Genomic DNA, 55,635 nt, shown 5'->3' on the forward strand with positions numbered 1-55,635 from the left:
GCCACGTAGAGGAATGACGTGGCCAATTAATATTTTATAGCACTATATGGTTAAAAAATTGGACTTCATTCTCCAACCCAATTTTGGTTGCACTTGCACTTGCACGGGAAATGGGAAGGGTGCAAAATTACTTCATCTTTTGTCATATAGTACAGAGAGAGAGAGAGAGAGAGAGAGAGAGAGAAGTATAAAAAGACGGCCTTTAATTTCTTAAGAATTTTGGTGGATTTTTTCATCAAGAAAAATAACAGGTCATTTCTACCTTAAATGCATAGTGGCATCAAAGGGACATTTGATATTTGGCTGAAACGGCTGAATTGAATGACTAAACAGCTTTTAGGGAATAAGTTATTACTTGCGTTTCTCATTAATGGCTGAATAAGATGTTGGGCTGAATGCTATACCAAAGGATGTATATTGCCTTTTTAATTTTTTTATCCACTAAAAGTCTGAAAGTAACTAATCACTCAGTTCAGCAACTTCAACTATTGTTAATGGCCCGTGTACTCAGGTACTTAAGACATTTGATCAAGTACCTGAATTAGAAATTTCTGGACCGCGATGACAGATCAAGCGCTATCCCATTTCAGAATTCAGATTTGCTCTCTAACATAATGATCCACGATTTGCATGGATGGACTCCCATGGTTCTGGGCAGTAGGCACTAATCACAGGACCATTAGATCAGTTAAGTTGTGAGTTGTCTCCAGTAGTTGACCGTGCCCGCATTTTTCTGCAAAAATGCAGTGAATATGCACGAACCTGTTACTGAACAGTAAACCATGGCAGTCACCACCAAAGTTTCAGTATTGGCATCAAGAAAACCAGCTATGAGGGGGTAAAGAATAAACCAGAGGTAAGAGCAAAACATATATAAAGAATGAAATATATTGACTGCACTTGCTCAGCTTCATCTTTTTCCCCTTTTTTTACATTGGTTCCCTTCCTATGTGGACGTGGATCTGGTTCTTGTGGAAAAAAATCTTCCCATTTCCCTCCGAGTGACCATTCTCGGCTTTGTGGTGGCAGCCGATTCAAAATGAGAAGCATTCCCATGCATCGTCTTCCCTCAGCTTCTGAACTCCCCCATGGGAATCACTTCAATGAACTCTGATCCAGCATCCATGTTAGTTTGTTAGCTGTGTGCTCTTTATGTACAAACATGAGGCAGCAGTGTAAGAAAATTCCTTTCTTCAGTCTTTATCCTCGATACCCATTTGACCCAGCACTAGGAGAATTCCTTTACATCGTACCAGGCAGGGCCTTCTGCTGCCTCACATTGCCACAAGGAATAAGACAGATTCCCCATGAACAGGAGGTGCATGCTTTGGGATCAACCATCCATATCCTTCCTTTTCTTGCCTGGTTTGCTGCTTGGCTTAGGAATGTCTGTTGGATCCAAATTGGATGGAGCCTTCTGGTACACAATGGCAGAGTCAAGTGTGTATATGCGGAGAGCAAGGGAGGAAAGAGTTGAGGTTTTGACTGCAGCAGATAGTGACGACCAGTACCACCAACCATTCTTCAAGTACTCTGTCTTGATCATGTCCTCAAATACAATAGTTGCTTGAACCATCTGAAAAAATAATAAATAATAATGATAATAAAATTATCTGCAAATTTCACACAATTCTAAGGAACATACAGGAGAAAACTAAATGACCAAAAATTGTTCAATAACTTAGATTTTTTGTTTTGACTAGTACTTGTCAATAACTAAGATTGGTAGAAGGGTGATCTATTTTCATTTGCACTTTCTCCAGAAAACTCTTGTTCCTTCTATATGAAAACTGTCAGCTTGAATATTACAAACAACAATTCCAGTCAATAGATTTGAAAAGAAGCCTGGGTTGATGGAAGTGGTAAATGGTGTTAAAAAGATGCCTAGGTTGATGGAATCACCCAACCAATCAGGTTGGCATTCAACATAGCTATGCCCAAGAATAGAACCAAACATGACCATGATCCACATGGACGTATGAAGCTAGATTCTATCCACCATACTCCAAAGATTTACCCTCCAAACTAATTAATTCTTTAAGTAGGGGGCTGTACATGGGTCAGTTCGGTTCAGGAACCGAAAATATTGGATTCATTTTTATGTAAACTGAAACTGACCAACTGGCATTAAAACCAAAACTCTCAGTTTACATAAATGTTGGACAGTTTAATCAGTTCTAATTCAACCACCGGGAATTTCAAAGCAAAAAACATGCAAGGAAAACTACCAAACCACGTGGATCCCACTACAATACTTGGAAATTTAAAAAGAGATGGCTTGAAAACAGGACACTAACACAAAAAATTGTTTGCATTTTTAGTTTTTTTCTTAGCAAATGTTAGAAAAAGAATTATTAAACTGCCCACTTTCGGGTTTTGGACGGTAAGGAATTAAATCATCACCACGCATCCTCCCTTGTCTGTCCACGTATAGCACCAGTCCCAGCATTTATGGCTCAGATTTTCTCATTTTCACCTGTTAGTAAGTTAATATGAAACTGTCATTTCATTCGCATGACTTTTTTTTGGCTTTTTACATTTTAGTTTGTCTTTTGTTGGAGCCAGCCTGACACAATAGACTAGAGAAAAGGGAGGCGGGTTAGGGGCTGAAAACTTTACTAACAAAACAAAAAACATGAAGAGAGTGAGGATTTTGATATATATGTCAGATCAGGTCGGTTTTATTTCAGGTTACAAAACCATAACCCACAACCAAACTGAGCCTTTGGGTAATAACTTTTTCTAAGCCGAAACCAAGCTTTTTTAGAACCCACTATGTCAGGTCAAGTCGGTCCATTTTGGTTGGTTTTTAACATTCTATCAACAGCCCTATCTTTAAGTATATGATACAAGGCAATTTGGTCATTCCTTGTAAACAGCAGCAATATCAAATAGCAGCTTACAGATTATCAGCAGAAATGTTCTTGAATGGACAGTCTATTCAAATCGCAGATCAAATACAGAGAGATGGCAAACAGTGAACAAACCCTGATGAGCTATATGAATTTTGATTGTTAAATAAATGATGGAATACTAATGAAATCAGCTTACCTCAAATATGGACTCTGCAGATTTAACATATGCACGCCAGGCACATCGCTTTGCCAGGTGTCCCTTTGATGGTCTGAGAGCCTCTTCAGGGAGAGCAGCATCCATGTCAAGTAAGTTGATCTTAAGGCGCCTTAAAATTTGAGAAACTTTTCCCACCAGCGGCCTCAGTGAGGACTCGGGAACTATGCAGCAGTGACCGGTCTCAGGGTCTAGATTTCTATTATTTAAACAAGATTGAGTACCTCTATCATCAGTACATTTGGATATGGGCCCATCTGTTTTTAGAAGCTCCTCATTGCTGCTGGTAGCAGCACATCTTTTTGGTGAATTGTGGACAATCCCATTATGGTTCATATCAGCTGCAATGTTGTTCTCTGGAAATGAAAACAGTTGCTGTTTTTCTGCAGGCCCAGCTTCCAGATCAGCTTCATCCTTTTGAGTAGGGACTAACACTAGTGCGGGATCACTGAGATAAGAAGATGAAGATGAGACAAATGAAGGAACACCATTTGAACTAATGAGTCCTATTTCTTGCACCAAATCCTTGTTAGAGTTTGTAGTGACAAACTTTCTACTGATGTCATCAATGTCAAATGGGCATGCTACCCCCTTTCTTTGAAATTTAATAAGCCTAGAATTGATTTCAAACTTCCTAATCTTTGACGGATCAGTAACGTCCACTTCCTCATTGCAACCCAGCCATGTAATCCCCTTCCCCTTGAAGAGATCATCATTTTCCTTGTTGCTGTCGGGGGCAGATGATACCGAACTGCATTTTCCATCATTATGCCCCTCAAGTTCCACAATAGTGCAAAAAGTCTGGTGGCACAGAAGGCAATGATGTCTAGAAGGCCATACAGGTTCTAGGCACTCGCATCTGTACATTCTTTCCTCATAAGCTACTTTTGCCTTCCTTCCCCGCTTCCTAGGGATGTCAGTGGTTTCTGGCTCCAGGCAAGGACCATACTTCTTCTCCAGCAATGTAGAAGCCCTGGTAAAAAGACAATCAACAGCCGCTGCTTTTTCACTATCTAAGGACTTCGGTGGAGTAGTTTGAGAGTCATCCTGAATAGGATTTCCAGACTGATGAGAGTCTTGAGGCCTTAGTCTCTGCCACTGCAAAATAGATTCTTTCAGTTCTTTCTCTCTTGGATCACTGACTTTTAACCACCCAATAAGTTCCTGAATTTCAGCATCAGATTCATAGGCAAACCAGGAAGAGGAATAGTGAAATAAGTCATTAAGTTCATATGCATGTGGACAGGAACCATTAGTGCCTCTTGAACTCAGGTGACTATCTTGGTGTGGAACATTATTCCGCAAAGTTGAACTTTTTGCAAATGAATCCCACTGTTCTTCCATTTTTCTTTGTTTCTGTTGCACCACAGCACTCCCATCAACAACCAACCAAGGACGTCGACCAGGCCTTGCTAAAACCCAATAGAGTCGCCCAGCAGAGTCCCTTCCCAAAAAATCTCTTCGCATGGATACCTTGAGAAACTGTGATTCTACACTGGCAATAGAGTCCTGCAAAAGTGAAATCTCGTTCTTCAGGCAGTTCAGTTCAAGGTTGCATGTTTGTGACTCTTCAGGATCAGGTTGGATGCTACAGTGATGGCCAGGAAGTGTACCACCTGAGCTCACAGGCATCGGAAAATGTTCAGCCGTGTGACTCCTCCTGGTATCAGATGAAAAACTAGATCCTTGTAGAACTTCAGGAACAGGCATCATATGACCATTCCTTTCAGTGTCCAGCTCATGCTTTCCATTCATATTACTAATACCATTCATTTTACCCAAGTTATTGGTTTCTTGTTGTTGACAAGTTGACAGAGGCTGCTTAGTTTGTAAGTTCGGTTCATCTCCTCTAGTGGAAACCATGCTGGGAAAAGGATTTCCTTGTAGATTGTTACTCATGGCATAATGGAAATCTTTGATGTGGCTTCCAGTATCTCCAGGTTTAACCTTTATAATTCTAATATCACTACACTTTTTCTCTGTAATGCTCTTTGAATAAAACCAACCTGGGGGCTTATTAATATCGTTTTGTCTACTCCCCTCAGGACGATCTTCTAGCTGAAATGAATTTGCAGAGAAAGCTGTATTGTAATTGGATCTGTTACCCAAACCATTCCCTTGACCATGGTTTGCAAGCACAGTGCCTATCCCTTCTTCCGTTCCAGGTTCTCCAACTCCACTACGCGTGTTCATGTTTTCTTTTACAGCTTGGGCAGCCAGAATTTCTTCTCTGAACTTGATATTTCTCCATTCTACAGCAAGAGATCTCAATTTCTGCTGCAGATCTACTGACATATCAGCACACTGCTCAAGATGTTCACGTACAACAGCTGAATTCAGCACCTCATCACATAAAAATTTTAGCAAGAAAACCCTCTGCATCCAAGGTAAAGAAAAAGCCCAAAAGGAAAAGAACATTAAATTGACATCAAAAATAAAAGTAGAAAAGTAAGCACAGATAGGAAAATTTCTATATACAACAGTTTTCACATTGGTCTTTCCATCCATCTTCTTGACTTACAAAAAATTAAGTTTACAGTTCAAGAAAAATATTGCTCATATATATATATATATATATTAAAATCAATAATTAATAGTGGAATCAGAAAATGTTTTATGCAAAACAAAAGAAATGGATTTTAAGAAGGAATTTTATTGCCAAGTTACAAAAAGCCTCCCAGGAAGGGATCATTGTAAAGGGAAACAAAGAGAGCTAAGTTTGTTCTGAATGAAAGGAGGGAGAAGGAGGTTACTGCTAAGTGCAAAGTGTGGAGAAACAAAAAAGGATTTAATGCTGATGCAGATACCAGTACCATCGTCAAGACATGGCATTAAAAAAAGTGTAGGGATATATCAGCCTAGACCATCAGCAACTAAAAAGTAAAGACAAGGATAAGCCCTATGAGTGTGTATCAGAAGCAGAAAAACCAGAAAGAAAACAAAGGGTTACCCAATGAATGTAAATAGAAGGAAATTCCACACCATGGGACTACAGATACCCATGCTGGGGCGATTTTCATAAGAACTAAAGAACTAGATGAAAGAAGAAGAATGAAAACAAGTTATTGTTATGGTCATCCATTCATCTCAAAGCATTTTAAAACCACTGGATTTGCATGAAATAAGACAATGTTGTTGACTAAATTAGCACAGTTTTTACCAAAGAAGTGGACATGTGCATAAGACATCATATAAGGCTGGAAAGGACATGAGAAAACTCATAGCATCCTTGGACATCAAATTCATAGTATAAAGATCTCTAAAAATAGGGTTCCTAAGAGCAAACCTCCTCCACACTGAACTCCCAGTACTCTTTTTCTTCCATTGAAGCTGCTAAATGAACCAATGCCTCTGAAAAAAGGCGGGTATCCTCACTTTGATCTCTCTTTTGTCGCCACCGGCTAATGATCTGGGTATGTTGTGATGTATCTAGGGTCTTACATTGATTAGAAACACAAGAAGGACAATACCAGTTTCCTTCAGGAATCCTTGCAAGTGGAGGATTTAAGCAGTAAGTATGGTACTCTGAGTCACAAGTATCACATAGTAGGACACTGTCATCATCTTTGTCAATGCCACAGACTTTACAGACACCATCATCCCAAGGAGCTTTCGGAATCTCATTCACAGATGCAAGAACATCATCCAGTTCCTTTCCTCCTCCTGTACTCAAACTTTCTTGATTTGCAATTTCTACAAACTTCTGGACAAGGGAGAGAACCTGCATCATATAAATACCAAGGTAACTCACAAACCAAGTAATAAAACAACATTTAAAGGTTAGAGGGCAATTAATGGTGCAGAAGGCCGAAGTATAGAACCAATATAGAAAGGCAATGAGGTCCTGTCTTTGCAGGAATCTATGTCATGATTCATTGAAAGAATGATGTTATGTTCTAAAATTTGCTATTATATCCAGCTAAGAGCAGGACTCCGAAAAATAGAGTTCCCATTGCACTCAGATAACAGATCCTATGCAGTGGGAGAAAAGGAACTAACATGCCCCACCAAGTAATAAGCCAACCAAATAATAAAATCACATTAAAGTTACACACACACACACACACACACACATGCACGTAAGAAAGATTAAATTTGCACCATGAATGGGAATGCTATAATTAGATTTATGTAATAAACTAATGGAAAGATAAAATTAGATGAGAAATGTACTATAATGGTTAGAGTTGAAGTTTATGGCCAAGCATTATGAAAGGAAACGAATAAACGAATTATCATAGATACAGATACAGACCTCTGTTTCATACAATGATTCAAAATTTTGGGACAATGTTTCAGCCAACTGCATTAAGTCAGGCCGGTCCCCATATGCAGTCCGTATGTTATGCCAAACCTGCCAAATTACAAAATGAAACATGTTCAATGTCCAATTTTTAGTTTGATATCTGGACAAGTGACTACAGAAAGCTGTCTGCAAGACATCAGCATCATAAAAATTAGCTACAATTATAGAAATCTACCAACAAAGCATGTAAAATGAAGCAAAAAGAATATCTAAAAAACAACCCATTATCAATCTTTCTAACACATCAAATGGCCAATGCTATCTGTAGAAGTCCTGTTCAAAGAGAAGAAACCCTCCTCTCCTAGTTGACCATAATCTCCATTATATTAAAATAAGGGTACAAAGTCAAATATACCCCTACTTAAGTATGGGACAAGAAAAAAAAAACAGAATTTCCACATCACTACACTACTTAAACTATAATGAAAAGACTAAGTTACCCTTACTCGACCAACTCTAACACTCCCCCTCAAGCTAGAGAATATGTCATATAATCCCAGCTTGTTACTCTCCCTGATCTCAAACCTCTGGTGAACAAGTCTGCCCATTGATCACCTGAACTGACGTGTTCTGAGATTATCTCTCCAGTAAGGACTTACTCCCTCACAAAATGGCAATCAACCTCTATATGTTCTGTCCTTTCATGGAAAACCGAATTAGATGAGATGTGGATTGTAGCTTGGTTGTTACAGTACAATCTCATAGGTTTGCTCATTAAGAATCCAACTTCTTGCAGAAGATTTTTCAGCCATACTAATTCACATGTGCCGTGTGTCATGGCCCTGTATTCAGCTTCAACACTACTCCTTGCCACAACAGTTTGCTTCTTACTCTTCCACATCACCAGATTTCCTAAAAGAAACGTGCAATAACCTATAGTGGATCTCTTGTCAAACACCGAGCCTGCCCAATCTGCACCTGTATACCTAACTATCTCAAGCCTTCCCCTGGTTTGTACAACAACCGTGACTTGGAACTCCCTTCAAGTACCATACAATTCTAAGAACTACATCCCAGTGAGGTACTCGGGGGTTTTACATAAATTGGCTCACCACACTAACAGCAAAGGAGATGTTTGGTCTGGTAATGGTTAGGTAGTTCAGCTTCCCCACTAACTATCTATATCTTCCCAGGATCATCAAAAATTTCACATTCATCACTGCTCAACTTAGCATTTGGTTCCATGGGTGTTTCAGCTGGTTTTGCACCTAAAAATCTCGTTTCTTCCAACAAATCAAGAACACATTTTCTTTGGCACAAATTTATACCTTGTTTCGACCTAGCAACTTCTATACCCAAGAAGTACTTCAACTCCCCAAGATCTTTTTTTGGAAATGTTCTTGTAGAAAAGCCTTTAATCTGTCAATCCCCAATCTGTAACTACTAGTTATGATTATATCATCCACATAAATCACTAATAAAATCTTTCTGGCTTCAGAATCATAGATGAACACTGAGTGGTCGACCTGGCATTGTTTCGTTCCAAAATTTTTCACCACTTCACTGAACTTCCCAAACCAAGCACGACAAGATTGTTCCAGCCCATAAAGTGCCTTCTTGAGCCTACACACTTTACCATCCTCCCCTTGAGCAACAAACCCTGGTGGTTACTCTATATAGACCTCCTCCAAAAGGTCGCCATGGAGGAAGGGAGTTTTAATGTCAGGCTGAAACAAAAGCCAATCATACATAACTGCCAAGGAAATCAAGACACGAATTGAACCAATCTTAGCCACAAGGGAGAAGATTTCCATATAATCCACCCCATATAACTGAGAATAACCTTTAGAAACTAGTTGGGCCTTCAACCATTCCACACTGCCATCTGGTAAATACGTAATAGTATGCACCCATTTACAACCTACAACATGCTTACTAGGAGGAAGAGTGGGTAACTCCCACGTGTGATTGTGTTGAAGAGCAGAGAGTTCCTCCTCCATTGCTTGATGCCACCCCAGTGAAGTAAGAGCCTCTTGGACATCCTTGGGTATAGATATAGAGGACAACAAAGAGACAAACTGGCAATGTGAAGTAGAAAGGTGAGATACAAAAACATAATTGGAAATGGGATGTAAGGTACAACTACGTTTACTTTTTCGTAATGCAATGGGATGATCAAGTTCAAAAGATGTAGGCAACTCTAGGATAGGAGCAACTATAGAATCCGTAGAGGAGGTAGAAACTGGAGGAGGTGTCGGTGTCTGTCGATGAGTATACACGTGTCAGATCGGTGGTCGTTCAATAAGAATATGCACTGGAGGAGGTGAAGGGTCAAACATAACAGGAACAACCAGATTGGGATCCCCAACTGGAAGAGAAAGAGGGATCAATGGTGAAGAGGACGGTACATCAGGACCCAAGAAGAACGGCACGGACTCAAAAAAAGTGACATCAGGGCAGACAAATGACTTTCGAGTGATATGATTGTAACACCTAATAGAGCATGCATCCAACTTATCTAAACCAAGGCCCAGATTATGAACAAAGCACATACACCCAAACACTCGGGAGTTAATGGAAAATGGGACAAAGTGGGAAACAAAATAGAAAAGGGAGACCGAACATGAAGAATGAAGGAGTGCATCAGATTAATGAGAAAACAAAACGTTTAGGAACGTTCATATGATGAAAGATAGACCAAGCAATCTCAAGAAGATGATGGTTCTTTCGTTCAGCCATCCCATTTTATTGAGAGGTGGATGCACACGAAGTCTGATGAATGATGCCATGTTGTTCCAAATATTGTTGAAAGGAATTAAGAAAATATTCTTGACCATTATTAGAATGAATAACTTTTATTGGAACACCAAATTACGTATGTATTTCAGCATGGAATTTTTGAAAAATAGAAAGCAATTTACTCCTTTCTTTCATTAAATAAATCCATGTCATCCTTGAATAATCATCAATAAAAATGACAAAATACTTGTAGCCATTATAGAACTCAACTTTAATCGGACCCCAAACATCTGAATAGACTAAAGCAAAAAGACTCAACATACAACTATTAACCCTAAGACTGAAGGAAACCCGATGGTGTTTCCCATAGTGACACGACTCACACTGCAAAGAAGACAAATGACTCAAAGAATGAACTAATAGCATGAAAGCCTTGAGAGATGGATGTCCCAGTCGACAATAACATTGGAGAGGAGTCAAGGAAGTTTGAAGTGCAACTAAAAATCCACCACCATCAAAATAATACAACCCACCGGCTTCATGCCCTTCACCAATCTTCTTCCCCGTCTTGAGATCCTGAAAAACACAAGATGAAGGGTAAAAAGTGATAGAGCAACTAAGGGCCTTAGTTAATTTACTAATAGACATGCAAGATGAAGGGTAAAAAGTGATAGAGCAACTAAGGGCCTTAGTTAATTTACTAATAGACATGAGGTTGAATGGAAATTTAGGCACATGTAGATCAAATGATAAAGAAAGTGAATGCAATGTCAACATTACCAACACCACAAATAGGGGAAGAACCATCAGCCAGGGTAGCAATTTGTGATGTGGAAGTTTTAGAGGGGGAAGAAAACACACCTAGAGTCTCAGTTGTGTGATCAAAGGCTCCAGAATCAATAATCCAGTGAGAAGGTTTGGATGCCAGACAGGCCATACCTGAGTGTGCAAGAGTAACAATGTTATGTTGTCAAGTGGCCTGAAGGAACCTCTCATACTCATCTTGTAGTGCATTCATCATCTCCTTCCCGGAAGCAGATGTAGATGTGGAAGGCGTTTGATCTGTCTGTTGGTTATCACTCACATCACCACCACTAGCAACTTCATGATTAGCCCATGTAGAGGGTGGGCCATGTAGATAATAACAGAAATTAATCGTATGTACGTCTTTGCCACAATGTGTACAATTTCTAGTAGTGTGCCCTCTTCCTCTAGTAGATGTGGAAGGCGTTTGATCTGTCTGTTGGTTATCACTCACATCACCACCATTAGCAACTTCATGATTAGCCCATGTAGAGGGTGGGCCATGTAGATAATAACAGAAATTAATTGTATGTACGTCTTTGCCACAATGTGTACACTTTCTAGCAGTGTGCCCTCTTCCTCTACCATGGCCTCCCCCTAAGTCATGACCTCCACCACTTCCACCACCACATCCAAACATGGGACTACCACGGCCTCCTTGAAATGCATGCCCCCCCTCTATTTCCATGTCCACCTCTCGCTACAAAAAACACTGATCCGTCAGACGTTGTGGTACTCTCTGTGGGTCTCAAGGAAATCTCATGAAGCCAAGCAAAGACCTCCTCAAGTGTAGGAAGAGCAAAACCTCCCAATATTTGTGCTCGAACTAGTTCGTATTCTGATTTCAGCTCCAGTAAGAACACGGTTACATCAAGCTGCTCCCTTTGTTGTTGCTGAATTTTAACATTTGAAGTTAGAGGATAATAGATATTGAATTCATTTTGAGGTTCCTCATACTGGCATAATACTCTTCAAGGGTTTGATTTCCTTACTACAAATTAAAATACTCCTGATAGAGTCGATACACTCTCGTAGTATTATCATGTCCCGAAGCTTCGAGAACCCTATACTTGGTAATGTTTTTCATTCATTCATCCTAATAAAATGTCTTCTTAAAAAGCAATTAAAACTATAAAATCATTATTTTTTGTGTGAGAATTAAGAATTTAAGACCTAACGTCAACTTATTTGGGCTTGCCTCGAGGGGCATGGTACAAAGGTGACTCGTAGAATCAAGAATGTAATATGTTTTACATCACATTTGCTACTTGAAGTAATGCAATTGAGAAAAAAAGAGATTGTGGGCTTTATATGCTTGAAAAGGTATTATATATTTGATTTATTTTTAAATTCTCATTTGAATATGGTTTACAAGTTATATTTAGGTATTTTAATATTAGATAATAGGTTTTTAAAACATTTATTTTAAAAATAAATTTTATATTTTTATTATACTATGTTTAATGATTTTCTAATTTTTTGCTTTTTTATTTTTTGGCATTTTTTATTTTTTATTTTTAAGCCTTTATTTTTTATTTTTGTCCCTTGCTTAAAAGGGCGTGCGTCTCGCCTTGCACCTCATGCGCAAATTGACCCATGCGCCTTGCGCTTTTAGAACACTATTGTTCCCGTATTTACTTGGTTATATCTAAGAGCATAAAGTTTACACTTATCTTGGGTTCCATAGCCATGTCATGATTTGGGCAACTTCTTGTTCCCAATCATCAAACCCTAGAAAGTCAAGTAATGGGTTATCCTCCTTCACATGTTTCACCTTCCTCTTGGCCTTGAGAAAAAAAACCCCACCGACTTGGCCCATGGAACATAATTTTCACCATTAACTTTAATTGGCGTCATCTGCACACCTAAATAGTCTGAGGGGATAACCACATTAGATTTCTGATCACCACCACCATCTCCAGTTGCTGCCATTATGTTCTCAATACACTAGATTTCTCCTAGTTCTGAATTATCAACCAACAAAAAAAAGAATTCTGCCATTCAATCAACATTGTTGCATGCATATCACCTTATCGCACTTTCTCAACCAGCCACCATAAAAAAACACTAACATATACCACCATTCAGACACATTCGGCCATCTCCTTCATTAAAAAAAAAAAGAAAAAACGATTTCTCACACCACTATTGTTAACCACACTATTATTCACATTTTTTTGATAGCACTATTACTCACATCACCATTCAAACACAAACAAAGAAAAAAAACCCTCTTGAAGCTGCTCAATAGAGGGTCTGTAACACAACAAACACCACCACACAACCACTAGGGTTGCCACTCGTGGTGACAGCAATCTGAGAAATACTCACCTAGGGCAGCTACACCTTCCTAACACCTGTAATGGGGATTGTGGCAGTCCTGGATCACCAAAAAGGGGTACCACAGCCTTCTACTAGGTGTGCCGCAGCCTTCTACCTGTGTAACTGAGGTCGCACCACAGAGGAAAAGGAGAAAAGAAGAATAGAAGAGATCACGGGTCCAGGAACTTGAGATCGCAGCCTTCTTTTATTTAGGGCTCTGATACCATGTTTTAGTGGTTCAGATAAGTCCTGTTCAAAGAGAAAGAGAGAGAAAGAGAAAGAAGAAGGAAGGAAGGAAGGAAGGAAGGAAGGAAGCTGTCGAACTAGAGAGTCAAAACCCTCCTAGTCGACCATAATCTCTATTATATTAAAATAAGGGTACAAAGTCAAATATACCCCTACTTAATTATGGGACAAGAAAAATAAAAATAAAAAAAAAACAAAACAGAATTGCCACACCACTACACTACTTAAACTATAAACAAAAGACCAAGTTACCCTTACTCGACCAACTCTAACAGTATCAATTAAGAGCAAGTTCATAAATTGATCATCCCAGTTAGCATTGTGTGTGTGTGTGCTACAAGCTTACAGACAAATAGAGGTCTGGCATCCCAGAATTCAGAATGGTATTTGGGCAGGGGATTCACAACCTAATCTGATGTCAAGTTCATCTTGGGTCAAGACCTAAAGCAACCCGACCTGGCTTGAGGGCAAAAACATGTATCATATGATATATTATTGCATGTAACAATAAAATCTGAAGTGATCCATTGGTGGTGAGAATATTACAAAAAGCTCAGAACCAATAATGGTTGGAGACTCCAATAAGGCAGTGATGTAGGACCAGATCTTCCAGTTCTATGGCTGTTGATGACTACAATAGCTTCTTGAGGGAATAAGAAAGAAAATAAAAAAGAGAAAGAAGAGAGAGAATATCCGGGATCACTCATCACTCACAGGGTGCCTAAAATCTCCAGGGTATGGGAATCACTCATCATAATTAACATAAGCTCAAGAAAACTCAACAAACTTTATTGATCCTTTTGTAAAACGCCTATACATATTTATAGACTGTAGACTCGTAAGAAGACTCAATAACTCTTAGACTGTAGACTCGAACTGAATTGCCATTTTCCTTTTTCAATTCAAAGAAGACTCAATAACACTTATTCTACTATTCAATAACTCAAACTTTAAACATAAACAAACTATAATTAGACAAATCAGTAACATATCATTAGACTCCACAGAAAAAAATGTAAAATGAAGAAAATACCCCTACTTTCCAAAAATACAGAAATACATAAAATTTCAGAAAATTCCGATTTTTTATTCTTCAGCTCCTGCATCAGGTAGAAACATGAGTGATTCTTCATGGGCTTAAGAGATCAAAAACTATGAACATCAGAAGTTTGTTAGTTGAAGGAGAACTTTCATTAATTAATTAAAAGAAATATAGAACAAGCACCCCAACAGGAATGCTGAACCCCACATACCAGTCCCCCCATTACAATGCTGCCCAAAAGAAGTCGACCCCGGTTGATCCTTGTTTAGCTAAACCATCAGCCAAGGCATTGGCATGGGCTTAAGAGATCAAAAACTATGAACATCAGAAGTTTTTTAGTTGAAGGAGAACTTTCATTAATTAATTAAAAGAAATATAGAACAAGCACCCCAACAGGAATGCTGAACCCCACATACCAGTCCCCCCATTACAATGCTGCCCAAAAGAAGTCGACCCTGGTTGATCCTTGTTTAGCTAAACCATCAGCCAAGGCATTGGCTGACCTTCTAACCCAGATAAAATTTTCATCAATTTCCCTTGTCAGCCACCAAATTTCTCTCATAGCCTGTCTCTGTCATTAACCCCAAATTTCCTTCATGCATCCATCCTATCACCAACCTTGAGTCCCCTTCTACTTCAATCTGATAGAGGCCTAATTGTTTAGCAAATCTCAACCCATGTAGGGGGGCCAACACAGATATGTTGGCAGAATGGAATTAAGGGTATGTCTTGGAAGCTGAAAGCAAAAGTAATTGATACACCGGTCTGCCAATGCTCTGGCCGATGGATTGGCAAACAGGGGGCTATGAGTGACCAGACGTATTGGGGTAAAGTGCTGTAAATGGAATGCAATTGTAATCTGCGGTTAGTTGAGACTAGCTGCCTCATAGGAGTATACAAATGATCATTCGGTGCACTCTATTTCCTTTAATAATAATAATATGATTGACAGTTATTTATCAAAAATGCGACCCTCTCCAAGTTTTCCCTTGACCTAAAACATTGACCTCCAAACTATACCCACCTTAAAACAACCTGATCAGGTTGTTTACAGTTTCTTGCTCAGTTTGCAATGTTGAACATCTAAGGAGACCAAACTGGGTAACTCAGCTTTATTTTTTCTGTCTCACAAGGTTAAATAGTGAAAGATTTGGGGAAATAATGCCCAGTAAAACCTAATGGAAACAGGAAAAAGAAAACATACCTCACGAACATCCTCAACAAAAGCTTCATGTGATCCACCATAGGCACCAGCAGCCAGTCGTAGGTCAATGGTTCTAAAATCCAAAGGGCGAGATACCATGGCAGGTGATCCAAGAATACCATCATCCTCATTATCATTAGAGCTCAACAGTGTTGTTCCCAGCAAATTACAGAAAACTCTTTCATCATCTGCAGCAACAGAACGACGTAACACACTACGACATTGTTTCATAATAATATCGGAAACAGTGTTAATATTCTTCCTTTTTCTTCCCTTGTCAGGCTTCTGATGCAGATTTTCACCACACACATTTGCTAGTACCGAGAGAACAGCTTTCTGTACCCAATCAACAAGGAATGGCCCAAGTTCAACAACAGATTCAGTATTTGGTAATTCAAAAGAAAATAACAAATTTTAACATGTAAAAGGGAAGTCTATCTCAGAAGGTATCAAACATATCCACAAACAAATTGGATGCCCAAACAGTGAAAGAAAGACGCAAAACCACATCTTTTTTACTTTAAACCCAGGTTCCCATGCTCCATCCACAGAAGGATTCCCTTCTCAACTCTAGAAGCATCTGAATTAGCTGACTCTGACAGATGCTTTTGGAGTTACCCAGGCCTTCATCATTGAAGGGATTGTCTCCAAAAATGGCCTTGTGGGCTATGTTACCCAGACACAAGAAGGGCACAACTGGATCTCGCATCAGATATGAAACTGACACTAAAAACTCAAGTATAAGGGCATCTGAATTAGCTGACTCTGACAGATGCTTTTGGAGTTACCCAGGCCTTCATCATTGAAGGGATTGTCTCCAAAAATGGCATTGTGGGCTATGTTACCCGGACACAGAAAGGGCACAACTGAATACGTCATCAGATATGAAATTGACACTAAAAATTAAAGTATCCAAAATTATATGGCACCCTTGTATAGGTATCCGGGTATCATACTTTGTTGGCCTCTCAAAAATAAAAAAGAGAAATGAAATAGTAAGAACCGTTCAGTGAAAAAATACATGTTTGCATGGAACAATCAAGTAGTGAGAAATGACTTAAGGCCCATAACTGGGGCTGCAACTTGGGTACCCAATTGGAGCAATTTACACTGTGTTAGGCCTGGGCTTTCGGGCCAGACCCATTCATATTTGATAATTTCTCAACCTGAGACCTCCCAAGTTGCATCCCTCCCATTAACTGACCCCATATAGTTGGGACTTAGGACAAGGCATAGTTGATTTGAGTTCTGTCATGCAGTTCGGTTTAGATTCTATGTTGTGGTTGAATAGACCAGGAAGAACAAATATAATTTAAACTCCAAGTTAGACTTTGCAAAGAGAACATGAAATCACAAAATGTAAATATGGATAATGGTAAAAGTTAGAATAACCACAACAAGAACACCAACCACATAAATAATCAACCAAATGAGAACCAAGCTCAGCCCATAAAAAAGAGAGAGAGAGAGAGAGAGAGAGAGAGAGAGAAAAAAAAGAACAGTACCACACTAAGTACTGTTATGTTATTTTCTAGAATTTAAATTCCAAACATGAAGTTCGCTCTAGTTTAAATAATGGAATGGCCATCATAATTGTTCAACAAAAAAAAATGCCATGTTTTGTATTGGAAGAAATTTATATTTCCTCCATTTAATTATGAAAATTGTCGCCTTGTAGTCATACTTTATCATGCCATATCCTATCACAATAAAAGTTCAAAGTTTTTAGTTCAATATAAAATTGAAGATTATGAAACAAAAGAAAGCCCATGGTCAAGCTAGCATAGGGTAAGGGTTGCAAAGGATCCAGAGTTAAGAAGGTCCAGAATCTAAGGAAACCATGGAGTTGAGTTGAAGGATGCACTCTTGACACCACAAAAATTCCCACTAAAACACACCTACAAATCAATTACCATTTTAGGATTACCAAGGTGAACCTGGCCCATCCAATGTCCCTTCTGAAAGAAACCAATTAATTCTAATTCCTTATTTTTCTACATCCCATGTGAAAGACATGAATACATGCATGCAACATGGCAAAGTCTAGAAACAAAACATGGAATCATAACTCATAAGGACATGCAGCAATCATGGTCCAATTTTTTACATGCTTCTGTCTCTTACAAACAATTAATACTCCAATTCTTTGTTTTTCTACGTGCCATGTAAATGATTACTCCATAAAATCAGAGAAGCTATAAACTGAAACATGCATGCATGCCCATGTCCAGAAACATGCATTCATGAGTCTAGGCACCAAGTTCTAATCTACAACATGAAAAGCAAATTGACAGAAATTAGTTGGCACATCTACCAATATGTGCCATATTAAATGAAACATATATTTAACATTTCTTAATACAACACAGTTTTCATGAATGGCCCAGCAGAACATAAATTTCATTATCAAAAAGTACCTTGGTAGGTCCGGATGCATTGCCCTTATAAACTTCCTTACTGATTGAATGCTCCAATATTTTTTTTGCCCATTCAGGTGGACCTTTCTCCAAGGCATCATATATACACTTTCTAATCCTGGTTCCCACATTTGTTGGCAACTTTCTGACAGGTTCCAGCAGTTGTGCCCACTCAGGGATGTTATTGTCATTCACCACTGTTTCAGAAGAACCAATTGCATCAGGATCCTTGTCTGTATTCCAAACCTCATTATCTCCCATCACAGAACCACATATTTGTTTTGTAGCCTCTGCAAGCAGCTGAGAATCACAAAAATGAGTGACTTCTATTCAATGAAGTTTCTTGATACACCATACCAGAGTTATTTGACTAAATTTGGAACTTAAGAACAAATTTAAAATCCCGTGAATCCAGGACCAAACAACAGAAAAAATCAGTTTGAAGACAAATGTATGCCATAAATTTGATGGATGCAACTTAGGCAATCCAGGTCCCTCTGGTGGTGGTGGGGTTAGGGATGCTGTGAATATGGAAGTCCTTGCAGTCTTACAGGCAAGGTTCAAAATATCGATAAGCCCAATACGCCGGGCGAATCAATACCTTTTTTTTTTACTTTTTTTTATTTTTTTCAAAACCGGTTCAGGGGGGGCGGTTTAGAGATCCTCCACCCCCTGAACCGGTCAGACCCCCAATACACCCACTGTAGGGGCATATCGAAGGGGTCCCTGAACGATACGTATCGGCCGATACGGGCTGATACTCTGAACCTTGGTTACAGGGAGTGGGCCTTGCTAGAAAATTGGGCTTTGGTAGATTGCTAGTTGAAGGTGACTCTAAACTGGTAATCAGGTGGCTAAGGGAACCAGAGAAAGTCCCTTTGTCCTTTAGGGGGGGCTTTGCAAAGATTTAAATGGCTAACCACAAGCATTGAAGTAAGGTTTCATTGGGAAAGAAGATTGGCCAATGGGGTGGCAGACTGTTTAGCTAAGCAAGGGATACACAAGAATCAGTTGCTTTAGGCACAGTTGTAATTTGACTTTTACTCCTTGAGGCTGCAGCTTGCACCTCTTTGGTGGAAATTTCCACCTTGTACCTTTCCCTTTTTTATTCTTTAATTTCAATAAAATTTCTATATCTTATCAAAAAACAAATGCATGATATACAAGGAAAAAGAAAGATAATGAGATGACGAAGTTACATAAACAAGACATAAGCACCCACTACATCACCACTCTTCAATCAATATCTAATAATAGGAAGGACCAAATATACATTGGTCAGAGGGAGCAGCAAATCTGGAACAGCATGAAATGGAAAAACATAAAGAAAACCAGTATACATATGAATAAAAGACAATTAAGATAATATCAATAGGAAATAAGCATCAAGAAATCCTAGATGCCTGCAAAGTATCAGATCCATGAATCCCGTTCCACTATTCTGTACTGTTCAGTACCACATCCATTTTTAAACTATGGGCCCGTATATCATTTCTCGCTATTCAACCCATGTCCTTTTTTGGCCTGACCCTGGTTCTTCTAGCCCCTTCAACTTGTAACAGATCACTACTTATTGGTGCTGTAGGTGGTTATTCTGCACATGCCCAAACCGTTTTAGTCTACTTTCCCTCATTTTATTACGTATTGGAGGCTTGGACCTACTTCCAGATTCCTTCAAATAAGTCCTTGTAGGTTGTAGCCATACAAACAGAGGACCAAGAGAGCAAGCCCTTACAAAAAAAAATCTGTACATCTAGTTAAAGACATTACAAAACCATTATCATAAGACCAAGTTTCAAATGAATTCATTTATGATCCTACCCTTTCTAGTTTTCCCACTCATCCATCTCAAAATTCATGTTTCTACCACTCATTTTTTGGGCATGTTGTTTCTAAACTGCCCAACACTCTACTCCATATTAGATCATTGGCCTTACAACCATTTTACAAAATCTTTCTTTTAGCCAACACGGAATTCTCCTATCACATACCCTTCCAATTTTCCCATCCTACGCTGTGGATGATATCCTCAATGTCTCCCTTGTAAATTATCAAACAAAGGTGGGGCTGACTTCTCAAGGGCTTGGGCTGAAATAGCATAATCGTCAAGAGTAAAAGACAGAATCAGATTGGATTGGAAACCCCCAGCAGGTAATAGAGTGAAATTGAATTTCGATGGGAGCTCCCTTGGAAACCTGGGTATGGCTGGAATAGGAGGGAGATTCAGAGATGAGGACTGTAGCAATGTTCTCAGGGCCAATTGGGTGGGGAAATTCCTTGAAGGCTGAACTGATGGCCCTATTGCAAGGTCTCAGCTCTCAGGCTAGCTAAATAGCTGGAATTCAGAATGATTGAGGCAGAAGGAGGCTCACAGGTAGTCATCCCTTGGGCAAAATCCAACAGGCATATTCCTTTGATCCTTCAGCATGTGCTGAGAGAAGCGGAAAAGATTGCAAGAGAAAATAGAGGTTGAATTCAAGTGGGTTAGGAGTGCAAATAGGCTAGCTGACTCATTAGCCAAACAAGGGGTTATGAGGCAGAATTTGTTTTGGTCATCCTTGTAATTTGGGCTTGCTAGAGGGGATTGGCATTTTGGTCAATCAAGTTGTATTAATCACCCGTACTTTTCAAGTCAATATAATGAACCTAAACTTTGCTGATCAAAAAAAAATTATCAAACTAAGGTGACAGAAGGGATCACATTGAGATATCTCCTGGACAAAATTTTTTGGTTGAACCATAAAATTTTGTATTCTTAAGCAGGAAGAACACCTCTATTGCGAAAACTTTGATGTAATTCAAGGATGGGCGGTATGGTCTCCAAAATCCAGAAGACCCCTTTTTGGATTGACAGTTTACGGAATGTGTGGATTTGCTCTCAAAATTACATTCATCTTCCCAAAATTTTAATATTGAACCATCCCCAACCTTGAAGGAAACAAAATCAAGAAAAGCTGCTTGAAAAAGCTCATTACTCCTTTCCAAAACACATACTTCATAAGAAGACTCCACCTCCTTGGTAATTGGTATGCCAACCGAACCCAACCACACCATATTTACAAGCCACTGCCCTTCTAGTGCTTTAAAAGAGCAAGGCGCAAAAAAAAGTGCAAGGCGCAAAAAAAAAGCGCAAGGGCCATTTTGTGCCGAGGCACAAGGTGAGGAACATGCCTTTTTTAGGCAAGGTGCATAAATGCAAAAAAAAATGCTAAAAATAAAAAAAAATGCAAATTATTAAAAAGCCTATTATCCCAAATATAAACTTAAATTTTAGAATAAATGTTTTAAAAAGCCTATTATCCCAAATTAAAATATATAAGCATAACACGTAGAACATATTTAAAATGAAATTTTTAAAATAAAATCAAGCATAGCATATAAAACATATTCAAGCATATAAACTCTTAATCTCTTCAATTTTTTCCAATTGCATTACTTCAAATAGCTAATGTGATGTTAAACATTATGCATTCCTGATTCTACAAGTGGCCATTGTACCAAGCCCCTCGAGGCAAGCCCAAACAAGTCCATATCAAAGTCTTGAATTCTTAATCCCTATAATAAAAGGTTTTCGAAAGCCCCAAATTTGCTAATGTTGCTCATTCATTCATCCTAATAAGATATTTTTAAAAGATGCTTATAGTTTCAAAACCTTTTTTCTATAGGGATTAAGAATTTAAGACCTTGATATGGACTTGTTTGGGCTTTGCCTCGAGGGGCTTGTTCAGAGGTCAGGGTAATGCCCTCGTCCCAACTACTAACATAAAAAATTAAAAATAAAAAGAAAAAAAGAAAAAGCAAGCACAAATTTTCAAAAGAGGCTCACTTAGGCGGAAGCGCAAGGTGCACACCTGGGCGTACCAAGCACACACCTTTTGAAAGTGTTGTACCTGGGACATAGGCAAGAGGTGCATACCCTAAAATGTGTCTCGCATGTGCACCTAGGTGCGCCTCTTTAAATTATACCCTTCTCCACAAAGCACTCCTTTCAATCTCAAATCTCCATAACCACTTCCGAAAAGTGCCTTATTAAACAACTTCACTCTTCTAATTCCCAAACCCCCCTCCCTTTTATCCCTACAAATCCAATCCCATTTCACAAGATATACTTCTTTTAGCCCCTTTAATACCCCAAAGAAATTCTCTTTGCATCTTCTCAATTGATTTGCCCCTAATGAAGGAACTTTGAGAAAAAATAAGTAGTAGATCGGCAAATTGGATAAAACACTCTCGCCCCCCCCCATTGATAAATACATCCCTTTCCAACCTGCCAACCTCTAATCATTTTTTTCCAACATCGGATGCCATGTTAATGGGATTGAAGCCTTTGCACTTGTCGATAGCCCCAAGTATGTGAATGGAAACTCCCACAACAAACATCTCAAAGCTTTGCTCACTCTTCTAAAAAAGTCTGAGATATATTGCCCACTCCAATCACCACTATTCATCAAGTTGATCATTTGCCCTGCTAATACCTCAAAACATCTCAAAATAGCCCTCAATTTCAGAACTTGGTCAACTGAAGCTTCTAGAAATATTAATGAATCATTTGCAAGCTGAAGATGAGAAATGGAAACTCCTTCCTTGCACACGTTGAATCCCCCAGTCATTCCTAATTCTACTCCCTTGATCATCAATCTACTTTAAACTTACCACCAATACAAATAATAATGGAAAGAGGATCGTCGTGCCTTATTCCCCTCATTGCTTGGAAAATTTGTGCTGAAAGACCATTTACAATCACCGAGAATGACACCAAGGATACACAGGCAAACATCCAACTTCTACACCTTTTCCCAAAGCCCATTCCCAAAATTTTTTCAAGAAAGCCCCATTCAAAATGATCATATATGCCTTCTCAATATCGATTTTACAAACACCTCCCTGCCACTTTTTATTCTTGCATCAACACACTGACTTGCTACCATCACTCCAACCAAAATCTGCCTTCCTTCAACAAAAAACATTTAAGCAGGGCCCACAATCTTGTGTAAAAGTAAAACTGATTCAATCTTCTTGATAAAACCTTTGTGATGATCTTATATGGAATTGAAATCAAACTCTTATTGGTCTAAAATATATCACTTTGTTTGCTCCATCAACCTTGGGAATAAGAGAGAAAAAATTGCATTTGCACTCTTCTCAATCATTTTTTCTTGCCAAAACTCCTTAACCATCGGCACCACATCCTCCTAACTATACTCCAGCAAGTCTTGTAAAAAGAAAGGTTGAACCCATCCTTAAATTCCTTTCTTCCCACAAAGTCCAACAGATGGCAGCTCTTACACATCTCCACATGATTTTACCCCTTTTCTTCGACCACCTAAAGAAAGAAGTGACAAACAAGCTTTGTATTCTTGGAGGAGGGAGCCACCTGTAACCAAAAAGGTCCATAAACCAAACCCAAATATCAAAACCGAAAGAGCAGGAAACTAATAAGTGGTAGGGGCTTTCACCATTAGCCTTGCATAGGATGCACCAATGTGGAGACAAGCACCTATTAGGCTTTTTCCTCCTCATGAATTACATTCTTTAACTCACCCATCAATAGTTCGCTTTCCCTCCTCTTGATCTTGACAATACGTCACCTTCCTCCAATCTATCCAAATCCACCATCTTTAAAATTTGTAATTTTTTGGGTACCACATTTCCAAACACCACTCTATTCCACACTTTTAAATCCTCTATTAAAGATATTAATGTTCTCATCATAACAAAACCAGCCCTACCTTCAATCTGATAACTTTTCCACTTCTCTTCAACAAAACTACAAGAATTGTGGATGCACCAACCACATGTTTTCAAACCTAAAAAGCTTGGAACCATCCAACTTTATGAAACTTCTCAATAGGATAGGTCAGTGGTCTGAAATAGAGAGTGCTAATGCTTTCTGTACCACATCTGAAAATAGCTCCTCCTAGTTCCCATTTAATAAGAACATGTCCAATCTTCTCAAGATAGATAGATCTTACCCATTTGATCAAGTAAATTTTGATCCCAAACAACTACAATCAATCAACCCATTTCGTCTAATCAACTCCCCGAAATTCCTCATTAATTCATTTCATTCAACCTCACACATATGTTAAAATCCCCCCAAAATCCAAGGGCCCACCCCCACATCATGAAACCCTTCAGGATCCTCCGACAACTCCCCTCCATTCCCCTTGTGTTTCCAAGTGATCCAGCATTACTGAAACCGAATGTAAACACTTAAAGAATCCCACTTTTGTCCTTTTGTCCAAAAAAAACTATTTGCCTCACACTCAACCCACCCACAATTATTTGAGCACTGTAATGTAGGCCATCTCCATTTTTTCCACCTTTGTTTCTTGCAAAAGCAATAGATCCACCCGGTTCTCCCTCACCAAATTCTTTACAACCTCTCTTCCCTTGAAGTCTCTTAACCCTCTCACATTCCATGAAATAATCCTCAACATGGTTCTTTTTTTTCTTTTTGTTCTTCTTTTCTTTTCTTTTTTTATCTAAATCTAAGGTCCAATGACTTTTTTATCAGTAATATAGAAAAGATTTCATTGATTAAAAGAAAAAATTGGTTAAAACAAGAAGCTGTGAAAGAAACCCAGCTTTAGTAAGCTGACCCAAACCAAAATTACAGCTGAGCCCAAAACAGATCTGTTCTTTGTACCCCTTGCGTAGCTAATCTATCTGCCAAGCTGTTGGCAGTTCTCCTCACCCATCTCACACAAATTAACATGACTTTTGAGAACCATTTAAATCTTCTGAGTTCATTTCTCAATTGCCATGTCACCCCCTCCCCTTCTGCAGCCATTTTATCACAGTTTTTGAGTTTCCCTCGATGAACAGTTTGCTAATACCCAGCTCCTTTGCCTTTTCAACCCCATATACTGCAGCCAGAAACTCTGACCTTGCCACATCACCCTGTCCCACAGACCAGAGAATAGAGCAATGATGTTTCCATCAACATCTCTAAGCACCCCCCCCAATGCCTGAGGGACCCAGATTACCCACACAACTCCCATCAAAGTTCAGCTTCTTCCAGCCATCTAATGGGGGAGAGCATGTCTCAATAGCTTCTTCCAGCAATAACACCCCAAGCCCTGAAGAAATTTTCAACCTTGAAATCTGAGAACTTCTTGCTTTTTGCCCAGTGTGTCACTCTCAATATTATTGTCTCAAGCAAGGCTTCCTTGCTTTTTTTCTCTTTCTTCAAATATTCTTGCATTTTTCTCCTCCCAAACAGTCCACAATAGTGCTACTCTAGTACACCTCCACAGGATCTTACCCCTCTTTTTAGTGCAACTAATACCTGTAGGGGCTAAACAAGCCATCCAGCCTGTCAGGAGATCACCTGCAACCAAAGAGGGCAGCAAACCAATTCCTAATAAAGCTAACAAAAGGGCAAGAGATTAGAAGATGAAGTGCAGTCTCACCATTCAACTTACACAGGACATACCAGTTAGGGGACAAACACCAATTTGGTCTTTTTCTTTGAAGTTGATCATAGGTATTAATACAACCATGAAACACTTCGCAGCAAAAAGCACTAACTTTAGGGGGAATGGGAGAGTACCAAATTTCCTTGACTGGGAAAGAAGAAGAGGAGGTGGCTACCAAAGAATGTAACAAGGATTTACAAGAAACAAGCCATCAGAGTTAGGTCCCCAAACCCTAGAATCCGATCCAACTTCTCCCAAGAACACTGAACTCAGCAAGTTTAACAATTCGGGCAGGCTAGGAAGTTCATACCCTCTAAGGTTCCTCTTGAAGCCAAAGTTCCAATTCAGCCCTGAGGGATGGGAGTGCTGACTCAAAAATTCAGAAATAGGCCTACCCTTGAAGCTAGAAAGATCAAAAAGAGAAGGGAATCTCTCACACAAAGGGATATTCCCAATCCACACATCCTCCCAGAATCTGATTTTTTTTTATCAAATGCCAAATCATACCTGATATGATTTAGAAAGGTAGGAAGGAGATCATGGATGAGCTTCCAAGGGAGCAGCCAAGGTAGCTCTATGAATACATCCAGCATCCCATCCATTGCCTGACAAGCCGTGAATGCTTGCAACTATTTTGTGCCATAATTTCTCATTTTCATTCAGAAACCTCCATAGCCATTTGCTGAGCAAAGCCCGATTCTTCAAACTAACATTATCAATTCCCAATTCCCCTTCTTCCTTCAATTTCACCACCTCTCCCCATCTGAACTAGCAGATCTAGGGTTATCACCTAGGAGTAAACCTAAATATTTCATAGGTCACACTCCTTTCTCACAACCTAGGGAATCTGCCATGAGCCTCAAATCTTCCTCTTCAATGTTGGTTGCAACAACTAAGCTCTTTGACCAATTAATCATCAAATTAGACACCCTCTCAAAGAGCTTTACCACCAACGTCAAGTTTTCTACCCCCTCCTTACATCATGTAATTTTCCTCACCAACATCTTGTAGATTTCCTCCAATTCCTGAAACATTTTCCTAGTAAAGGGTTCTCCTATAACATTCAGCCCAATGCCTTACTAACTTCCAGCTTCATATCAACCGCTTTATTCAAATCAATAGTTCTTTCAATGTAATGTGTCTCATCAACACAAATTTCTTCTTCACTTGAATCCCTTACACTTCTATCATCTTCAGACAAATCTTCTGCCCTCCAGCCTTCCCTTCTCTGTTAAAGTCCTTGTCCAATAGTTCCTTTTTCTGTTGTAAACTCTAGAAGGAGCACCTTGTGTATTTTTCCGTTTGCCTCTTCTTCTTTCTTCACCCACCTCTTTACCTCCTGAACCATTGTTTACAACTTTGCCAATCCCTTCAACCTCTTCTTTCCCCCTTCTTCCCTAATATCACCTTCCAGATAATCGATGGACTCTTGCACCTCAGTCACTGCCTCTCTCCTTCATTTCCATTTGTAATAGCATCCCAATGTGTTTTTTTCTCTCTCCATAGAACTTCCCCCACCCTTATTGTCCTTTTGTCCAACTTTAAAACCAAAGAAATCCAGAAATGAATGCACATCTTCCATAGAGCCATTTGATATTCTAAAAAAATTAAAAATTTAAATTTAAGCCTAAATTTGTATTCAATATTATCAATTGCAAACTTATTCTCCTATTCGCTCACCCCCTATTTAGATTTTTTTTTTTTGAAAGGTAAGATAAATTTATTAAAATTAACTCATAAAAGTACAGAACAGAACCTGCCCACAAATGGACAGGCCTGAGGGACTCCCACTACAAACACCAGATTGACTGAGTTCTCAATAGATGAGTTACATTTGAGTTTCTGAATTCAAGAGTGACTGAGATCCAAGAAAGCAGTTTACCAACAGCCAGTTGAACTATATCCTCTGCCCCTCTCACTTTTTGATTAAAAATTCTGTTGTTTCTCTCAGACCAAATGGCCCAAATCACAGCTGCCGGAATAGTGGCCCAAATCACCCCTATTTAGTAAATGGGTCATATAACTGTACACCAAAACACACAAATACATAAAATTAAATCCAGGCCATGGCCACCAGGTAATGCAGGCCTAATTGATTTGATCATCTCTACAGTCTACATAATATACCTTACCTTTTCTCACCAAAAAAAATACTAGAGTAACATGAACCCTCGGAACAAAAAAGTCATATAATATTTCCTACATTGGAAGCTATCAAATCTCCATTCAAATACCATTTTTGCCTATAGTACTTCAAATAAGATTTTCTTTTGAAGTTTAGTAGTACACTCACTGGCTAATTTAATGGCCTCTTCAGGCCATAGGCTTTACTTAGTTGTCAGAATAGAAGAGTATATTAGGTGTTTTGGCCTTTTCTTCTGGAACTGTTTGGATGTGAACATTAATAGGTCCTAGTCACGTTTGCATTTTTTTTTTGATAAATAACGTTTGCATTTTTTTATAGTAAATAAAAAAGAAAATTCATTAAAACAGAAGAGGTAAGTTACAAAACAGGTGATAAGGAATCACCCAAGACAAGGAACAAACATAACAAAAACCCAAATAATCAAATCCCTTATTTCACAACCCCGCAGACCCTACATCAAGTAAATCAAAAATCCACACTGACCCTGCCCATGCACTTTTTTTTATCAATAACCCTGCCCATGCACATTTCTACATACATTTAGAGCACCAACCTCAAAACCCACCCTCCCAGGAACAACTAGCTAAGAACCATACCCACTAAATCCAACTCCAACATGCCTGATACAAAATCTACACCCCAAGAGCAAAACAAAAACATAGTAGGACATTCTGTACCCCATTGAAATTCTTTTCTTACTGGAGCCAGAACCCCTTTGTTTCTCTTGCAAATACTCCTTATTTTCTTAACCTTTTTTGGGATTAACCACAAACAAGCCCCCCTTAATCTGGCAAAAATTTATGTAACATGTACCATTCTAGTCTTTCTGAGTTTTGAACCTTCTTACTGCATTAGAGACATTCTCTGACCTCTTTGTAAGTCCTTGGAATTTTCGTTTATTCTTTCTAATTCTAGAACCACATTCCTCTTGAAGATTTGCCCTGTTACCAACCCACCTTTCTCAAAGTCCTTACAACCATATTGATCAAAAAAAGTTAGTCCTTACAACCATACCCTACACCTTCCGAAGACCTAGTTTTTTTCTGCTTCAACACTTCATCCACTGGAAATGTTCTTGTCAGAAATCAACTTCTCTTGTTCTGTCCTCTTGAGAGGCCTCCAAAATTTTCTTCCGATTCCTTTTTTTTTTTCCTTGCAGCTTCCTCCCCCACCCCCCCCACCCCAAGGAAAAAAAAAAGTGTGGTTGTAAAACTATATTTAAGACATGGAGTGAATTTTAATGACTGAAAAGCAGCTAACAAAAGTGAAGGAAATAACAAACAGCTGACAAAGGCAGAGGAGGCAACAAGCAGCTAATAAAACAATGTGGAGGTGTATTGAGGTAACAATCGTGTTGACAATCTGGAAAGAAAGGAGTGCAAGAACACTCAAAGATAAAAGTTAAAAAAAAAAAAAAAAAAGGAAGCAAGCATTGAAATTATTATGGTGAGGATGGCACATTAGGTAATCTTTGCTCAATTTTCTATGATGACATCATTAGAGGACAGGTCACAGGAGTGGTCCTTTCTAGCCTGGCCAACAAATTTCCAGGCTTCAGCTAGGTTTGTGCTCAGGCCCAGCATGCACCAGGCCTGGAAATTTGTAGGCTGGGCCTGGCCCAACATAACATTTATTCCATGCATACATTATAGGACATTAAATATTATATATACATTTAATATAATGTATTTAGTCATAGGCCTGGAAGCCCAGCCAAGGCTTATATTTCAGAACTGAGCCCGGGCTGCCGCCCTTATCGTAGGTGCTAAGCCTGGCCATGATCACCCCTATTAGAGGGTGGCAAATCATTGCTTGCTCTTTAACAGCTAGAGCACCTATAGTCAACTGTGATCACCTCCTACTCATGATTTCATCAAAATGAATTTAGATGGCTGCAGGTTAGGAAATTCGGGATAGGAGTCTTCAGAAATTGCTATGGAACTAAATTGGCATCATTCAGAAAACAATTTCCTCCCTCCTACCATTACAACTACTACTACCCCCCTCCTTTCTACTATCTAGTTCCCTCATTGTTTGCTATGCTTCCTCAAAGAAGATATTTTGAGCCTTGAAAGTGGACTGGCATGCACATTTTTTGTAATAAAAAGAAAAGATTATTAAAAAAATATAAGAGAACTGATTACATCCACATGAGGTGTTGAGATAGCATGCAATAAAATCAAACAAAAACACAACTCTAAAACCACCCAACACCTAAAAGGGCCACTGCCTACGCAAACAGCACAACCTGCCAATCCTCCAGATAAGTAGAAAACAAAGAAAGATCCCCAACAGACTGATGTGCACACACATGTACTAGATGTTCATTCATAAGTAGATTTCCAGGTTTTCATAAGCCTTTGTTTTAAACCTTAGGCTGCAGTTGGTTTGAAGGAAAACCGGATAAGGAAGGGAAAGGTAGGGAAATCTGTACAATTTTACTTCTAACATTTTACATTGCACCTTTTACCCTAAATCAGGTATTCTTTACTAAGATTACCAAGTGATCCTACATCAATTTGGTATAGAGCATTTTTTTGCTAAAACTCCCATGTCAGTCCAATATTTGTGTACTGCCTGGGTTTGGGAGTCAGTATAGTATTATTGATTGTTGAATAAAACGAGCATAACATTTAAAGGGTTTCCTTTGTCAAAGCAATAAAATATCCACATAACAGATTGGGAAAGTAAATAACACTTATCCCCTTACTAATGCAGCCGTAACCCATACTTTCATGCAGCCATATTAGGTAATAATTACCATGACTGTTTCAAAGAACAATGATGTACAAGACATGTCAATTTCAATCTGATGGTAAGCATATACAGATATACTACTGAGTCATAAGGAGAAAATGGGCAAGGCAGTGAAGGAAACAGTATGAAGATTTTCATCTGAAACTTCAAAAAGATTTTGCAATCAAAACTACAAAACAGAGTAGAATAATAAGTGTGATCCAATCTTACCAAAGCATCTGCTTCCATTCCAGCCACTCCAGTAAGTGAGCCACAAAGCATTCCACCATCACCATGCAAGCACCGAAAAATTTTCCCCCCCTCACGGTTGGTAATCTCTGCAGAATCAAGGTTGGCATCCATGGAAGAGACGGATAAAATATATCTCCTAGCTAATTCTGGCCAAGTCAATTCGTTAACTGGGAGCATATCAACCTTTGTTTTTTTCACCAGAATTGAATTGTCAGCATCTTTCTTTCTCCCCCTTCTAGATTTTGATTCTCCAGCATCAAAATTTGGATCAACAATTGCTGCAACTCTGGACTGAAGCTCACCAATTAGCACTTTTAGCAGAGTGCTATGAGCCTTTGTCAAAGCAACACCAGTGCATCTATTGTAAGTTTGAGATGCAAGCCTAGCTTGGGCTGCTTCCTTCATTGATTCAGTTTCCACTTTAATGAATGCATGTGGATTTTCCCCAGGTACAGTACCCTCAGGTTCAGTACTTGGGAGCAAGGTATTGCCACCTGTATGTATGTTTGGATCTCTGGTTTCCTGAATTTCTTTTTCAAACTTCTCAAGGAAATTTGAGCTGTCAAACCACGGATTTACAAGCTCCTCCTCAAATTCATCAAATGACAATGGTTCCTTCAGACCCAGAATATCATAGAACCGACATAGCAACTCAAATACCTGAACACATATACCATAAAGGGAAAGGTCATAAAACCTAATGAAGTAACAGCAAGAGTTCTGTATCAAAATTAAAGAATCACAATATACTTTAAAAAATAATCGCAAGGCAAGAACATACCTGAAGAACATCACCAATCAACTCTGCAGGAAGCCTAGAGCTCAGAGGTTTGCCAGGAGGATGGTGATGATCTATTTCATGATCAACCACACCCTCCCTCCTGGGTCTTTTATACTGTCTGAATAAACCATCTAAGCCCTCTCCTTCCAAATCTCCTACTTGACTCTTCCTTTTAGCCAGGAGAAGACCACTTCCAACCGTATGTGCTTTTGATGAGTAATTTCTCTTATCCAGAAATTCATACCGTGAGCATTCATCAACTCCAGGAAGCCGTTCTATGATTTCCTGCACAAATTCCATATCTAGTCCAAATCTATCCTGGTCCAACCATCTTGACAGTGCTTTACACGAGTTCTCAAGGTCAGTCTCACTCTGAATTACACATGGGATGTCAACAGGCCCCATCAAACTGCAAAATTTGGCTAATGAACCAAAATCATCTTTACTTTTTGTATCTTTAGCATTAGAATATGATGAACAACCCACATCTAAATCATGATTACATAAAAAATTAAGTCTGCCTTTTTTATTGTAGACTTTGTGGCAAGCATCAACAAGAGTCTGAGAAACCATCCCCCACACTGAAGAAGATGATCTCCCTTCTACTACAAACTCACCAATTTGATCCCTCACTCCTGAATTCTCTGTGACAAATTTGTCAGTTCTCTCTAGCAGGCAACTGGATTGAGATGGCAAACTATTCATTGTTTGAAAATCACAAGCTTCACTTGAACTACTTTCAAAGCATGACAAAGAGTTATGTTCTGTAGGTGGAAGACACAGTTCAGAGAGAATCAATTGGATATCATAATCATCATCATAGTCCATGCCAAAAGTTGGAGAAGCATTAGTTTCTATATTTTCTGTAGCATCAAGTCGACCAAGACTTGTGTTCAAGATGATTGTTGATCCAATGGGGATTGCTGATGCAGAGCATGGACATCTTTTGACCTTGAAAATAGGTCCAAAGGTACCACCATCCAATACATCACATGTGAAAAGAGACCCAGTAATCCTGTCATGCCAAGAGGATTTATAACCTACAGTCCATATCTTGCTAGTGTCATGATATGATGGTCGGGCATCAATGTTACCCAATGAGAGAACAAAGAAATCTTCATACTGAACCGGAAGTCCACCCTGGGAGTAGCATCAACAGTCAAGCATGAAAACCAAGACTAAATAACTTATGTGACATACTAGAATATATCAAGAATAATTCAATAATCATTATAGCAGCAGAAAATAAGGCTCTATAAGGAACAGGTTGACAAAATAATAAATATGTATTATTCACTTACCTCAGGTTTAGGTTGCTGAAGTATACTGCCACAATCTCCCCCTGCTCCATTTTCTGCAATTCTTCCATTACTCCCTAAGTTGCATGCCATAGTTTCCACAATATCCATGTCAGATGAGGGATCCCTACTACAGCCATTTCTCAAAGAATCTTGATTTTCAGCAGAACTATTCGTTCTTGAAAGTCTTGCAGATTCTTTTCTTCTTCTACGTGGATGTAAGCCTTTCTGAACTGAAGTAAACCCATCACTTCTATCCTCAGCATCTACAGAGTTGCTTTTCAACACCAACCCAAGATGACAGGCAACATCCAACATTGACTCAAATCTCTTGCCATCTGGAGCACAATAAATTGCAAAGGCATCACACCTACCTACATGTTGTTTAAGTTCAACATGCCAGCCTTCTCCAAGTACACCATGCTTTTCAAAAATAAATTCTCTCAGAGCCTGCAGAAACATCTCATTTGTATTCTGAGGTGGTAATCTAAGGGTTGTATTATTGTTACTTCGAAGCCTTCCTTTAAGTGTGGAGCTCGAATCTGTCTCCTCAAAACTTTTAGTAGTACTCAGCCTTTGGTGCATTGCTTCTTTGGAATCTAAGTTGACTGTTTCAATCATCATACCAGGTTCCTTGAGTAAATCAAATCCATTCCCCACACACAATGAGTTAGAACATGTTGCTGAGGCGCCAAATGCAATCCCAGTAAGAGAATTTTCACACATCGTAGGCATTCTACAAGTCACCAAAACTTCAATCAGTAATCATTCCTAGGAGCAAAACCAAGTAACATAACCACTAATTAACCAAAAAAGAAGCTATCCCAACCGAATAAGCAATAAATGCATGGAGGTGGGGGAGTTACTTTGATCAATGTTAACAAACAAAAGGAGCAGGGTATACTTTGATCCCAAGGAATAGAGTAATCCATCCAATGTAAACAAATACAAATAACAGTTGAGTTGTTACTTTTACCATCACCATCTTAAAAAGGCAGGTATTCATCCTTATACATTCACCACTATTACCAAGTATAGTACATTTAGAGGATTAGTACTGACACATTTGGCAATACTATTGTTGTTACTAATATTTGGATCGACAATAGAGGTGCTATTTCCTTCTTTTTGAGTAGAGAAATTTTCTTTATGCATTAGCACAGAAAAATCATAATAATATATATAAACAGAATAAATACAAAAAGTATGGGAGTCTTTATTTCTTTTTTCTTTTGTTGTGTGTTTGTGTGAGAGAGAATTGGTATCTGCCCTCTTGCCATTAGAAATCGAAAAAGGTGAGGACAATATATTCAAACAAAATGCTGTTTTCTTCTCTCAAATTTAAGAGAAAATATAGAGAGTCTACGATGGCACCAATCAATTGTGGAACCCCAGAAAATAGCCTTTGTCCAGTCTCCCATCATGAAAAAATGAAGTAGGTTCTTCACTGTCTCAGCATCCAACATGAAAATTAGAGTTCCAGTTACCTACTATAAACAGGACTTGAGCAACAAAATATAACCTGACCCTTTACCATTCAAAGACAACCTTCCAATTGAAGAAGGCCCATCTTACCTATCAGGCGATAATCTAAACCTTCTTTTTGAGATCAATAAAACAGTTACACCAAGGATCAATGTACAGAAAGGAAAAAAAAAAAAAAAAACATAAAACAAAATTGATAGGGGAGGAAATATGGGCCTGATATCCGCATAAAGAAAGGTGTCATACAAGTAAACAAGCTCTCCTTGATTTTTTTTTTATGAGTAAGCTCTCCTTGTATTCAAGCACAGAAGACTCACAGACACCTTTCAACAAGACACACCCCTATGAGAGGCCTAGAACTCGCCACGCTCCAAGTAGCCAAAAAGGTAACAAACATTGAGGTTGAGCACCCTAAGAATCACTCACCCAAGCCAACGCACTGAACACTGATAAAGACTTCACCATATGGCTAGGGATGTCAATGGATGGATCGGGTTAAATAGTAAACCCACCTTGACCTGATCCTATAGGGTCAGGTTTATTCTGGTAAGGGATTGCATTAAGGTTTTCATTCTTTAAGCCGAGTCATGTTGGGGATTGGCATGCCCACCCCGCCGGTCATGGCTTCTGACTCCAAACCCTTAAAATTTAGGATTTCTTTTCATGTTTATTTTGGTTTTTCTTCTTTAACTAATGGAGGAAGTGACACCTCAGAATCTATTAACCAAATTCCAACCTAAACAAATGTCTTTTAGAATTTCAAAATGTGTTATAAATAATGCAATTGAAAGGCTGTGGGTGGGGAAGGATTGATATCAGGTCCAACCCTACAGGGTCAGGCAGGTTCAGGAAATGGCATGTTTCTGAGTCGGGTGGGGGTAGAATTATTCATAATACCCCTTGTCTTCAACATTTCTTTTATCATCCACATGGCCATGTCACACCCTTCAAAACTAGCTTTACCACCAGTTGCAGACATTTTATTGGATTTTGCTGCTAGCTTTTTGCTCCTGTGACAGGTGGTGTATTTGTAAATAGACAAATAAATTATATAACCTAAATCTTCATAACAATGCCCATGAACTCAAGCATTCAAAGAAACAGGTTACAACCTTTAATAAATTTTACAATTGGTATCCCAAGTTCCCCCGAAAAAAGCTAAGAAAACCAAAGTTCAAAACTAAATCAACATCCCATATCACATCCCGATACTCTTATGCATCAATTCTCCTGATATCCTTAAGTTCTTTTAATGCTAGTTGATTGCACCATACAGTAAAGTTTAGTCTATTAGGTTGGGTATGCTTGGTGGTGGTTGCAAGCAGTTTAGCATCAAGACCTTGGAAAGATGAATTAGGATCTTCCTGGAGGAATTGATGTTTTGGAAGGATAGTAACCATCCGACGACATAGTTATTGATGACAAATATAAAGAAACAGAAGTTAGACCTGCAACAAGGTAGTGGATGATAATCGGATCTTAGCCTGGAAGAGCATAAAGAAAAAGAATTTCCAAAAATGCATAGCTGTCAATTTTGTAGTAGGGAATAGAATTCAATTCACTTCAAGACGATGCCTGGAACAGTTCAGTCACTGCCTATCCTAATCTGTGCCTTGAGGAAGCAAAACTTAATGAATGCCATGGGATTTTTTTATAAGTAAAATAAAAATTTAATTAAAGATAAAAGAAGTTACAAAAGAGGGTGACAAGTCATCACCCGAATACATAGACCAACTTTCAGAATAAAGAACAAGCTCCACATTACAAATCTGATAATCCAGGAACTAACCTAAACTATTTCCAAAATCCTCCTGTTCTAACTGACTGAATTCTGGAAGAATCAGCAACCATTCTAACACTGATCTGCCCACAGCCGCGACCATCTTGTCCATGCTGCAGGCTTTGTCTTCAAAAGTCCTTCTGCTCCTCTCCTTCCAAATGTTCCAGCAAATTGCAAATGGGATACAGCTCCATACACCCTAACAAACCCACTGCACCAGCTCAGCCCACTCCTCTATTTGACCCCCAAATGCCATGGGATCACGACCCAGCAAACAGGAAGTGCATTTATTAGGCATCTTATGGGCAAAGCTGGAATGTTCCTCTCAGACCTCTCCATTAACAAAAAGAGATAACACGAGTAAATGACTATAGGACGCTAAAGAGGTTTTTCCAATTACGTCCTTTGATCCTTGAGAATAAGGATTTAGACTTCCCCTATTTTTCATTTGGAAATTCAGACTGTGAATAAAGGTCTCTTTCTTTAAAAAAAAAAAACTGAGACAAGAGTTGTAAGGTTGATCATTGAAGGGGATTCAAAGATAGCAGTATGGTGGCCAAAAAAGTTAAGAGGTGGTTTGGCAGTTAGGAAATGAAATCAGACACAAGTGAGAAGTAGGGCTGCAAGTCGTGCCGGGTTAGGTCGGGTTGAAGCCAATCCTAACCCAACCCTAAGTTCTAAACCCCAACCCTAACCCTAACCCAACCCAGCCTTCAATCCGACTAACCCAACCCTAACCCTAACTAAATTCCTTCAACCCTAACCCAACCCGAAGTCAATTTCGGGTTGGGTTGAACTCAGATTGGGCCCAACCCAACCTTCTTCCCATCCCTTAAAACCTCGTAGAATTTCTTGATTTTAGATCTTAACTCAACTCTCACTACATATATTAACCTATGTTTCATTAGTATTTGTTTGTTGACGTTTTTTTTGTTCTTTTGGTACAAATTTGAGAAAAACAAGTATCAGAAGTTACTATAGTTTATTATGAGTTATGACTTACGATAGATCTTTCTTAGGCGGCAAACAACATAGAGGAGATGAAGAAAAAAAATTTCAAAAAACAAAAAATAATGTTATTAAGGTTTAGTCTTTCTAATTAGAATTAAGTGAAGTAATTATCTTCAAAGAAATACACGATACTATATGGTGGGAGCTATACAAATATCAAGCATCTAAACAAATCAATGTATGTTATATATTACATATAATATATATTTATATATGACATGTACTATAGAGTCGGATTCGGGTTGGGTCAGGTTGGCTAAGGGGTCAACCCTAACCCAACCCGAAGTAAAGTCGGGTTCATGAATTTCAACCCTAACCCTAATCCGAACATCAACCCAACCCAACTTTTTCGGGCTGGGTTAGGGTTGGGTTCGGGCCAACCCGGCCCAAACTGCAGCCTTAGTGAGAAGTGGCACTCAAAAGATTCTAACGTCCAAATAAGATGGGTAAGAAGATCTGCTAATTGTCTCACAGATGGTCTGGATAGACAAATTCGTAAACAACAAATGTGTTGAACACAATTGCAATAGGGTGATGGTGGCATGTGTGTGTGTGTGAGTAATGTAATGGTTTAACTCAATTGTATTCACAACCTCTTGATGTAACCTCTTGTCATTTTAATCAATCAATGAAATATTTTTTGTGTTGCCAATCAGAGAGAGACAGAGTTTTAAGTGATGACCACTTTATTTCAAGAAGGTATTTCTAAACATTTGCACAACATGAATCATTTAATATTAGAATGTCCTTTCCCAAGCAAAATAAGAAACAATTCAATTGTACTCTATGTTTGATTCTAGAAGCCAAACTAAAATGGGGTTATATCAGAAACTTTCATGCTAAATCTGCAGCAGTGACAACACTCCATGCCAGCCAGAAATGCTAAGTGAAAGAGTGAGTGGTTATGGGCCATCTGCATTTATAGACTAGCATGGGGCGTTATCATTAGTTCCACAGCCCACTAAACAGCCACTGCATATTGACATTCCGCTAATCCGATCTCTTTTTGAAGACATAGGTGTTAGATTCAAATTGCTCAAATTAATTCCATTCAGTTCAACTGATAGATTAGATGAGTATATAAATGTATAGGAAAATTACTTGAACTTCTCCTGTGTTTTCTGACAAATACTTAAACCTCCTCTGTTATTTGATGTCCACAAAAGGCCAAACCACCCTTCACATTTCAAAATAGATACCTTCCATTAATTGTCCTGATGAAAAACGTTTATGTAACACTTTGAGGTTCTTAAAACCCTGTTTTGCCCATGCACCCCAAGTAGACTGACTCCTAGCCTCCCCTACATATACAATCTTTACATTACATATTCCCCATGACTCCCCAGAATAATTGCTCTCTATAGACTCTTTGCTTAGCCATGAAATGTCTAATTGAGACAAATCTCCAATGATGATGTGGAGGCATATTAGGGCAGCCATACCGTGGATGATTTGGGAAGAAAGAAATTCAATGATTTTTCAGCAAATTGGTTAAAGGCCATTATTTTATTCAAATTGGTTAAAGTCATGAAGGTGTTATCATGGCCATTTACTGAGGACCTATAGGCCACGGCAACTCACTGAAAGCAGAGCTCTAGGCACTACTACAAGGATTGAAGCTTAGCAGACCTCTCAACATTTCAAATTTGCAAGTGAAAAGTGACTCACGGACTGTAATAGAGTGGATGAAGAACAACAGGCCAGGGTCATGGTGGTTCAGACAAAGCATCAGGGAAATTAATCAGCTCAGATACAAGGTTCACCTGGATTCAGAGATCAGCAATTCTCTAGCCAGAGAAGGAGTAAATAGAGATGCCGGATGAAATGCATTTGTCGTACAACTTAAAAGGGTGATTGTCACAAAAGCTACTGTTAGTAGCTGGAGAAACTATACATCATTTGTACGTATCTATTTTTATCACTACTCAATAAAGTTTTCTGTTACATTCATCAAAAAAATAAAGATTTCTGTTACCATCAAAAAAGAAGCGGAACCAAATCTCCATGCCCTTTATTATTTCCTTAATCTCCACATAATGTTAGGATAACATTATGGAACTTCTCCTTACCAAGCCATTTTTTATCAAATCGGATGTCTTGGTACTTCCCTTTCGTCTAAAAACACTAAGAAACTGCATGCCAAATTGCCAAATTGCCAAATAGACAGGGAGTCAAGACTATGAAGAACTCATAAAGACAATCCCACATGGTCAAAGAAATATGGTGCCTTGGACAATCCATGAACATTTTTTTTCTGCTGCTGGGTCTTTATATTTTTTGGCATTATAAAGGATTTCCCAAATATATTTCTGTCTAGATAACAGCTACATGCCAATGGCCCCAGTACCTTAGTCTTAATTGAATGCTAATTAGTCATAATAATGAATATTAATAGTTTAACTGACTTCAATAAATCATGAAAAAAATGAAATATGACCTTTCTAAGTCCAAGGTCTTGAGTGATGTTTTATCTTATATGTTGGGCTTTAAGCAGTTATAAGGAACAAGCAGAAGATCAAAATAAGTTAATTTATGAATTCAATTCGGTTCAGGCGGTTTCTACATCCACTAGAGTAGTGAACAGTTTTTCTACCTTTGTATTTTTTCCCTAATAAGTTTCCATTACCTGCCACAAGAATGTCACCTATGCTTTGAATGGATATCATCAATGGTGGGGGAAATTAAAAATAATAATAATAATGAAAAATACCGTAAATGTTAATAAGCCATCTTCAAAACAGAAATTAGTTGAACAAGTAAGCCATACTTACAATTCCGTTCAAGTTGTTTCAGGAGGGAATTATCCAGTTCTGGGGAAAAAGCTGAAGTTTTTCATTTAATTTAGGAATCTTACACTTCAGCAAGTGTTCGCACTAAAGCCGAAGTCCAAATAGGGAAATTATTAAAGCTTATAAATATAGCATTTTAAATTCAAATTGTAAAGTTTATATGTGAGAATTTGAGCAATAGTAATTTTTGGGCGTCTCTCTTCAAACTGTAACTTTTGGGCAGTCTCATTGCAAGCAAGCTTCGAAATGTTATAGAAAACCAATTACCAGAAGTGGGTAGAGAACTGGCTTTAAGTCATTTAGGAAATTCTAAGTTGCTTACATTAGCACTCCTATAAATTGTTTTCTATGTTTAACTTTAGACAACGTCTTGAGAACCTTTCATTGCCGATTAAAGGAGCTATCTTCCCGGATTTCTATTGCTGAAAACAGCTAATGCGATAAACAAAGAATAAAACAGAGTCTCACATGGAAGAAAATGGGATTTTAACTTTTATTTCTTTTTCTTCCCGGAAGCAAACTACATTTTCAACGCGTCTTTTCTCACCAACTTAGAATCTTAGAGACTAAAGAACATGAATAAAATAAAAAGAGAAGGATATGAACAAAAGCCCATACCTAGAATTCTGCCGCAACTCCTCGCTTCCCTCACCATCCCCATCGCTCGGCGGCGAAGCATTGATGTCAAGAAGCCTAACACCACTTCGGTTCGGGCCCGTACGAACGGCTCCCAAAGGCCACCGCTTACTCCCCACTCCATTCTTCTGACAATCAGAACAAAGCCAGTCTTCAAGCATGATAGCCTGGCGACCCCTCATACCAGCGCAGCTGAGGTGGAACCCGCGCTCGCAGCCGTCACAGACGAAAACGCTGTTCCTGACCTCCGGGCGGCCACATGCACTACACGCCGACCCACGGACATCACCGGGCAACTCGGCAAGAATTCCAGCTGGTGGCGGGGGGACATCGATAAAAGCCCGAACGACGGCGTACGGGTCCTGGGAGGAGGAGGATGGGGAATCGAGCGAGGACGACGATGGGATCTCGTTGAGATCGATGCCGAAGAGCACCGGACGGATCTCTGGCTTCACATCGTTGGTGCTGGTGCTCGAATCCTTGAACTCCATTAAAGAAAAAGGAACCTTGATTTCGCTTTCGACGGTGCCCTCTGCGTCCTTCGTGGCATTTTATTTTTGAAATTTTCGATTTTTCCCAAGTAGCCGTGACAAATGTGGAGGAGATTACAGGATTCGAAGGCTGCGATTAAGAGGAGGACAAGTTAAGTTTCCGTTTGGGCTCGAGACTCGACCGACCGACTGGAGCAGCCAAAAAAACGCGAGAGAGGGAGAGAGAGATTAGAGGTGGAGGCAACAAACAAAAAAAGAGGGAAACGAGCAAAGTGCCCAAACTGAACAGACCCCCACCACCAAGACCAATCGAACCAAACACACCCCCACCCCGCCTCTTCTCCTTTCTTCTACCCCTCTTCTCTCTCTCTCTTGTTAATGTGTGTATGTGTTGCGTGTGTTGTGTACGAAAGGTCTATTATAGTATTATGGATGGATAGAACGAGACCCTGCTTTTGAGGGCAAAAATAAGAGAGTATGTATATATATATATATATATATATATATAATTAATCAATGTGAATTGGGTGATGCGAAATGACTTTTATGCCCTTATCTTACCAATAACAAGTTTGACTCTTTGAATTGAAACAGGGTCACGGAGATGGAGTCATGAGATTCGGTAAGTGCAAAAGGATACCTCTGCATCTCTGCTCCACCTCTACCTGGCATGCACAAAAGTGGTCTGGTGATCTGCTCAGGTCAGGTCAGGTGAGCCGAGACAGACAGGAAACAGGGCACGCGCCATCTATGATCTAATCATCCGGTAGAACTGTAGAGTTAACGCTTTGAGTTGAGGATCTAAAAACTTGTATAGGCTTTTCTGTCCAAGGTGGCGTCGAGAGCACGATTGATCCCCAAAGACCGGGTGGGCTGAGTGGCTGGTCTCTTGCATAGGCTTTGCTGCACGGAAGAGAAAAAGAAGAAGAAGGTAGAAGAAAAAGTTCGCAAACATCGGGACAGTGTCCATTAACGCAACCTTGACCTCGATCGAAGACAATCCGAAAGCAATATTGTCGTACTTCGGTTCTGCCGCTTACTAGACCGAACATGCGGTATACAATAGTTTCAAATCTCCGGGCTGCTTCTGGTTCTGGTAACACTGCATCTGGCATCTGCATAACGTTGAGTTTGAGTTCCAATATCAAAAACTTCCGGCAGGAACTAATGAAATTAACTACTCCGAGTTTCCTTTACCACCAAAAAAAGTTTTTGAATTTCCGATTTCGATGAATTACGATAATAGAAATTGTTGCCCGCTGGCTAGCTAATCGGCCCAATCTGCCCTCCTTTTCGTCTGCATTACGGCAATCCTCTTTTGCTTGTAAAAGATGATATTTGGAATCAAAATAAAAGGGTTTGACTATGATACCGGGAAAAATTTATGGCCAAATGCTCAGGTGGTGCTCACCATTAGCAAAATTCACGGGATAATCAAAGTTTTCCGCTACCATATCTTTCTGGTATCATATATATTTTTTAAATAATATTATTTCAGTGTAACGTTTCCTAACTTCAAAAATTTTGTTAACAAAAAAAAAATGAGTTTTAGAACGTTTATATAATTAATAAATGTGCATGGGTTTTATATGTACGAATTTCGATGATGATAATAGTAATAATATGATTTCAATTTTTTTATATTTCTATTCTATAACGATAATTCTTGTTTATGGTTTTTATTCTTATTATTTAATTTGATGAACATATGATATTAGAGATGTATCTAAATGTTTCTATACAAATTTTATATTTTTTGTGATTCTGTCCTTTTAGAATTTTACTATTTAATTATGACATCAATGGTTGATGTGTTTTACCCAAAATATTTAATTGATGGCTTGCCACTAAAGATGAAAACAATTCATTTTTTTGGTCAGTTTTGAAATGTGTATCTCGTTTCGATCATCAATAAAAACCATTATTCTTTATCATATTTATTTTTCTTTAATATGATTAATAAATTTGTGTATTTTGTTGATATCTTTTGTGGTGTTTCCTTCTTTGTTTTTATTATTTAATTTTGGCGTCAAGATTGACACAAAAATGTTGAATTGTGGACCAACCTCCCAACAATTTCACTTTGGAGATCAATTTTAAATTTTGTATTCCATTTACAACATCAATAAAAACAATTATTCATGCTCGTTTTCTTTATTGTGAGTAATATAAAATATTGGAAATGTGTATTTTTCTATAGTTCTCTATTTAATGTAATATTTTTAGAGGTTTATTATTTAAATCATGGGTTGCCCCAAGACAAGAGAACAATTTCGTATTTTTAGAGTGATGAGGGCAGATTTGGCCCTCCAGTAAAATTGTGACACGTGGCACCTCGTGACAACTAGGAAAACACCCAGCCAACAAACTTACAAAGTTGGTGACCCACCCAGGCACCTGTCTGGCTGGCCTAGCGCGACCTGCGCGGCCTGACGCGCGCCTGCGCGGCGCGCACGAACTGCATGGCGCGCGCGCGGCCTGCGCGAAATGTGCACGGCCTGCGCGACCTAGCCGACCTGGACCAGCCTAGCGCATGATCCGGCCAAGGCGCCAGCTTGACGACCTGATCTAGACACTGACCCGCCGACTGACACAGGCGCCAGCTTGACGACCTAATCTAGGCACTGTCCCGCCGACTGACACAGGCGCCAACCTGACGACCTGGCCTAAACACTGACCCGCTGACTGACGCAGGCACCCCTCTGACAACCCGGCCCAGGCGCGACCTGGCCGCCTGACACAAGCGCCAGCCTGACGACCTCGAGGAGTTCACCACCGTACCCCGGTTCTGATCGGATGCGACGAGTCTTACCGTTTGGAGGCTTTTCACCCACCTAACCCGCGAAGACTTCGGTATATAAAGACCACACCCCCCAAAGGGGAAGGGGATGAAAAAGAAAGGGAAGTAACCCTGCTCTCTAGCTCTCTCATATTATCTTCAAAGCTCTCTACAATAAGAGTGCTAACTTAAGCATCGGAGAGCCCCCACCGGGAAAGTACCCCCGGGACCAGAGCCCCCACCGGAAAGTACCCCCGGGACCTCTCATTCAGTTCTCGTAGGTCATTCAGCTCCCGCCACCTACGAAGAGGAGGAAAAGATGCAGTTCTCGGAAGTCCCTCAACTCCCGCCACCTACAAGGAGGAGGAAAAGATGGAGTTCTCGGAGGTCCCTTAGCTCCCGCCACCTACAAAGAGGAGGAAAAGATGGAGTTCTCGCAGGTCTCTCAGCTCCCGCCACCTACAAAGAGGAGGAAAAGATGAAGTTCTCGCATGTCTCTCATCTCCCGCAGCCTACAAAGGAAAGAAGACCGCCTCATGCTGAGGGCAGTCGGATTGCGCCGCACAAGGGAGCTCCGACATTCTCTAAGGCATCGACCACCTAGTAGGGAGTTCGCCACCAAGGCAGTTCACTCCCAGGCAGTTCGCCACCAGGGAGTTAGCCTCCAAGGCAGTTCGCCACCAGGGAGTTCGCCCCCAGGCAGTTCGCCCCCAGGCAGTTCGCCCCCAGGCAGTTCGCCACCAAGGCAGTTCGCCCCAAGGCAGTTCGCCCCAAGGCAGTTCGCCCCCAGGCAGTTCGCCACCAGGGAGTTAGCCTCCAAGGCAGTTCGCCCCCAGGCAGTTCGCCCCCAGGCAGTTCGCCACCAAGGCAGTTCACCCCCAGGCAGTCCGCCACCAGGGAGTTCGCCACCAGGCAGTTCACCACCAGGGAGTTCGCCACCAGGCAGTTCGCCACCAAGGCAGTTCGCCACCAAGGCAGTTCGCCCCCAGGCAGTTCACCACCAAGGCAGTTCGCCCCCAGGCAGTTCGCCACCAAGGCAGTTCGCCCCCAGGCAATTCGCCACCAAGGCAGTTCGCCCCCAGGCAGTTCGCCACCAAGGCAGTTCGCCCCCAGGTAGTTCGCCACCAGGCAGTTCGCCACCAAGTAGCTCGTCACTAAGGTACGCCACCACCGGGCCGAATAACGAGGTACTTTGCCAAAAAATTTTACATCACAAAACATTGGTACGTGGCCGAAAACGGTTACATCATAGAGGATTTCAAAAAACATGAGTTTTATATTGTTAAAAATGTATTGGATATATTATATACAATTAATATAATTTATTCATGACAAAAAATAACATAAATATTAGATTCAATGAGAGAGGATAAGGGTTAGTATCTTTAATATAAGACTTAATGAGAGGGGAATTTAATTAGTTAAAAAGTAATGGTCCAAATTACATTTTCTATTCTCATAATAAGAGAGACGCCAAGTTTAAAAATAGGGATATTTTAATCAATAATGTGATTAAATGAAAGAAGATGAGAGTTAATACATTGAATATTAAGGCTTAGTGAGAGGGAATAATCATCTCACAAACAAAATGAGATAATTAACTCAGGTGAAAAATAGCAATACAAATTACTTTTTTTTTTTGCCTTCACAGTTATGAATGAGCCAAATTAAAAATGGGATATTTTAGTTAAACAAAAGTTTCACACTCTCATTCGTACTTAAGATTGCAATTGTAAATTCTAAACCATCATTGATTCCCCAAAAGTCCCAACTCGTACCTTCTCCAAAACTCACAACAAGTTAGGTTTTCAAAAATCCAAACCCTCCCCACACATGAAAAATGTTAAACCCTCATCAACTCTACCCTTCCCGCATTTAAGTGTGGACATATCAGATTAGCTAGTTGGGTCCTAAATCCACATATAACTTTCTATTATATATAACTAATTGATTAAAGCATGTAAAAAGACGCATAAATTATTAATTATCATTCACGTAAGATTTGAATTAGAAACAACCTCTTTGTCTGTGTAGGATAAAGCTATGAACATTTGTCCCTCCCCATACCCCGCATTGGTGGGAGCCTCATGCACCAAGCTGCCCTTATTTACATAAGATTCAACACATAATACATAAGGTGATATGCTTAACAATGATAATTTAACCATAAGCACTAAAGGCATTTTAGTAAATTCAATGTATAGGCCAGGGAGGTTTTGGTTTAGCCCAATATCATACCTTACATGTTATGAGATGTAAAATCCAAAAATTCATCCCCACCCCCCCAAAAAAAATCCATTATTGAGGTAAAAAAAAAAAAAAAAAAAACTGCAACCCCATCAAGGAGAGGGGTGAGGGTGAGTACACATCATGTAGGGTGCAAATTGTCATTCCTAATCATACTTCTAATGGTAGTATAGATATAGATTCGATGATAGGAAGGCTTGTTTCCTTATGAGAAATGGCTCTCCAATACTATCAAGTATTCTAATAGACTTAACACTATTATACAACATTGTCTTATTATCATTGAATTTAGGTCTTATCAAGTCATCAAACCTATAGACTTAATTAACATTAGGGTTGGTTTTTGGTCTATTATAACAAAACTTGCAATGTTTGGGTTGGGATTGGGCATATGTTTCAAGATTTTTTTTAATTACAATTACACATTACATGCTACAAACCTACTAGGAATTAATGGGTGAGGAAAGAGCATGAGAGGTCCATTGACCATACCACAAAGAGCTTGCAAGTTGCAACTAGATGGATTTGATCTCATGCCTCATTGTTCAAAGGGAGGCCAACTGACACATTTCCACTACTTAGTCATCCACCCAATGGCTAGGCCAAGACTAAGGAGGTATTCAGTTCATGGTTGTGCTCACATCTTAGTTCAAGAAAAAGCAACCAGTATTTTCTATGCAATTGCAAGTTATAATCAATTTTTCCAATCCAACAAAATGGCATTGTTTTAGAAAATGTATGGACTTATCAACCATAAAACACGATTCCTTTATATAAGCATTATATGGCAATTATATGGTATATCTCATACACCAACGCGGCCTCAATCATAATGCCTCTTGTAAGTACATATGTTTCTCTACAACAGTGACCGCGATAAAGGCATCAAACTAGTCATGCGATGGACCGTAGCCATTATGGAGGCCATCACAAACCTACGATGAACTCATAACTTGTCATACACTCATGACGAGCTCGAAGCCACTGTGAACCTGTGGTGGATGAAAGGACCACCGCACGACTACAATGAGTCAAGATAACCCATGAAATACACCTAGTAGACTAAGAGGAATATGTCAGATTAGCTCTGACGTCACCCGCACCACGTCAATGCAAGAAACCTACGAAGGGAAGTAGCACATGTGCACGATGAGAATCCTCAAATGAAAGGAAATTTCGTTTTGTGGAGATTTTGCGTGACACGTGGCGAACCCCTAGTAGTGCCTTCATGACAACTGACATCGAATTGAAAATCCCCTTTCTAAATAGGAGTCAAACATCTTTTGGCTCTTCTTCAGGGCCTCAGGATCTCTCCTTATAAAAGGGGCATAGACCATAACAAACACATGATTCTATAAATATAGAAGATCTTTGCCTACCTTTTTTACCCAAAAACTCTAGCATTTCTTCGTCCTTCAAGGAGACCACCGCACTCGGCCTTACTACACCACTTACACATCTATTTGATTTTGCCTTACAATCAATGGTAAATATGTGTACACAAAAATAAGAGTCAATGCTCACATATTATGGTTCAAAAGATGATATATGAACACAACAACCTCTTATAGCTAGATTGTGCGATTAAACAACATCATTAAAAAAAAAAAGAAAAATAAAGAGTTTTGTATTGTTTTGGAACCACAACACTATTTTTTAACCACTAAGTCTACTTTAACCTCACTCAAACCCACATTGATAACCCAATCTTATATCAACCCCTTGTTGATGTAATGTATAGGACCCACATGACAAATGAGAAGCTCACATGGAAGTTTGTATAAATAACTAATATCACATCATTATAATAGGAATTTCTTCTTAAAATTATATTCCCCAATGGTTGTCTTTGGTTTGGTTTAAAACAAGAGAGAAAATAAATTTGAAGGAAATTAAGACACACATACACACACTAAAATCCTACTAAAATTCATAAATGAATATTTGTAACACATCAAATATCAATATCAACCAAACATGTTAAAAATGTTACAAGGTCTATTTACCCCTTTTTTTTATTACATGTCACACTAAAGTCTTTAACAGTGTTATATATGTCAACTATAACATCTAACTTTTAGCATTGGTTCTCATTTTTTATCTCATGATAGCATTTGTTAATTTGTTAGGAACTCTTCATAACCTTTCTATTTTCTGCTTATTTATATAAACCAAATATGACCTAAAGTTTCTAATTGATAGTAAAATATTCCCTCATATTTACAATGAGTGCTTTTGTTGGCTGTCATGACAACCTAAAAATCATCAATTGTTTTGTAATTTGTTGATTTTTGCATGCGCGTGATTGCATTTGGGCTACTGACGTGGAGCCCTTCCCATAGGGAAGAATGGGCAGAGAGTCTAAACCATAGAGTGCCTTGAAATGGGTCATGCATGTAGATGCATGATATGTATAATTATACCATAATTTGGCCCATGATAATCATTGGGCCCACTAATTATCATGGGCCATCCATTCGAGGATGGTAGTTGGTTGGAGTTCATATCAGTGCCCCATAGAGCGTGCCCTATATGCACATCTCACCGTGCATTGGGAACATCTTCCATACTTGTAATACATAATCGGGATGTGTTGTGGGGTGTGTGCGGACACACCTTGTAGGGTGCCAATGCGAATTCAATTGGTTGATTTATTCAGTGTAGATCCTCAAAGATTGAAGTATTCACACAAAAAATTACTAAATAATGTGGGATTCTAGTATGAAAATATAGTATTGGGTGTCCCATGGAGGTGTGTAATTTCCCTCATAAAGGCATATGCAATTGAGGCTGGCGTATAAGAGTGTGTGGTACATCCAATGGTATGAAATGAGTGTACTTGGATAAATGATTCACAACAATGTGAATAATAGAGAAACCCTTTGATTTGGATAGGTCCACAATGAAATCAAGTGATATTTCTTTATAAACTAAATCTCGTATTTTTACTGGTTGGAGGAGTCCAGTAGGATGTTGGGCCTTGTACCTTTTGCATTAGCAGATTGGGCAAGAAGCAACAAAATTTTTAATAATGTGCTTCATTCCTACCCAAAAATAGTGTGGGGTAATGCATCTATATGTTCTTAGAATACCTGAGTGCATTGCTTCTAACGAGCAATGATATAATTGTAACAACTAAGGTAGTGCATTGAAGTATAAGAGAGAACCCAATGTCTCCTGTACAGATGAATGTGGCCATTTACTGAATACATAGGAACCAGTGCTGGGTTTTGGGCCCATGTTGAGCGTATAAGTTGCAGGTTGGAGTCTTCCTCTACTTCCTTCTCGAGGATATCCAACATGGATATTAAGGTCATGAGACTGATAAAGAGGTCAGACCACGCATACGTGACAGTGCATCTGTTGCTCGATTGGAAGTCCCTGACTTGTATTCAATCACATGGTCAAAACCCATAAGCTTGTAGGGCCATTTGACTTATGCATCAGTGTGTATTTATTGTTCCAGTAAATGTTCTAAACTTTTTTGATCTGCGTGGGTAATAAACTCATGGCCCACAAGATAAAACTCTCAATTTTTGAACATTAAGTAAGAGTGCCATGAGTTCCCATTCACCTTGATAAAAAATCAATCATTGTTTGTCAACCACACATTGTCTAATCAAATCTAATTCTCTTTCAATATGTTCCTCAAAAAATTTGATTTGTGCAGATTCTTCCCCCAATTAGTGAATAGATCTTGGTAGAGTTGCCACTTATGAAATTAAATAATGGAAAGATAGAAAAAAATGGAAGAATAAATTTTTTTTTGGTAGACACATGGAACTAGCTAAACATTTATTCAAACAAATGTAGAACCACAACGGATGGTTTTTTAACACCCAACCCTCATTCGGAAGCATCACATTCCAATATAAATGTCTTGTTGAAGTCAAGCAATGCAAGTGTTGGTGGGTCAGAGAGAGCATGCTTTAATTGTTCAAACACATATTGTGCTTTTCCTAGACCGTTGAAAGGAATACTTGCATAAAGGTTGAGTTAATGGGCCTGCCAACTGCCTATAGCATTTAAAAAAATGCCTATAGTACCCCGTGAGGCCAAAATATACCTCAAAGGCATTTAGGCTAAGTTTGGTTTGAAGGAAAAGATAGGAAAAGGCTTTCCCTACTTTTTCCTTTAAACCAAATACAACTTTAAGGAATTTGGGTTGTGGGCCTTGTGGCCAAGATTGAATAGCATTCACTTTGTTAGGGTTGTCTAAAACATGCCATTGCTCACTTCATGGCCCAAGTAATGAATACGAGTTTTCCCAAAATCACAATTTGATTCTTTAGCAAATAATTTGTGATGGCGCAATGTGGCTAGTGTTAGCTTTGAGGTGGTCTAAGTGAGAAGCCCAATATGAGTTGTACACTAAAATATCATAAAAAAACACATGAGTGAAGCTACAGAGATATGGAGGGAATACCTCATTCATGAGAGAGTGAAAAGGTTGATGGTTCATTTGTCGGTCCAAATGGCATCTTTAGGAATTTATAGTGGTCATCATGTGTCCTAAATGTCATCTTGTGGGTGTTCAGTAGGTGTAATCTCACTTTATGATAGTCAGATTTTAGGTCTAGCTTAGAGAAGATGATAGTCATCGAGAAGTTCTTCAATCAATGGGACGGAAAATATGTCTTTCATGGTGATGCTATTTAAGGCTTGATAGTCAATACAGAAGCACCACATGCCATCCTTTTTCTTTATGTATTAGTAAAGAATATGGGCTGAAGTTGGGTTGGATGTGTTGTTTGTTAAGTAATTCTATAACATCTTTTTAATCTCTTCCTTAGTTTATGTATCTATACGGTTGTGCATACATGGGTGGGGCCCTAGGCTTGGATCTGTTACCCACAATTTGTCCACACATCTCTACCCACATTACATTACAGTTGTACATTGAGAATATCTTTTTTGTCATTCATGAGAAGATATTCCCAATAGACAAAAGTGTTATTCTGTGAATTTGTGGATAGGGATGTGGGAACATTTGTTGGTAGCAGATCCAAAATGTAGGGCTCCTAGAACAATGGGAATTCTGCGATCACTTTGTCTGGTGGGTGGTAGGCCCTGGGGCTCTTTAAACACATCCACGTAGTATTGCAAAAGTTAATATAATGCCAATTGGGTCGAATGGTTTGGTTGATCATGGGTTGATGTTGTCAATATTGGATTATTGGGGCTAGAGCCCGTGCTCGTAAGAAAATGATGACATTGTTGTTTGCAACAAGTTTGGATCTGCTCCTCACAGAGTGTGCCTCACATCGATCTCACAACACATCTCAAACTTGCATTAAGAACATCTTGCTATGAATAAAAATTTACAATTAAAGAAATGTTCTAAATGCACAACTAAAACTTACTATGAAGTTGGTGTGGGGCGCACTCTATGAGAAGCAGGTCTAAACTCGTTTACAACATTTAATTATGGTATATTGGTATAGAGGCTGTGAGGTTGGGCCTCTGTGGGCCTAACACCTTGAAGAAGATAATATACACCAACCACTAGAAAATCCATTGTCATTCGGCTCCAATTACGTATCACTGGCCCAAGTTGAGTGAGCCAATGGGCTCCCAAAAAGATATAAGCTCTGTGAACAATGGCAAGGGGGATGCAGATATACTTGGAAAATATGGCCTTTAGCCTTTGAATTTTAATGAGTACATATTTGCAAAAGTCGGAACATGGAATACAGTATGACCATTAGGTACCCATGCATCAAAAGATGGGACTCCTAAATGGTCAAACCTAGCTGTTTTGAAAGGATATTGGATATGAAATTCAATGACTTCTGTTGCTAATTAATACTATTGAATATTGATACAAGCCTACCTTGAACCACCCCTTCAACCCTCATTTTGTTTATGGTGAATGGGATCCATTCAAAGGCATGCAATGAGATCTCTAGTATGGCTGATTGAGCTTTCTTTTGCCTCAGGAAGGTTATTGGACCATACACCTATGGCCTGGGCCGAACTTCTGTTTGCAATTATAGCAAAGACCTCGTTCTCAACGGGCTTGCAGTTTCGCCCAAAAAAGTTTATTGGGCTTGAGGCGCTGAATTGTTGACTTGGGCCAGGGATCCCACGGGCTTGGACTCAATGAGTTCAATTATTGTAGGATTCCTTTTTTTTTTTTTTTTTTAACCAGGTCTTGGGTTGATGATATTAGGGAAAATTCCCGATTAGTACCCTGTACTTTGGGTCTAGTGTCACTTTGGTCCCTGAACTTTAAAATGCAACAATTTAGTACCCAAACTTTCAAAATGTGATAATCTAGTACATACAATTAACTAGTTGTTAATCAGCCGTTAAGTGACATTTTAAAAAGACATAAATGCCCTTTGAGTGTCATCTAATTTTCTTTATCAATTATCCAAACATTGACAAAAAAAAAGTCTCAAATCCTTGCCCCTCTTTTGTTCAATAAAGTTGGGGTCGCCAGAATGCCCACTCAAATGTAACCCCAACTTTATTGAATCGAATAAGCAAGGATTTGAGACTGTTAATTTTTTGTCAACATTTAGATGGTTGATAAAGAAAACTAAATGGCACTCAAAGGGCATTTGTGTCCTTTTCAAGTCACTTAATGGCAGGTTAACCGTTGATTAATGACAGGTACTGGATTGTCATATTTTGAAGGTTCAGGTACTGAATTGTCGCATTTTAAAGTTTGGGGGCCAAAGTGACACTATGCACAAAGTACAGTGTACTAATTGGGAATTTTCCCATGGTAACATTTCTTAAACTACCCCTTAGGAAATTGACTATCTATACCCCTATTGTTTCAGTATTATCTTAAAGTACCCCTAATCTTTCTAACAATTGACTAACTATACTCTTATTGTTATCATCCACTAATATTCTGTCAAATTATGTACGCATGTATACTTTTTTTTAAACCCAATTTTACCCTTCTCTCTCTCCTTCCCATTCGCCATTGCAACTCTTCTTCGAACACCACATGAATATGGGTTTGTCACGGCCTCTGTCTTCTGCAAAATCATCTTCAGACCATTGAACTCCAATTTCAGTTCTCTTGATTTGGTTCCCTATACAACCTATATTTCTTGGATTAGGAATTTCTTTGATAAGCTTTGGAAGCTCGACTTAGGGATTAATTCATTTCGAGGGGATATTTTTGAGAGCTTATTCTACCTTGAATCGCTGAAGTATTTGGATATCTCCAACAATATATTGTGTCAAATTGTAGCCATTGAAGGAATTTCCTGGCTTGGCGTTCGAAACTACCAAGGAGGTGGCGCAATTTCCCTCTCCCTCTCCCTCTCTCAGTAAATCCACTGTAAGCAAAGTTTCAAAACCCTAGAACCTGAAACCTTAGCCAACCAAGAACTCACCATGAGGAGGGGGTTGCTACACTATGATTAGGAGCTTTTCATTGGGGGATCTATGTATGATCTTTTTTTGACCTACATTAGAGATTCACATGCCTTCTGACTTTGCAAACACCATGGTCAATATGGGGAACTTGAGCCCCCTCACTTGAGATAAAGGAGAGATCGAGAAAAAATGTAGGAAGGTTAATTAGTGATGAAAGGTCTCTCTATGTCTAATATGTTGTGCAATTCATGACGATTGTTGTGCTGTTGAGCAGTCTTCAAGGAACAGGACCCGACATATAGGATGGAGCTGCAGAGAGTGTTTGGAGAGAAGATCATGAGCTTGCCCCATGTTTTTATCAAACGAACTGGTGGTACCAGTTTTTTCATTTCTTCAAATCGAAACTGAATCGGTACCATTGATTAATTGGTTCGTCGGTTTCAATTTTTAACCGGTTTGGTTCTTTGGTTTTTTTATATTTATAATATATATTATATAAATATATGTGTAATATTATATTATAAATAATAAATGATATATAATATATTATAAATATTTTAAAAATATATAATATATTTATAAATAGATTATTATAAATATAATATAAGTACATATTTATATATATAATGAATATATATTTATATAATATATAGAAAATATGTGACATATATTAAAAATATATATAAAATATACATACATACATACAGTCCTTCAATTTTTCAAAAATTCAAAACCGAAACCGAACCAATCGATTCGGTTAATTGCATTTTGCGGTTCGATTTTCTCTAGTTTTTTTGGTTTTTCATGGACACTCCTAATTGGGGCTGATGAGATTAAGTTGCTCTAATTGAAAGGTTCCCTAGGTTTCATCTCCGTATCACCAGCCTCCATTTCTGCTTCAGAAAAATCAAAGGTTTTTCAATAACAGATCCAAATGGAACAACACAACTGAGATAGAGGAGAGAGAGAGGGGGTCCGCCAACAGGGGGCGAGAGGGAGAGAGAACTAAGGAACGTAGAGAAAGAGGGAGGCCGAATGTCGAGGGGTCGAGAGGGAGAGAGAACGAAGGGGACTTGGACTTGGGCGGCGATTATACTTTGACATTCATTTCTATTGCACCTGAGAAGCCTCACTCATCTTTACCTTCAAACGCTGGCTGATGTCCTCTAAGAAAATGTTAGTAACTTAGTCTTGCTATGGTTATCAAACTGAGGAAGATGAAGAACAGAGGAGTATCTTTTAAGGGTTTCATAAGGGCAACCTTTTGCTTTAAATATCAATAAATTAAAAAGTAATATTTTTATAAAATAACTAAAATAAGATAACTGTTTTAGAAAAAAATGAAAAAAGGGCGGGAATACTGTTCATCGTCTGCTATTCATGCGAACATATGTGTGCGATGGTTCCACTCTACTTTTCCATGGACCTTATCTGCAATAAACCCTATATGGATTATATTCTGGCATGAATGATGAATCAACCGTACCACCACCTTCCTTGGGTCGAAGCATTTCGTGTTTGTCTGGAACTGCCATCAAATTTAGAACTGGGCGAGCCATGCCGGGTGGGGCTCTTCAATCCGTAGAGTGTGTGCTTCATGTGCCAAGGGAAGAAGGGTGCAAGCCCACATGCCTTGGTAGGTGTATACGATCGTGCCAGTGTACTTCGGGGATGAATAAATCTTTATGTTTTTGGGACTTGAATATCACTGATCAACTCATCATCATCATCATCACTTGAGAAATGGTAGGCAGAAGAAGAAGGAACCCTCTTATGCATTTTCTTCTTTGAAGAAATTAAGAAGAAGCCAAGGCATTTGTTGCCGGGAGAAAATGGCGTATTATGAAACTCGGTGAGTGATTTCCTCTAGACTCTACCTTCTCTAAACCTTCATGCTCCAATCCACGCACCCCAAGGTTCATGCTATCAACAATATCTATGGACTTTGATAACGAGAAATTGTCGTCTATTACATCTGATGACAACCTCATCGTCGTCGATGCCGATATCGTCATCACAGTCCGTTGAATTACCATCTTCATCATCGTTGTTGTCGTCGACAAGTTTATCATCATCATCGCAGGCCACTTTTGCCGGAGGACGCCATCGACCCAGTGGGAGGTGGTGGGCTCTCAGCAAGGAGGCCACTTTTCTCAATGTCTTTGGGCATTCCAGGAGCTCTCCCATGAAAATGAGATCCTTTTACTTATATCGCGAGCAACTCCTCGGGGATTTGCATTTACATCTACATGGATGGAACCAGCCGTGGCAAGACGCCTTGTTGATAGAAGCGGTGCATTGAAGTTCAAGCTACGGCCATGACATCTCTCATTCGAACCCTCTTGATCCATAT

At 39.1% G+C, this 55,635-nt stretch overlaps 1 protein-coding gene across 1 annotated transcript; it reads right to left on the reverse strand.

Annotated features, from left to right (window-relative positions):
• Nucleotides 1–384: 384 nt before the first annotated feature.
• Nucleotides 385–41,426, reverse strand: LOC148862864 (methyl-CpG-binding domain-containing protein 9-like). Its single transcript, XM_088980961.1, has 10 exons — nt 40,407–41,426; nt 32,727–33,459; nt 31,426–32,565; nt 30,624–31,304; nt 18,090–18,389; nt 15,673–16,008; nt 7,325–7,423; nt 6,356–6,790; nt 3,052–5,445; nt 385–1,576 (listed from the first exon to the last, which is right to left on the reverse strand). The coding sequence occupies exons 1-10, from the start codon at nt 40,913–40,915 to the stop codon at nt 1,334–1,336; spliced, it is 6,870 nt and encodes a 2,289-aa protein (XP_088837087.1). The 5' UTR covers nt 40,916–41,426; the 3' UTR covers nt 385–1,333.
• Between the last annotated feature and the right edge of the window lie 14,209 nt (nt 41,427–55,635).

The sequence above is a fragment of the Nelumbo lutea genome, chromosome 3 (assembly GCF_056320005.1).
Source record: "Nelumbo lutea isolate HS-2025 chromosome 3, American lotus-T2T, whole genome shotgun sequence".
Classification (NCBI taxonomy): Eukaryota; Viridiplantae; Streptophyta; class Magnoliopsida; order Proteales; family Nelumbonaceae; genus Nelumbo; species Nelumbo lutea.

What these genes read in the sequence shown, in the direction of transcription:
- LOC148862864 (XM_088980961.1), bottom strand. Translation starts at nt 40,915, where the DNA reads ATGGAGTTCAAGGATTCGAGCACCAGCACCAACGATGTGAAGCCAGAG. An exon ending in TTCAGCAACCTAAACCTGAG is followed by an intron (nt 32,566 to 32,726) that starts GTAAGTGAATAA and finishes TGCTACTCCCAG; the next exon opens with GGTGGACTTCCGGTTCAGTA. An exon ending in AATCATTGTATGAAACAGAG is followed by an intron (nt 6,791 to 7,324) that starts GTCTGTATCTGT and finishes TATATGATGCAG; the next exon opens with GTTCTCTCCCTTGTCCAGAA.